We start from the raw sequence: 72,089 nt of genomic DNA on the forward strand, positions 1-72,089 counted from the left end.
AGCGTAGTAGTACATTACTATCTTACCCCAAGAGCTGTATCCATATTAGTACTGATCACTAGTGTAGTAGTACATTACTATCTTACCCCAAGGGCTTTATCCATATTAGTACTGCTCACTAGTGTAGTAGTACATTACTATCTTACCCCAAGGGCTTTATCCATATTTGTACTGATCACTAGTGTAGTAGTACATTACTATCTTACCCCAAGAGCTGTATCCATATTAGTACTGCTCACTAGTGTAGTAGTACATTACTATCTTACCCCAAGAGCTTTATCCATATTAGTACTGATAACTAGCGTAGTAGTACATTACTATCTTACCCCAAGAGCTGTATCCATATTAGTACTGATCACTAGCGTAGTAGTACATTACTATCTTACCCCAAGGGCTTTATCCATATTAGTACTGATCACTAGTGTAGTAGTACATTACTATCTTACCCCAAGGGCTTTATCCATATTTGTACTGATCACTAGTGTAGTAGTACATTACTATCTTACCCCAAGAGCTGTATCCATATTAGTACTGATCACTAGTGTAGTAGTAAATTACTATCTTACCCCAAGAGCTGTATCCATATTAGTACTGATCACTAGTGTAGTAGTACATTACTATCTTACCCCAAGAGCTTTATCCATATTAGTACTGATCACTAGTGTAGTAGTACATTACTATCTTACCCCAAGGGCTTTATCCATATTTGTACTGATCACTAGTGTAGTAGTACATTACTATCTTACCCCAAGGGCTTTATCCATATTAGTACTGATCACTAGTGTAGTAGTACATTACTATCTTACCCCAAGAGCTGTATCCATATTAATACTGATCACTAGTGTAGTAGTACATTACTATCTTACCCCGAGGGCTTTATCCATATTAGTACTGATCACTAGTGTAGTAGTACATTACTATCTTACCCCAAGGGCTTTATCCATATTAGTACTGATCACTAGTGTAGTAGTACATTACTATCTTACCCCAAGGGCTTTATCCATATTAGTACTGCTCACTAGTGCTATATCATGTCCTCAATGTGTAATAGCGTTATGAAGCATAATCCGCTGCTTTCTCCATATGTTGTCTATAGGAGACATTGTAGCAGCTAGTCTCCATCCTCCAGCTCAAGGAACCAAAAATTTGAGATAGTCTGCTAGGAGAAAACTGGTATCCAATGCAGAATAAAAGACATGTAATGGTACGCGTAATAGTGTTACGCTTTCATTATTTAACCTGTAAGGGTAAGGTTCATTGGTGGATAGATGGGGAGGCGTAGATGTTCTGTACCCCAACATGACAGATAGAGAAGAAATACAACCCCAATTATGTGGACACGTTAACTCAAAATAACTTAACCTTTGGATTCATGCAATGCCGTTCCCATTGTTACCACATTAAAAAAAAAATCATGCATCCAAAAAGCTAGAATTTCATATCATTAAAAAAATGACTAATCTGTGACCCCCCCCCCATTGCTTTCCAGATATCATCCATTTTGACATTCCATCTATTCTCATTGAAATCGATACTGCCTTGAAACGTGATGCCATGAAACAAGAACAGCAGAGGCGGGCCGCCGAAGGCAGGACGGAGTCGGACGAGGAATCGGAGAGCACGGCCCTCTGACATTAAGTTCAATTTGTGCCCGCCATGATCAACAGCCAAACTTGTGCCAATATGTAAATGAGCCCCGGTCTGCTGTTAACAGGGGGTGCCTTTGTTAAAGGAGTTTTTTGCCTTTCTTTTGTTTTGTAGGCCTTACTGCAATAGGGCTTTAAATATTAATTTTCCCACGAAAGAAAAAATATTCTGGAATATATAAAAAAAAAATTCCTTTATTTGAAACGTCCCCGAAACCCCGGTGTATAAAATATCTTCTACGCAGAGGTGAAATTTCACAATTTTTTTTTTACAAAAATTTTGCCCAGAATTTTAATCGTCCTTGTAAAATAAAAAAAAATCATCTTATAAGTGATGCCGTGTAAGGCTCCGACCCTTCGTGAAATTTTCTTTTTTGTTGTTGAGATATTTTTGTTCGATCCATTTGAAAATTTTAAAAAATTTCTTTCCCGAAGGTTCTGACAACCCTGCGTAATAAAAAAAAATTAAAAAATTCACGTAAAATCGAAGCCAAGTCAAGACTTTCATTCCTATAAATTAAATTGCAGACGTATTGATTCCTAATACGGACAGAGTTTATTTTTTACATTTTGGAATCTAGTTTTCTAGTTTTCTGTTGTTTTGTTAATTTTATAGGAGCGTCTGATTTTGTTCATTTTTGTGCGAAGAAAGTTTCTTTTTATTTGTGGGGAAAAAAAAACAATCTGAGAAATTCAGGGATTTATTCATTTAAGTTTTTTTTCAATTTGGCATTTGCAAAGTCTAAGATTAGATTTCCATTTTTTAATTGCAATTTCTCGCTCACCAGACTCACCCGTTGTGCCAAATTATTTCTTTACTAGAAATTTCTGATTTAACGGGATCCTATCTATCTGACTAACTCGTCGGAATAGCCTTAAGAGAAGCTATTCGTCTCCTACCTTTTATAAGTTGCCTCCACGCCACCGTTCGCTTGAAATTCTGGTTTTCCTCTGTATGCAAATGAGTTTTCTCGCAGCACTGGGGGCGGGCCCAATGCTACAAGAGAACTCTCCAGCGCCGCCTCCATCTTCTTCTGGAACAAGGTCTTCACCGCGTCTTCTTCTGGCAGTGTCTTCTAACTTCTAGGCCTCGGGCCTAGGCCAACTGCGCATGCCTGCCGGCCACAAGAAAATGGCTGCTTACAATACTGTGCGAGCGGCCATTTTTCTTGTGGCCGTGAGCATGCGCAGTCAGTTTTGCCCTAGACCCGAGGCCTAGAAGTTAGAAGACACCGCTGGAAGAAGATGTGGTGAAGACCTCGTTCCAGAAGAAGATGGAGGCGGCGCTGAAGAGTTCTCTCGTAGCATTGGGGATGCCCCCAGTGCTACTTGAGCACTGAGGCCTGCCCCCAGTGCTGCAAGAGAACTCATTTGCATACCGTCAAAAACCGAGATTTCTACAGAAACGGTGGCTCAGAGAAGACAACTTAAGTTAGAAGAAGAATAGTCCTTCTTAAGGCTATTGTGACATCTTAGGGACAAAAAACTTCCTTCTGAGTGATAGGATCCCTTTAAGTAAATCTGAAAATAATCAAATTTTATTAAAAAACAACAATAGAATAATGTCATTTCACAGTTGTATTTATGTTTTATTAGAAACATTCCTGACCACATTAATAAATTGAGATTTTTCTTTCTAGAATTTTCTTCCCGTGACGTCATGGGATAACTTTAGGTCGCCCTTATATTATCTATTTAAAAAAAAAAAATGCTGCCTGTATATATTTTAAATGACAGATTACCTAAAAAGATAGACTTAATATAAGAAGGATCACCTATATGATATCGTCAGGTTTCTACCACCTGTCGATGGGATTCATTACAAAAATAATATTTTCTAAAAAATAATATTCTATATAGATATCTATGGAGAAATTGCTATATAATTTTTTTTTTTAATAAATTTTTTGCTTGTGTATGCGTGCGTGTATGAGGTCAGGTGTTAACGGTCTATTCTAGGAAAGAGAAAAGCATATGGCGTTGACTATTGTATATATGTATTTGTTATCTATATAAGATTCTAATGTATAATTGTAAAGAAGGAAAAAAATGCGCCTTCATCAGGCCGCGTTATCCAAAAAAAAAAAACATTTGTAAATAATAGAAAGAGTCCACGGTCCCGTCTCTCATCTCCAATTTTATATCTATTTTTCCTGTCTCACTGAAATGTTTACATTTTATCTCAAGCAATGGTTGGACGACGTATAGAAACCCCCATGTCTGTGTTTTTGTTTTTTTATTTTTGTTTTTTTTACGTTTGTGAACAAACTTTGCCAAAACCTGGTGAATTTTCTGTGAACTTGCCGATTGGAACAAATAAATATTGGACAAAATTGGTGAATTCCCCTACACTCGTCCCCTTCCTCATCGGCCGTCGCGCCCATCCTCAACCTGGACTGACGGGAAGAGCGAACGAAAACTTGTGTAGAATTCTTGGACGGTGAACAATCCTTGTGGAATTTAAAAAAATATATAAGAAAAAAATGTCTGAAAACATTGGTCATAGGAGAAATCTACAAATAGTCGGTGAATTTTGAAGCCTCGAGCAAAATTTTTTTGAAAAAAACCCAACAACCCTACCACCCTGTATGTGTTACCTATGGAGGTTCTTATGCACAATATTCACCTTAGTGGCACCATGTATATCCGTGTGATACTATGTTGTACAGAACTACCAACCATGTATGCAACACGTCTGCGGAACACCCCAAGACTCATGAATATGCACCGCTGGAAAGCTGACGTCAACTTTTTAGTATTTCAGCGTGTACGGTCTACGGATTTCACGTGGGGCGGGCAGTGCCCTATATGTTGTGTCTGAACATGTGATAATCCTGCCAATTATTATATTGTATCTGTGCGTACACATCTGTGGTAACACCAACAGGTCCTTAACCATAGCTTTTACCCCAAGAGCCAACGCTCAAAAGTTGTCTTTTTTATATAAAAAAAATAAAATAAATATGTATAAAATAAAACCTTTCATGATGTCGTCCGTTCTTAAGGGTTTTTTTTTTATTGGGTATGAGAATTTTCATATGTAGAGATGAGCGAACGGCGTTCGATCGAATATCAGGCCGTACGAGGTATTCAATTACAATTGGATACCAAAAGGCAAACGCACTAAAAATTCCTGTCCCCTCCCACCTTCCCTGGCGTGTTTTTTGCACCAATAACTGCGCAGGGGAGGTGGGACAGGAATTACGACAATGGAGGCAGTGAAAAAAAATAGGAAAAAGTAATTGGTGGCCGAAATCAGGTGACCTCCAATTTATATGAATGGTCGATTTAAGATCCGGGTCATGTGAGACTGTGAATCATGTGACTGTAAAACAGGGACAGATGTACAGGCAGGGTTAGCTAGGGATAACCTTTATTTAGGGGGGAATGTTACTCACCCAGCTCTTTGGGGCTCCATCTGGTCGGGATCCCTGTCAGCCTGCGATATGCAGGAGCTGACTTTTTCCCATAAGAATGCATTGACCAGCGTTGATTGGCCGAATGCCATATAGAGCACAGCATTTGGCCAATCAACGCTGGTTCTGCCGGAGGAGGCAGAGTCTAAGATTGGTCCACAACAGTCTCCATTGTGGTCAGATCTCAGCTGTGTCAACTCTGCTATACCTAAGATCGGACCATAATGGAGACTGCTGTGGACCGATTTTAGACTCCGCCTCCTCACAGACGAGCCTCCGGCAGAACCAGCGTTGATTGGCCAAATGCTGCTCTGTATGGCATTTGGCCAATCAACGCTGGTCAATGCATTCCTATGGGAAAAAGTCATCTCCCACATTATTAGTGGGGTAATACTGTGACTTGGGCTTGTTAGATGCCCCCAGACATGCTTCCCCTGCTGTCCCAGTTGCATTCCAGGGTGTTGGCATCATTTGCTGGGGTGTCATAGTGGACTTGGTGACTCTCCTGAGTCGAAGTGTGGCTTCCCCTGAAACGAAGCATTTTCTCCCATAGACTATAATGGGGTTCCATATTCGTTAGAATAGTCCAATATTGAGAGGCTATTTGAAATGAATAACGAACATCGAATATTTTACTGTTCGCTCATCTCTATTCATGTTATTACACATGGGAAAAAAAAAGTTCTCCAGATTAATTTTTGTTTTTGTTTACAATTTTATTTTTAACAAAAATACTCCACTTCCTTTTGCCCATTCTTTTCAATATTTTATACGTTTAACCATCTTTTCTACCCAATTAAAATCACTCCCAATTTTTTGAAGCATGATTTTTTTTTTTATTGCAACGTGTTATTGCAACGTGTGTGGCAGTTTTCGTCGCTGGAAATCTCCCAAATTTCCTAGAAGAGTTTTGCATGGCCTAAAAGTTATTCGCCCCTATAAAGCTGAAGCCGCTTCACTAATATAAAGAAAAAAAATGGACACTTTTTTTTTTCAGCAGAAATTATTTAGAATTATTTTTTAAAGGGATCCTATCATTTTTCTGGGTACCACGTTGGAATAGCTTTAAGAAAGGCTATTTGTCTCCTACCTTTCGTCGTCTTCTCCGCGCCACCGTTCGCCTACAATCCCGGTTTGTCTCGATAAGCAAATTAGCTCTCTCGCAGCACTGGGGGCGGGCCCCAGCGCTCAAACTGCACTGGGGGTGGTCCCAATGCTGCGAGAGAACTCTCTCCAGTGCCGCCTCCATCTTCGTCAGCAGCGTCATTCGTCAGTCTCTTCTTCTGGCGGTGGCTTGTAACTTCTAGGCCTTGGGCAGAGCAGACTGTGCATGCCCACAGGCCACGAGAAAATGGCCGCTTACAATACTGTGCAGGTAGCCATTTTCTCATGGCCTGTGGGCATGCGCAGTCTGCTCTGCCCAAGGCCCGAGACCTAGAAGTTGCAAGTCACCGCCGGAGGAAGAGGACACTGCTGACGAAGATGGAGAGAGAGTTCTCTCACAGCATTGGGGACGCCCCCAGTGCTGCAAGAGAGCTAATTTGCATACCGAGAGAAATCAGGATTGTAGGCGAACGGCGGTGCGGAGAAGACGACGAAAGATAGGAGAAGAATAGCCTTTCTTAAAGCTATTCCGACGTGGTACCTAAAAAAAATTGTGCGTGAGTGATAGGATCCCTTTAAATGAATTTTGAAATTAATTAATTTCAAAATTTATTTAAATTTCTTATGGAATACAATGTATCGAGGCTGACAAGATGGGGATCACTGTACACTCCCCTCGTTTCTCTCCACCAGGGTTCTGGTTATTGAAGTGATCGAGTCTTTACAGGCGTTAGATGAACTGGCGTTGGCCAAACACGATCTGTAAAAAAAAGTTTATTTTTTTTAATACAGATTGCAATTGTTTTTTTATTTTGTTAGTATTTTGTTATGTTTTTTTATTTTGTTAGTATAAAGTTTTATTACGTTTAATATTTTTTTATTTTGTTAATTTATAATTACCTAAAAAATCTAGAAATGGTTATGTCAGTATTGAGTGTGTCTGTGTTCTGTCATACAGGTATTGGTGGATTTTTGGTGGTCTTTCTCCTTGAATAAAAAATTGGGGTAAGTATAATTAACATAATTGGGGAATTGTGGATATTGGGTGAAATGACCCCCTAAATAGGAATGGTAGGATGGTTAATAGGGTTAGTGACATGGGTGATGGACTCTAGATTGTAAGGACACGTTGATCCAGATTGGAGTCGGGAAGGAATTTTTTCCCCTGAAATGGGGCAATTGGCCGGAGCCTCATGGGGTTTTTTGCCTTCCCCTGGATTGTAGGGTTATAGGTTGGACTTGATGGACTGATGTCTCCATCCGACCTCATCTACTATGTCACTATGAAGGCTTGATATGAGGCCTACCAAACCAATGTGACCCAAATACGTTATATCAGTATGCTATCGGTTACCACATGCATAGTCGGGGTTAATATACAAACTTATGGCCAAGTCGGTCTATAGTTAGACAAGAACACTATGGAGCTATGGTAAGGCATCTACTGAAGCGTGGCCACGGCATGCTGGGAGTTAATAACCTACACAGACGTTACTTTACCTCCCCATCTGGATTTCGGAAACCTACACCATGTTCTGGTTTAAACTCCCAAACACGTGTCCTTTAACCAGATAAACAGGTTCAGAAGAGAACAGGATATCCGCGCCCCGCCAATAACGTGCTATTTACGGCAGACATTTAGCAAATTTCATCCATACAGCTCAAAATCCTCAGGAATTGTTCCAAAAATATCAAAGGTTCCGTATTAAACCGACAATATCAGGCAAACTAGTTACAGCCACAGACGGTACAAGTGAATGTTTTTGAAACATTGTAGCTGTGTGTTTGATGCCAGGCGCCCCCTGCTGGTACTACTATCTACTCAAATTCTGCCCCACATGTTTACATTTTGGAATGACTTTCACGACTGGTTTCATGTCTCTCGGCTTCTTAGGGTGTCCCTGTGTGATGTTCTGCAAAAAATGATGCCCTAAGTATCAGGGGCCGCCCTAATTTTTTTTAGGTTTTAAGATTTGGAGACTTACCGTTGTCCAGCATTAGATGTAGGGGGGTGTCGTACATCTTCAGGAACTGTTCTGGCGTCAACAGATCTTTACACTGAAGAAGGTGTAAGATGGAGGTCTGAGGTATGACCAGCTCTGGGATCTTCTCAAACACTGAGTGGGGGATGTTTTTGGAGCCCTGGACAAGTAAATTCAGCAATAAATTAGAATAATTGGATAGACTGACCAATAGAGGACAGTACTAATATGTGCAGATTATGGTGCATTATAGGGCCAGTTGCAGACGACACGGGTTGCACATGGGGATGTCGCCGTGCGCTGCCCGTGCACATGAATAAGAGCCATGGAAGCAAGTGCCGCAAAATAATACATGTTCTATCTGATGCCACACGGACTGTCGGCCTGAACACCGGACTGTAAAATTCATGGTGTGTAAGAACGGGTCAGTGCTATCCATGAAATACACCAATAGTTCACTGTTCCGCACCACGGTCCTCTGCAAGGGGCTAAGACTGAGGAACTGCAAAATAAAATCATTCCAGTTGCAATCTCGGAGACTTTTGTTGATACTTTGTCTTCATATTTTCCTTCCTTTGCCACTTTATGATATTTGCAGCCCGTTCTCCCCATTCACTGACCTTGGGGTATTTGGTGAGATGTTTCCCAATCTTCAGCACCTTGGTGATACACTCGCTGACGATTCCCTCTGTGGCCTCCTCGCTGAATTTCTCTCCCAAATACTGACCAGGAACATCCAAGACTTTGTAGCTCCACTGACTGAACAGGCGGCTGGGGATGTTGTGAGAGATCACTATCATTTTGGGGTCCAATATTAGCGCCCTGAAGGGAAAAAAATAGAAAATGTAGTCAAAATGCAAAAAGTTCTTATAAGGTTGGCATGTTGGAGTCGCTATAAACGGTCAGATGTCCTATAGTTACTAATAGTAGCTGTGAGATCTCTCAGAAATTGTGCCCAAACTTAAAAAAAACAAAAAAACTTTAAAATGGAAAAAAAAAATTGTGGCCAACCAAGGTACCGACAACCTGAAACTTTCAATTTTTCAACATGTCTGCCAATCATAAGAGAGCAAAGTGATCCCGAGCTCTGTGTCGCTATTGGGCCCAGTTGTCTTCGCGTTATTGAAGGTGTTCAACATAAAATATGGCAACCGTCCTCCATAGACAGCGCCACGTCCGTATGGGTTGTGTCTCATATTATAGGTGAATATGCCTGATCTGCAATACCAGACACAACCTTCAGACAGGTGTGGCACTGTTTCCATAAGAAGGCAGCCATGTTATTCTAATTCTGCACAACCCCATCAAGTAGGCTTGAGAATAAGTCCAGGTTCGGAGACGATTTACTGACCTGTCCCCTTGTTTCTTCATTCGCTGAAGGTCCCAGATCACACAGTAGAGGACGTCTCCACTAGACTGAGATAAAAGGATATGTTAGGAAGACTTGTCAGTAATTCCAGTCCTGGGGGGGGGTTCAGGTAATCATAGAGTAGGTCCTATCATGTTCCATGACATCTGATGGAAGGCACTTGGATCGGACGTCACTCTGATGTCACACCTGATGTCACTCTGATGTCACTCTAATATCACTCTGATGTCACACTTGATTTCACTCTAATATCACTCTGATATCACACCTGATGTCACTATGATGTCACACCTGATGTCACACTTGATTTCACTCTGATGTCACACCTGATGTCACTCCTATATCACTCTGATGTCACACCTGATGTCACTCTAATATCACCCTGATGTCACTCTGATGTCACACTTGATGTCACTCTGATATCACTCTGATGTCACTCTGATGTCACACCTGATGTCACTCTAATATCACTGATGTCACACTTGATGTCACTCTGATGTCACTCTTATGTCACACCTGATGTCACTCTGATGTCACACTTGATGTCACTCTGATATCACTCTGATGTCACACCTGATGTCACACCTGATGTCACACTTGATGTCACTCTGATGTCACACCTGATGTCACTCTGATATCACACCTGATGTCACACTTGATGTCACTCTGATGTCACACTTGATGTCACTCTGATGTCACACCTGATGTCACTCTGATATCACACCTGATGTCACACTTGATGTCACTCTGATATCACACCTGATGTCACTCTGATGTCACTCTGATGTCACACTTGATGTCACTCTGATGTCACACCTGATGTCACTCTGATGTCACACCTGATGTCACTCTAATATCACTCTGATGTCACATCTGTCACACCTGATGTCACTCTGATGTCACACCTGATGTCACTCTGATGTCATCGGAGTGCAATCCACTAAAAAAAATGTCAGCTCTCCCCCTGGGTTGGACACTTGGTCGGACATGAATCATTGACATTATGGTGGACAAGCTCATAGTGGGTAATAGATAATGACATACATAGAATAAAGGGGGCCTCGTCACAAATAACAATCTGACCCTTCCAATATGGCGCCCGGTTTTACCATAAAACATATTTGCCAACCTTTCGATGTTTCCAGGAGACTGGGTTCACAAAGGCGCCATATAATCTGTGTATACCTGCCTCATAGAGCGCCCATGTCACATATCGCTAACAGCTGGAACCTTCTGCCAGACTCAATAAATTTGTTCACACTTTCGGGGTGCTGAGAGGTCACCCCAGACATAGAGTGGGTAAGTATAAGGACAGATTATTCCATCAACAGCAAATTGAATGGAACCAACCAGGCCCGGGCTCCTATACTGTGCGCTGTAGTATATACTCCCCTTTATACCTCTAGGCAGTGAACGGTGTACGTGGGGTACAGGAGCAGGAGGCCGGTCACATTCTCACCCTGGTTATATCGCTGGAATTGCTGCTCCCAGTATTCTGTAGAACATAGAACAAAACCAGTAACAGCCATGGACACCAACATCAATTCCAAAAACACGGGGTCCAGGACTTGTTCCCCACCATCTCTATGGGGAGGTCTTGGTGCACCCTCTTTGGTACTGATAGTGTAGGTCCTTGAGGCCTCCAGCAGACATATAACATTGCCCTTAAAGGGATTGTCCAAGTGTGATAGGTCGATAGGATAACTGGAGGCTACGACTGGCTGGTGCACTTCGGGCATGTCAGGACCAGGACGGACCACCAGAGCACCACCATTAGTGTCACAGATGGGTAAACTGACCCTATTACTCAGGGTAGACCTGGTTCCAACTCAATAGTTGGGTCATCTACTAGAAGACAACCTTGGAATTGTCCTTTGGCCAGTATTACAAGAAAAAGTTACATGTCTAAGAAATAGTCGGCGTCCAACACTAGTTCTAATTGTATATGATCATCTCAATAGGGGAGCGATGGGCCTGCACCAAAATATTCACAAATATCTGATACAATAAACCCAATGCAATACTTATCATTTACCTCCAAGGTCTCTCTTATCAGCCAGATTTGGGGAAATCTTAGACACGAAGATCAACCGGTGCAGAAGGGATTTCTAGATAAAAAGACATAGAATTAGAATTAAAGCAAAAGGACGGAATGTCCCGAGAGATTGAAATCGTATCCATCATTGTGTCTGTGATAGTAACTGGGACGTCAAAGACAAAAAAATACTGTCTAAAAAGATGCAAAATATATTAGAAATTTAAAAAAAATATTATTAAAAAAATAATAGAAAAATACAACGGCAATACCTATGATCACCACCAGATGGCACAAACACTACATGCACATAGTCAGAGCAGGTTACAGAAGGTCCCCGGAGGAAGGGGGATGGGGGGGTTAGAGGACCCTCATTATTAAATCCTAGAAAGGCTATAACAAGCACAAGACTGACCACGTCCTCCCGGGCGCTCAGGACCATCCTCTTGTTGAGCTGCTGATGAAAGAAACTCGTCCCTGTTTTTTCCGGAGTCGTTTCTGACTTCCATGAGGGCGCTCTCGCCTTCCCGGCCTCCATGTTAAGAAGCGAGTGAACAAAAAAAGTAATAAAAAAAAATCTCCTTTCTCAAAAAGAAGCAAAGACCGATCCGATTTTATCTTTGAAACAAAAAAAAAGTAGAACTAGTCAAATGTAATATTCCGAAAACATATTAGAAATTGCAAAAAAAGTTAAAAATATCTACAAAAATTTGCTTAGAAAGTAAAAAGTGTAAGTCAGGCCCATGTGTGAGAGTGCAGTGAAGTGTTCAGCTACGTCCTGATTATTTACGTTTGTGGTAGCTCGGATACGGCGCCTTTGTCTGGCTTGTTGGTATTTGGTGTTGACTCCCAGCCAGATTTCTGTTGCCCAGTAACTCAGGAACGATCAGTAATTCGCTGCGTTCCTGCCACCCTGCACTGATTTTTTTGCATTTGCACAAAAATAAATCAATAAAATAATGTACTAAACTAAAAAATACCAAAAATACTTTGTACTTTTATCTTTTTGGGGATATTGAGTTATTAAGCGAAGTGGTCGGCCACGCGGGGGCGGAGGAGGCCGTACACAAATCCTCCAAGTGTGATCGCATACCGGTGCCTGCCTATCCCTGGAGGGGTGCAGTGTAAGATAACAGGGTGCACTAACCCTTTAGGTCCCGCATTAAGCTTATAGGGAATGCTGGGAGTTGTAGTTGTCAACAGTGACAGGTTAGAGACTGTAACAAAGTAAACACAGCTCATGTTTAGGACACTTAGAATTTAATTCAGAAAAAAAGAACAAATAGAAATATAGATACAAAAACAGTCAAGAAAAATAATTCTTTGCATAGAAGTTCATAGTAAAAACACCTGACGAAGTTTTCGTACTCGCCTCTTCCCAGGCCTGTACAGCAGGAGACATTAATGCCGTACGTTACAGCATTAATAAATACACTTTAGATTGAACTCTCGCAGGTCACATGGGCAATGCCCCGGCCCACAAACCACCCTGGTGGCAGCCATTTTTACTTTCTCATCTGATTTTTTTTCTATTTTATTTCGATTTTTTTTTTTTTTTAAAGATTATTTTGACGCAATAAAAATGCAGAATATTATAGAATATGTGCATTGTTTTACCGCAGTGGTCCTGTAGGCGGCGCTGTCGTCAGAATGTTTAGAATTAGTCAGTGACGTTTTTAATTTGCTTTAAAAACAATTATAATAAACCTTCCCACAGTTTGTCCTGCCAATTGGACCACGAGTGGGTGGAGTTTATAGGCCTAAATGTGGGAGTGGCTATGTGGTTTGGAGGTGTGGCTAAACTAATGGGTTGGGCTTAAAATGTCTATATACAGTGCTTAATAAATACCAGGATGGAGGGCCGTCCCAATTATTTGATAAAATGGCTGCCACCATTGTGAATTACATATATTACATTTCCCATATATATTTATATAAAATTATAGAATTCCATAAAACCTGTTCGGGGATAATCCCACTGGATTCAGTGCAAACAGCGAGCGCCCTGAGGTGGATTAAAGTGCGACACTACAGACATGGCCGGGGTTGGGAGATAAATCCTTCATGAACTAATATCTGCTACAGACACGCAGAAAATTCCTTTAATCCAGAGGTTGCAGATTACGGGGCAGCCGTGTAATCTATCGGATTATTAGCAATGAGCTATGAAATATGGGAACGTCTTACACTTCAGTGCCAGACTCTCTCCATGTAACGTTACGGCCTGTAGATACTTCAGCGTTACCTGAGATTATTATGTCGGACCCTTCTATACAGTCACTTAAAGGGTATGGAGATAGTCGCAAATTATTAGATTACTTTTATAGATCTAACAGAAGAACGAAAAATTTCTGCATTCATTTTGACCATTTGTGTATATACCTCTATCTATATACATGTATATAGCTCCTGTGTAGATCTACGTGCTTCTATGGTAACAGACTACAAACAAACCCCCCTGTAATAGAATCCAAAAGTCTCATATTTCATTCTAATTTACATTCATGAAGTTGTCAACGAGTTGTGGGGGATAAAAAGGAGAGTAACCCCGGGATCAGACTACATGGGGTTTGATTGTAGAATGTGACCATGGAGGCGGGTCTATAGAGAAGCCGCATACCCACAACTGTAGCAAGTTTTTCATCAATACTTTCAATTTTTAAATTTTGATACATTGTAACAATACCAATGTGGTTGTACCACTAGACAGGCCCTTTAAGTGTTCCGATTACATCAATTTCGAGGTTTTCTTGGCTCAGACAAGCCCATGATGAACTCACATCTTGTAATATCAAACACCTGCATAAAACGCATCGTTGTAACCGACAGTATCTGCTCCGTGTATATAGGACAGGGTATATATATGACACTATATGTGAATATTCTTCGTCTCAGTAGTTTTCTCCATAACTATCTTACACTATATCCCTGGATCGGGCCTACACCGCGTATCCTCCCGTATGATAACAATGTGGGATGTAGCCTGGAATATCGCAAAATAAAAATTTTAAAATATTTTTGTATTTCAAGTCACAGAAATATTTCAACAAAAGTCCTTCATATGTTTGTGGGGAGCCAGCGCTAGATAATGGTGTGCGTGATAAAATGGGGGTGTCGCTATACGAGCCCATGGAGTCTAAGGGGTTACAAAGGCCCCTCTGACCCCTTGGAAGACATCAGTATTAGACATGGCACATGGTCGGTTTGGGCCCTGTTACGAATGCGTCAGGGTCCGGGACTGTCCTGTGACACCTTTGCTACTTATAGGAAATCGTTAATTGGGGAGAACCCTGAAATCTTTGCCATTATTGATGGACATTACAATTGTAAGATCCTCCCTACTGGTCATGGGGGGGGGGGTAGCAAACCAAGTGCTATAAGGTGCTATAAGGGTAAAAGTCTCCTGACTACCTTTGCACTCAATGGACAGAAGACAGAGGAGCTCAATGGTGGAATCCATTACTGACACCACTACTATGAGCCTATGTGATATTTTTGAGACAGGACCTTCAGTCTTCAAGGGGTCAGAATAATTGGGTCTACTAGTCCATTGTAGTGTCTTGTACAGCTCCAGCCATGTCACACGGGATTAGGAGGCCCCTGCTGACACGAAACATGGAGACCTGCTCGATTATCAAAGGCCTTCTCCTCAAAGCTCCGACTCATCAAACCCTCTTTATGGCACTTCGAAACATTGTGAAGGATAAAGGTGTTTGATGTGATTTTTTTTAACAGTGTTTTATACAATCTGGTGATACGCAAAGATTTTCGGCTACCCATTGGCACGCCAATAATTTGGCCTGGAGACCCATGAGACGCACGAGGAGTCCTTAGAAGCTGGACTCAGGCACAGTTTTCTTCCTGCCAAGGGAGGACGTTTGGTATTTCATTCTTTGCAAAGTACTTGAAGGCGACTTCTCGGCAGCCACCTGTCTGGTGGGTTGATGCGGCGCGCTCCCATTCCTGTACAGGGAAGCCGACCTCTTCATAGTCCACTCTGCTTTGGTCTGGACATTAGTTGAGCTATGCGCCCGTCTGATGTCCAGTTTTGACTTCTCATTGGAGAAATCCTCTTTCTGTTTTCTTGGTATTGTACCACTAGTCCTCCCGTCAGCCATGACAACCCCATTAGATAGAGAAGTCCTTGAGATGCCATTATGGAGCTCTGATGGAGTAGGGGTCACATAACTCGTCTGTCTCCTTGGCTCTTTCTTCAATACATTTGTCCTTAACTTGGTTGCCTTCCCATCTGACTCTCCTTCGGTGGGTTTAGTCTTATCTCCAACTTTTGTAAGGTGTTTTTGGTTTTGGTCTCCATTTTGTCCTGGAGAAGCTCTGACTTTATTATTTACACTCAATGGGCCATCACTACTTGGTTTCCGCTCTTTGCTTTGAGGCTGTGCAGGCCCATCGTCCTTTCCAACTTGCCCAGTACTATCCTGATGGGTAAGTTTCTCTTTTGGTTTACCCCTTAAGGTGTCCGTCTTTGAAGACGAAGACAAGGCTTTGGACTGTCCACTTGTAGAGCTGGGTATGATGGCGCCATGGCTATTGGATTGACCCAAGTTTGGGGGGTTTCCATTGGCTGACTTTTCTGCGTTCTTCATCATGGGCACAATGGACTCATTAGTGTACTTTGGTCGTCTTCCCGATTCCAAGTATTCCACCAGTTCACGAGTCTCAGGCTTTGACCTGTCCTTAGATCCAAATGACCATCGAAGAGGCATTGCCTTACTGATGCTCAACTTCAGCCTAGAAGCCGAAGGCAGCCTCATACTTGCACTGCGACCTTTCGCTCCTCGGACAAAAGACTTCGACCCTACAAATAAATGGGATCATTTAGAAACATGAAACTATCAAGTCCAGGAGACATCTCTATAGATTTATCTGGAATGTTCATACCTTTCTCCATGTTCATTTCCTTCTCCAGAAAGATGGGCGAGTCTGGAATTTTCGGCAGTGGGGTGCAGCTAGTGGTTGCCCGAGACACTGGGCTTCCTTTTTTGCTTCCATTCAACCTCAAAGCCCAGTGATCAGACATGGCCGAACTTGTGGAACCTAAAGGCACATCCAAAAATTAATACATCACTTTCCAGGTGACTCAGCAAAGTTACACCATAAAACGTCTGTCTTCTCCAGTATACAGATTGTCAACTGCTTGGCGTTGTCTAGCATGGCCATTTTGGAAGTATCTATTACACATACAGTTTATGATAAGGGATAGACAGAACTTGTCTCGCCCAGTATAGCTCCTCCATGAAGAGACAACCAACCAACCAACAACAATCCCCTTCCTCATCGCAACCAACAACAAGCCATCAAGGAGAGCAAACATGGCTGCCCGCACCTTTCACAGAGCTACTGGCGGACCAGGCTGGAATGGCGTTCCTCTTTTGGTAGAAGAGCAGATAGGCCCCTCGGGTGCAGACGTCGTCCTCAAGAACATGCTCTACATTACTGTCATCGTAGCTGTACCAGCGGGCATCCACCGAGTTCCTGCAGTAGGCTGAGGGCACAAGAGGACATGATGATATATACAGCGCTATATTCTCTGTACCCCACGTTTCAGTGAACCCCTCTGGTGATTTCGGGATGTCTTTCTGACCCACCTGTATAGTGACCTCCTTGTAGGCTTCCATGGTGGTTACAGACGGCGTACAAATCATATAGGACGTCCGGGTTCCCATTCTCCAGCTGGTATGGAGGCTGCTTCCACGATGACCACTGTCCTAAGGAACGTTTGCTCCCTTGGCCCCTCTTAACCACGTGTGGTGCCATGTCCATTCCCTCTAAGGGGTACTTGACTAGGGTAGACAACTTGTTCCTGCGACCACCAACCTGCCGGAACCTCTTAAGGTGGATGATAAGAATATCTGGGAGAGTCCATAGGCTCAGTTTGACTGTACCCTGTTGTAGCACCTTACAGTGTGGGCACCTCCAGGCGTCATCTGGAGCCAACTGTGGAATAAAGGGTTAACACAAGGCGCCAGTTACTAGAATATCTTTGTGCAGTTGCATTGTGCTGTTGTGATTATTAGCACTTTCTAGCACATGGTTGGTTCCTGTGTGAGGTCTCTGTAGGGCGCCCCTTACCTGCTCCTCCTTAGTGTACAGCTGGAAGCATTCGTCCAGGGTGCAGGTCTGCTGCTGGTGCTCCAGTTGTTGGCTCCTCACAGACTCATCGTCCAGGACCACTTCCTCCTGTATATTCCCAAATAATCTTCAAGAGAGTCATATAATGGCGTAAGGAAATCTGTGCCAACACTAGAGCTTGTATAACTGTGTATGAGTGTATATACAGGATATATATACTTGTGCATGCATGTATGTGTGTGTGTGTGTTTGTGCATGCATGTATGCGTGTGTGTGTTTGTGCATGCATGTATGTGTGTATATACAGGATATATATACGTGTGGGTGCATGTATGTGTGTGTGCATGCATGTATTTGTGTGTGCATGCATGTATGCTTGTGTGTGTGCATGCATGTATGTATGCGTGTGTGTGTGCATGTATGTATGTGTGTGCATGTATGTGTGTGTGCATGCATGTATGTGTGTGTGTGTGTGTGCATGCATGTATGTGTGTGTGTGTGTGTGTGCATGTATGTGTGTGTGTGTTTGTGCATGCATGTATGTGTGTGTGTGTGTGTGTGTGTGCAGCAGCAAGGTGAGAGGGGAGTCAACTGGGGAGCCATTAAAGGGATCTCTAAGGGTTGCCCCACTTGTATGCATATGTGTGTACTTTACATATGTGTGTATCTCCAGCCTTACATACCTCTCCTTCATCTTGGGGTCCCATTCTATGGCCAGGGTCACATGAGGGGGGCCTCCAGTCCCACAAAGTTGGAGAGACCTTGTATAATAATAAGAGTATATGGATAACCAGTGACGCGGATGTTAGTATACTTGGCAGCGCTCTGAGCACTTTCACTACTACTTCTTATTACTATTCCTCCCCCCCAGTACATCACTATAACCTTGGCCATTCTTGGCAGCACAACAGCCTCCGCCATAATTCACACTGCAAAACGTCCTTTACGGGACAAAAATATTGCACTACCCAAAAAGCCAGTAGGTGGCGACCACAGAAAGGACCCAACAACATGGCTATCCAATATCATCTGCAGTGTTACACAATGGGATCAGACTGTAAGACTTACCTGCTTACAGATGGGTGCTGGAGGGGCCGCGCATCCTTGGAGGATAAGTAACAGCTGCTCACTGGCGCCCCCACCACTCGGATGTTGAAAATCACCCCTCCGCTCTATAGAGAGAGACCACAGATGTCAATTGTCATTACATACCATTTACTCTTAACCCTGTGTCTGCTGTCTCAGGCCCCCGGTACGTACCGGAAGGTGAGTGTCATTTCTCATCAAATATCGGATCTTTCCCAAGATGCTTTGCTGCAATTGGTCCCAAGACACCGCCTTGTCCTCCCGTAATATCAGCGGAGGTCCGAACCTGGACAAGGAAAGACAAAACATAGGTCCGTCTGATTATCCAGGAGCTTCAGTGCACAAATATATATACTAATGTGCAGAATTATGTATACAGCTCTGGAGTATAATACAGGATAAGTAATGTAATGTATGTACACAGTGACTGCACCAGCAGAATAGTGAGCGCAGCTCTGGAGTATAATACAGGATAAGTAATGTAATGTATGTACACAGTGACTGCACCAGCAGAATAGTGAGCGCAGCTCTGGAGTATAATACAGGATAAGTAATGTAATGTATGTACACAGTGACTGCACCAGCAGAATAGTGAGCGCAGCTCTGGAGTATAATACAGGATAAGTAATGTAATGTATGTACACAGTGACTGCACCAGCAGAATAGTGAGCGCAGCTCTGGAGTATAATACAGGAGAAGTAATGTAATGTATGTACACAGTGACTGCACCAGCAGAATAGTGAGCGCCGCTCTGGAGTATAATACAGGATAAGTAATGTAATGTATGTACACAGTGTCGGCACCAGCAGAATAGTGAGCGCAGCTCTGGGGTATAATACAGGATAAGTAATGTAATGTATGTACACAGTGACTGCATCAGCAGAATAGTGAGCGCAGCTCTGGAGTATAATACAGGATAAGTAATGTAATGTATGTACACAGTGACTGCATCAGCAGAATAGTGAGCGCAGCTCTGGAGTATATTACAGGATAAGTAATATAATGTATGTACACAGTGACTGTACCAGCAGAATAGTGAGCGCAGCTCTGGAGTATATTACAGGATAAGTAATGTAATGTATGTACACAGTGACTGCATCAGCAGAATAGTGAGCGCAGCTCTGGAGTATAATACAGGATAAGTAATGTAATGTATGTACACAGTGACTGCACCAGCAGAATAGTGAGCGCAGCTCTGGAGTATAATACAGGATAAGTAATGTAATGTATGTACACAGTGACTGTACCAGCAGAATAGTGAGCGCAGCTCTGGAGTATAATACAGGATAAGTAATGTAATGTATGTACACAGTGACTGCACCAGCAGAATAGTGAGCGCCGCTCTGGAGTATAATACAGGATAAGTAATGTAATGTATGTACACAGTGACTGCACCAGCAGAATAATGAGCGCCGCTCTGGAGTAGAATACAGGATAAGTAATGTAATGTATGTACACAGTGACTGCACCAGCAGAATAGTGAGCGCAGCTCTGGAGTATAATACAGGAGAAGTAATGTAATGTATGTACACAGTGACTGTACCAGCAGAATAGTGAGCGCAGCTCTGGAGTATAATACAGGATAAGGAATGTAATGTATGTACACAGTGACTGCACCAGCAGAATAGTGAGCGCAGCTCTGGAGTATAATACAGGATAAGTAATGTAATGTATGTACACAGTGACTGTACCAGCAGAATAGTGAGCGCAGCTCTGGAGTATAATACAGGATAAGGAATGTAATGTATGTACACAGTGACTGTACCAGCAGAATAGTGAGCGCAGCTCTGGAGTATAATACAGGATAAGTAATGTAATGTATGCACACAGTGACTGTACCAGCAGAATAGTGAGCGCAGCTCTGGAGTATAATACAGGATAAGTAATGTAATGTATGTACACAGTGACTGTACCAGCAGAATAGTGAGCGCAGCTCTGGAGTATAATACAGGATAAGTAATGTAATGTATGTACACAGTGACTGTACCAGCAGAATAGTGAGCGCAGCTCTGGAGTATAATACAGGATAAGTAATGTAATGTATGTACACAGTGACTGCATCAGCAGAATAGTGAGCGCAGCTCTGGAGTATAATACAGGATAAGGAATGTAATGTATGTACACAGTGACTGTACCAGCAGAATAGTGAGCGCAGCTCTGGAGTATAATACAGGATAAGTAATGTAATGTATGTACACAGTGACTGCACCAGCAGAATAGTGAGCGCAGCTCTGGAGTATAATACAGGATAAGTAATGTAATGTATGTACACAGTGACTGTACCAGCAGAATAGTGAGCGCAGCTCTGGAGTATAATGCAGGATAAGTAATGTAATGTATGTACACAGTGACTGCACCAGCAGAATAGTGAGCGCAGCTCTGGAGTATAATGCAGGATAAGGAATGTAATGTATGTACACAGTGACTGTACCAGCAGAATAGTGAGCGCAGCTCTGGAGTATAATACAGGATAAGTAATGTAATGTATGTACACAGTGACTGCATCAGCAGAATAGTGAGCGCAGCTCTGGAGTATAATACAGGATAAGTAATGTAATGTATGTACACAGTGACTGTACCAGCAGAATAGTGAGCGCAGCTCTGGAGTATAATACAGGATAAGTAATGTAATGTATGTACACAGTGACTGTACCAGCAGAATAGTGAGCGCAGCTCTGGAGTATAATACAGGATAAGTAATGTAATGTATGTACACAGTGACTGCACCAGCAGAATAGTGAGCGCAGCTCTGGAGTATAATACAGGATAAGTAATGTAATGTATGTACACAGTGACTGTACCAGCAGAATAGTGAGCGCAGCTCTGGAGTATAATACAGGATAAGTAATGTAATGTATGTACACAGTGACTGTACCAGCAGAATAGTGAGCGCAGCTCTGGAGTATAATACAGGATAAGTAATGTAATGTATGTACACAGTGACTGTACCAGCAGAATAGTGAGCGCAGCTCTGGAGTATAATACAGGATAAGTAATGTAATGTATGTACACAGTGACTGTACCAGCAGAATAGTGAGCGCAGCTCTGGAGTATAATGCAGGATAAGGAATGTAATGTATGTACACAGTGACTGTACCAGCAGAATAGTGAGCGCAGCTCTGGAGTATAATACAGGATAAGTAATGTAATGTATGTACACAGTGACTGCACCAGCAGAATAGTGAGCGCAGCTCTGGAGTATAATACAGGATAAGTAATGTAATGTATGTACACAGTGACTGCACCAGCAGAATAGTGAGCGCAGCTCTGGAGTATAATACAGGATAAGTAATGTAATGTATGTACACAGTGACTGCACCAGCAGAATAGTGAGCGCAGCTCTGGAGTATAATACAGGATAAGTAATGTAATGTATGTACACAGTGACTGCACCAGCAGAATAGTGAGCGCAGCTCTGGAGTATAATACAGGATAAGTAATGTAATATATGTACACAGTGACTGTACCAGCAGAATAGTGAGCGCAGCTCTGGAGTATAATACAGGATAAGTAATGTAATGTATGTACACAGTGACTGCACCAGCAGAATAGTGAGCGCAGCTCTGGAGTATAATGCAGGATGTAATTCAGGATCAGTACAGGACACTTATTATACGTCTTTACCTCGCCGTCTGCTGAGTTCCACTTTCCAAATTGCACAGCAGTAGAAGAAGTTTAGAACTTGATGCCAGAAACTCAGATGAGATGGAGCCTCCTCCAGGTAACTTTGGTGCATCTTGATCAAAACCGCGTGGGGAGGAAGGAAGGCTGTGAGGATACCCTGCAAGACAGAAGAATTACACCAGTCCAATTAGGACAATTACTTGTAACTCCAGGACATAACAGAGTCCTCTCTGCAGTTTGGGTCTTTCATTGTGACGCTATTTTGAATTCTGACATGGATCAATGAAACCCACATACCCATGTTGTCACAGCCCCGCCCTCTGTTACCAGCATCACTACATAGTGACATGAATTAGTTACAATGTGTCTGACTGCAGAACTCCACCCACTAAGGTTTTTCCTTTTTTAGAGGAGTCGCCCTTTAAGGTGAAACCTTTAGCTTTGAAACCCACCAGAGCTCCTACTAGAGGCCGAAAGCTTATTTAAGGGCAGAGGGGCCTGAATGGCGTAAACCGGGTCTCCGTCAGCAATGGCGTTCAGGTCTTCATCATCAGAGAAGGATCTTTGGAAGCCGCTGGAATGTAACTCCGCCAAGATCACCTGCAAAGACAAGGAGCAGATATAGAGACGAATATGGGAATTGTTTTAACCCTTATTGGACCATGATATGTCGGCCTCTCATTTTGACAATTGGGCCTTAATAACGTTTCTATTGGGCATCAGCACAGAGATATGGGGTCTTGTTTTTTTGAAGGACAAGTTGTAGTTTTTAATGACAGTCTTAGAGGTTCACATTTTAATGGACATCAGAGTTCCCGCAAAAACCATAAACCGAATTACCTGATCTGAAGGAACTTTGCCCAGATCGGCCACCATTTGGCGTAGACATGCGACGGTGCCCAATAACGGCACGGCCAGACCGATGCGGAGGAATCGCTGCTGCTTAGATTGGAAAACCAAAATAACATTCAGGGCTCTAGGAACAAAAACATAAGCGGTTAGTAATTGTAAGAAGGGGGCACTTACTTATAATCATTCTGAAGGAATCCTGTGAGAAAGACGGGTAAGAACGCCAGAATGAAATATCATTAAAGGCGACGTCAGCCGAGAAAATCCCGAGAATAATAAATCATTAAAAATAAAAAATATATATATAAAAAATTATTTTTACAAACCGTCCAGACACTTACTGTGTAATAGATAAAAAATAAGGTAAATAATAATAATGGCGTTTAATTACAGTAATTAGGAGGCTGCAATTCCCTCTAATCCGTGTAATAACAGCTCCGGCAGCTTAACCCCTTCCTGCCCATTTCTGGATCTTATCACGAGGCAGACAAGAGAGTGGGAGGCGGTGATATTATGGGAAGCGGCAAACTGCAATTATCAGATGCGTTCCCTCGCTGCGTCCTGTATAATTTCATACTACAGCGCTAATTACAGACCGCCTACTCACTCGCTGCAGATCCTCCAAGTGAGGCTTCAATGTTTGTTCTATTTGTGACTTCACACTTGTAGATAATAAATCTGGATGAAAAACATAAGGTGCCAATGCAACCTTCAAAAATGTGCGCACTTTAAGTCATTTTTACATTTCTGAGACAGTTTCACAGCAGGCTGTAAACAGAGACAGCCATCATCAGTTTGCCTGTGGTGCTGACCTCTAGTGGACGACATGGGAACAGCAACAAGTTATAATTCATTATTTTTCAAACCAAATCGTGTCACATACATTGTTCATGTTCATTACCTTGTCTGACGCAGAGGGATGGGCAAAGAAACGCACGAGAAGGGGTCAAAAGTGTCGCTCTGTTTATGGCAATGTGGACAGGTGAGGGAAGATCTGAGAGAAGACAACAATTACCCATGAGCAAATCACATAGACAATAATAGAAAGTTGTCAGTTCTATATATAGATAATATGGAGGCAGGCGAGGAGTCTGGTGATAGGTAATTATAGTGGTGTCACCTCCTAAACCACTGGGAGGGGCGGCCATTATCTCTCTTATGGTCACCAAATTGCATCACAATTATAAAATTATTCTACAAAATGGACAAAGAGAATCAGCAAAAAAAAAATGTAACAAAGACGGAAAATAATTTATTACAACACAGGAGGAATGTTTACATTTATTTATTTATTTCACTCCCCATCGTACCTGTACTGTGCTTGAAAGTGCTCTTGTACAAAACTGTGTCCGAAATCTGTAGGTGAGGAAGGAGCGGAGCTGACGGAGCCGAGATCAGAAGAAGGAGGCTGCAGAAAATATATAACAGATACAATCCTAAGTAATCTCATCTATAGTCACATAACAAATGGTGATAGAATAGGTTATTAGCCTATGTGGTCAAAAATCTACTATAATACTGCCCCTATGTACAAGAATATAACTACTATAATACTACTCCTATGTACAAGAATATAACTACTATAATACTACTCCTATGTACAAGAATATAACTACTATAATACTACTCCTATGTACAAGAATATAACTACTATAATACTACTCCTATGTACAAGAATATAACTACTATAATACTACTCCTATGTACAAGAATATAACTACTATAATACTACTCCTATGTACAAGAATATAACTACTATAATACTACTCCTATGTACAAGAATATAACTACTATAATACTACTCCTATGTACAAGAATATAACTACTATAATACTACTCCTATGTACAAGAATATAACTACTATAATACTACTCCTATGTACAAGAATATAACTACTATAATAATACTCCTATGTACAAGAATATAACTACTATAATACTGCTCCTATGTACAAGAATATAACTACTATAATACTACTCCTATGTACAAGAATATAACTACTATAATACTACCTCCTATGTACAAGAATATAACTACTATAATACTACTCCTATGTACAAGAATATAACTACTATAATACTACTCCTATGTACAAGAATATAACTACTATAATACTACCTCCTATGTACAAGAATATAACTACTATAATACTACCTCCTATGTACAAGAATATAACTACAATAATAATACTCCTATGTACAAGAATATAACTACTATAATATTACCTCCTATGTACAAGAATATAACTACTATAATACTACCTCCTATGTACAAGAATATAACTACTATAATACTACCTCCTATATACAAGAATATAACTACTATAATACTACTCCTATGTACAAGAATATAACTACTATAATACTACTCCTATGTACAAGAATATAACTACTATAATACTACTCCTATATACAAGAATATAACTACTATAATACTACCTCCTATGTACAAGAATATAACTACTATAATACTACCTCCTATATACAAGAATATAACTACTATAATACTACCTCCTAGGTACAAGAATATAACTACTATAATATTACCTCCTATGTACAAGAATATAACTACTATAATACTACCTCCTATGTACAAGAATATAACTACAATAATACTACTCCTAGGTACAAGAATATAACTACTATAATATTACCTCCTATGTACAAGAATATAACTACTATAATACTACCTCCTAGGTACAAGAATATAACTACTATAATACTGCTCCTATGTACAAGAATATAACTACTATAATACTACCTCCTATGTACAAGAATATAACTACTATAATACTGCTCCTATGTACAAGAATATAACTACTATAATACTGCTCCTATGTACAAGAATATAACTACTATAATACTACTCCCATATACAAGAATATAACTACTATAATACTACCTCCTATGTACAAGAATATAACTACTATAATACTGCTCCTATGTACAAGAATATAACTACTATAATACTAGCTCCTATGTACAAGAATATAACTACTATAATACTGCTCCTATGTACAAGAATATAACTACTATAATACTACTCCTATGTACAAGAATATAACTACTATAATACTGCTCCTATGTACAAGAATATAACTACTATAATACTACTCCTATGTACAAGAATATAACTACAATAATACTATTCCTATGTACAAGAATATAACTACTATAATACTACCTCCTATGTACAAGAATATAACTACTATAATACTACCTCCTATGTACAAGAATATAACTACTATAATACTACTCCTATGTACAAGAATATAACTACTATAACACTGCCCCTATGTACAAGAATATAACTACTATAATAGTGCTCCTATGTACAAGAATATAACTACTATAATACTACTCCTATGTACAAGAATATAACTACTATAATACTACTCCTATGTACAAGAATATAACTACTATAATACTACTCCTATGTACAAGAATATAACTACTATAATACTACTCCTATATACAAGAATATAACTACTATAATACTGCTCCTATGTACAAGAATATAACTACTATAATACTGCTCCTATGTACAAGAATATAACTACTACAATACTACCTCATACGTACAAGAATATAACTACTATAATACTGCTCCTATGTACAAGTATATAACTACTATAATACTACTCCTATGTACAAGAATATAACTACTATAATACTACTCCTATATACAAGAATATAACTACTATAATACTACCTCCTATGTACAAGAATATAACTACAATAATACTACTCCTATGTACAAGAATATAACTACTATAATATTACCTCCTATGTACAAGAATATAGCTACTATAATACTACCTCCTAGGTACAAGAATATAACTACTATAATACTGCTCCTATGTACAAGAATATAACTACTATAATACTACCTCCTATGTACAAGAATATAACTACTATAATACTGCTCCTATGTACAAAAATATAACTACTATAATACTACCTCCTATGTACAAGAATATAACTACTATAATACTGCTCCTATGTACAAGAATATAACTACAATAATACTACTCCTATGTACAAGAATATAACTACTATAATACTACCTCCTATGTACAAGAATATAACTACTATAATACTACCTCCTAGGTACAAGAATATAACTACTATAATACTACCTCCTATGTACAAGAATATAACTACTATAATACTACTCCTATGTACAAGAATATAACTACTATAACACTGCCCCTATGTACAATAATATAACTACTATAATACTGCTCCTATGTACAAGAATATAACTACTATAATACTACTCCTATGTACAAGAATATAACTACTATAATACTACTCCTATATACAAGAATATAACTACTATAATACTGCTCCTATGTACAAGAATATAACTACTATAATACTACTCCTATGTACAAGAATATAACTACTATAATACTGCCCCTATGTACAAGAATATAACTACTATAATACTACCTTCTATGTACAAGAATATAACTACTATAATACTACTCCTATGTACAAGAATATAACTACTATAATACTGCTCCTATGTACAAGAATATAACTATTATAATACTACTCCTATGTAAAAGAATATAACTACTATAATACTACCTCCTATGTACAAGAATATAACTACTATAATACTACTCCTATGTAAAAGAATATAACTACTATAATACTACCTCCTATGTACAAGAATATAACTACCATAATACTACTCCTATGTACAAGAATATAACTACTATAATACTGCCCCTATGTACAAGAATATAACTACTATTATACTGCTCCTATGTACAAGAATATAACTACTATAATACTACTCCTATGTACAAGAATATAACTCCTATAATACTACTCCTATGTACAAGAATATAACTACTATAATACTACTCCTATGTACAAGAATATAACTACTATAATACTACCTCCTATGTACAAGAATATAACTACTATAATACTACTCCTATGTACAAGAATATAACTACTATAATACTACTCCTATGTACAAGAATATAACTACTATAATACTACTCCTATGTACAAGAATATAACTACTATAATACTACCTCCTATGTACAAGAATATAACTACTATAATACTACTCCTATGTACAAGAATATAACTACTATAATACTACTCCTATGTACAAGAATATAACTACTATAATACTACTCCTATGTACAAAATATAACTACTATAATACTACCTCCTATGTACAAGAATATAACTACTATAATACTACTCCTATGTACAAGAATATAACTACTATAATACTACTCCTATGTACAAGAATATAACTCCTATAATACCACTCCTATGTACAAGAATATAACTCCTATAATACCACTCCTATGTACAAGAATATAACTACTATAATACTACTCCTATGTACAAGAATATAACTACTATAATACTGCCCCTATGTACAAGAATATAACTACTATAATACTACTCCTATATACAAGAATATAACTACTATAATACTACTCCTATATACAAGAATATAACTACTATAATACTACTCCTATGTACAAGAATATAACTACTATAATACTACCTCCTATGTACAAGAATATAACTCCTATAATACTACTCCTATGTACAAGAATATAACTACTATAATACTACTCCTATGTACAAGAATATAACTACTATAATACTGCTCCTATGTACAAGAATATAACTACTATAATACTGCTCCTATGTACAAGAATATAACTACTATAATACTGCTCCTATGTACAAGAATATAACTACTATAATACTACCTCCTATGTACAAGAATATAACTACTATAATACTACCTCCTATGTACAAGAATATAACTACTATAATACTACCTCCTATGTACAAGAATATAACTACTATAATACTACTCCTATGTACAAGAATATAACTACTATAATACTACCTCCTATGTACAAGAATATAACTCCTATAATACTACTCCTATGTACAAGAATATAACTACTATAATACTACTCCTATGTACAAGAATATAACTACTATAATACTGCTCCTATGTACAAGAATATAACTACTATAATACTGCTCCTATGTACAAGAATATAACTACTATAATACTGCTCCTATGTACAAGAATATAACTACTATAATACTACCTCCTATGTATAAGAATATAACTACTATAATACTACCTCCTATGTACAAGAATATAACTACTATAATACTACCTCCTATGTACAAGAATATAACTACTATAATACTACTATGTACAAGAATATAACTACTATAATACTGCTCCTATGTACAAGAATATAAATACTATAATACTGCTCCTATGTACAAGAATATAACTACTATAATACTGCTCCCATGGCCACTATATAACTGCTATAATGACAATGATATATTACCGGTGACTTCAGACTCTTGGAGATGTTTGTATACCAGGTATACGTAGTTTTCTCCCCCCATGTATATACCGTATACGTATAGAGTGTGAGCAGTCAGCCTTAGTAAGGAGGATAAGCTGCCTGTCAGGGATTATGTTGCGGTAAATCCAACAGGAGTTTTTTCTTGTGTGTTTTTTTATAATTGGGCTATAACTATGATAAGCAGACGGATGACTCCCACGACACGCAGCGCCCCCTCCCCCAGCGCACTGAGCATGAGATGGCAGCCGGGCACAGATAATTGGCATCAGGCGGTTTACGGGAGCTTTTATGTTTTGTCATGACAAGGGTTAACAACTGGGAATAAAAAAAAATTTCAAAGAATTGATGTCTGCGCTTCTATGGGGGGGGGGGGGTCGTAAGAGGATTGTTAAGGAAGCATGGTAGATCCGCTAATGAGAGTTCTGCCAAGTACAGAGGCTGCTCTGCAGACTGCAAAATACGAGCTCCTCGCCCATCTGTCTAATGCTGGGGCTGCTGACACGTCGCCGCTACGACATGAGCACGCTACACTATGCCTTGTGATCACCGCGGCCTGCAGGTTATACCCACAGCCCGGACACTGAGGGGGCCCAATGCCCCTCCGCCACATAACGGGTACCTGCATCATAAGTGGCACGTGGTCGGTTGGGCCCATATTCTGGGGCTCAGATTCCTCTTTTTACCCCACTAGGCCATAGACTGAGTCTTCAGCCCCCGGTTTGGAGGTGATATCCCATCATCGCGTGCACAGGCGGTATATATTATTTATATTCTATGCTACACAACTGTCCTGCTCCAGGCGAGAAAACGGAGCCGCAACTCTGCAGGGAGACGCCAGTGTTATCAGGGTCAGTTCACACTCAGGAATGTGACGCTGAATCTGCCCTAAAAATACCGCCTGAAACCATCCAGCACAGAAACAGGTCTGATATAATACCGCCTGATGGCGAATCGGATGCTGAAACTAGGACAATCTCTGCCATGTGAACGATCCCTTAAATAGAGTGTCAGCTCTGCAGACGAGACCATTCACCTTCATACACGTGATCAGAGTGATGTGAGTAGTGAGAGAACACGTCAGTCTCGGGCCGCACAGGCGCTCCCGTCTATGCCCACAAGTCTGGACGGACGTGTTGTTTACAGTGTAAATATATCCCCAGGTCACATGACTGAGCGCAATGGCCAAAGATGACGAAACAAGAAAGACTTTGTGTGTCGTAGACCCGAACGAGCGAAGAAAAAACACCAAAAATTGTGAGAAAATCACTTAAGGGGTCCGGGATGTAATATTGTAACAATATGTAACAATAACAAAGTAACATTCTGTGGGTGGAACATTCCCTTTAAGAGAAATAGCAGACGCCACCGGGCTCTAAACAGTTAACACCTCCCGGGCTCCGCAGTCTAAAGCGTTTCCTGCAGCGACATTTATCCTGCGAGGAAGTGACCTCAAGCTCGGAGGTGACAGGTACAATGTGATGCCGCGTTACACGGCTGACGGAGCTTCTATTGTGCTGATCCTCTGCCTAATCCCAGGTTTGAGCCTCGCTGGCAGGGCGTGGATTCAGGGCGACACGACGACGTGGTCAGCTCAGGCTATTCATGGTGGGAGACGTCTACGCAGCACTAAATACAGACGGGGTAAAGCCGCCCCCCTGCCCTTATGGCACCCAGTGACCGAAATGTGCAACCCCTCCCCCCCCCCCCAGCTTTGGGTAGTCGAGGTCAGTCAGTCAGTAAAAATCCCCCCATGTGCCGTCTCCCCAAGGCCGAGAGAGAGGGGATGTGACTATCCGAGATCTAGGAAAGCTTGGTGGCCACTGGTAGAGCTTCTACGCAACCCAAGTCTAATCTGTGATGGAAACTTTGGTTTGGTCCAAGCGATGATTTGGGTACGAGACCCACCAGAGTGAATATTTCTGCACAACCCTACCCCACATGTATAAGATATACAGAAGGATCTCATTGTAACGGAGCCACATTGTCATGTCAGACTTGTCCACGCGAGAATCTGCCACCGAGCTCAGAGTCTACGCCTGCGCGACCCCATATAGCAAATCCATCACTGAGAAGACGGTAGTCACTGATGTCCTATCAAGGTTCCTTGGGTTATTGCAGATCTTTGGAGGAAGAAACATGGAGTCCACCTTGTACTATAAGAGGCTGAGGAGGAGATTGTAAGACCAGTAACAGGAGGCGAATCCAGAATGATAGCACGTAATAGCGCGAACGTCCAGCGGTCTGGAAGATTGCACAGGAGGACGCTAAATAATTCATCACCTTATAGTGTTAACCCCAACATAGCCAGGAAACACTGCGACCTGCGCTCCATAGAGCGACCGCAACACGCAACGGGGAAGGAGTTAAGTGGATTTTCTTGCATCGTCCACACATTGACCCACAGAGGCTTACTGACCGCCGCGCGGCCTGACGGTGAACTCAAGCTCACATCCTGCAACATGATTTTTTAAACAGGTTCTGGTCGGGCGTTCAGCGCACACAGCGGCATTACCATATGCTCCTAATGTGATCAGTAGAAGTGAACGTTACACTGACACGCGTCTCCTACTCCGCCGGGGGCAAGAAAGACACAAAGGCCCAGGAAGGCTAATGGATGTCTATACAGGGCTGCTGATACATCGCGCTGGTCTCCGGGAAACCTCCCGACAACAACAACAAGTGAATACAAAGAAAGCAGCAAACGAAGGAAAAAATTGTAAAGGGAAATGTTTGTTTTTGAAAAACTTGTTTCTAGAAACCACATCAGTCCAAGATTCGGGTCGGGGATTTCAGTTCGGCTCTTGGGTCTGACCTGTAATACCGCACACAACCTCTAGACTGGTGTGGAGCTGTTTTTGAAAGAAAGCAGCCATGTTTTAGCAGTCCTGCTTTAAGGGTAAGGTCAACCATAGCCGCCCCTGACCTTGCATCTGACCTGCTTGGGACGTAGACAATCTGGTAAGATGGTTCCCCATCTCCTTGTTTTTCTGCCGACATTCCTGCTGATGAACAGATTGTCTGGGGAGGATTTACAGGAGCCAATTAAGATGGACTCAAAAACATCACAAATGATAATTACGAGAGGATTAGGATCCGGCGACTCCATATCATGGTAGGAAGAAAGCCAAGCTTGAAGACTGATGTAAGGAGCTGGAGTGCAAAGCAGTGAGCTACAAAAAGTTACCGTATTCTTCATTGTGATGGTGACGGGTGCGGAGGAGTCTAATCCTCCTTAGTGCGGTCGGGTAATCTGTGGATCTCCTTAGGTTATGGGCCAGATGGAAGCTGCAATCTCAATACTGATGCCAGTACTTATGGGCCCCCCTAAGGCTCCTGGGCCCGGTGCGACTGCATCCTCTGCACCCCTCAAGTTACAACCCCGACTATGTGTTAGATTAGCGCAGTTTGGGTAATCTGGGGGTCTCCTTAGGTTATGGGCCAGATGGAAGCTGCAATCTCAATACTGATGCCAGTACTTATGGGCCCCCCTAAGGCTCCTGGGCCCGGTGCGACTGCATCCTCTGCACCCCTCAAGTTACCACCATGACTATGTGTTAGATTAGCGCAGTTTGGGTAATCTGGGGGTCTCCTTAGGTTATGGGCCAGATGGCAGCTGCAATCTCAATACTGATGCCAGTGCTTATGGGCCCCCCTAAGGCTCCTGGGTCCCGGTGTCACTGCACCCTCTGCACCCCTCAAGTTACAACCCCGACTATGTGTAAAAATCTAGATACAAAACGAAAGGTTAATTCTGCTCCCCCTGTATATTCAATGAATTGTTCAATCCCACAAGGAAAGACCGTGTGGACTCGAACCAGTGGTAGATACAAAAATTCAATAAAATTCGGCTTCAACCAGGAAAGGATCCAGATAAACTTATATATATAGAAATATATACAGAAAATGTGACTTATATTGTTGTCCTCACAGGTACGGCACATGTCTGGAGCGAAGCGCGTGGCTCAGTCAGGACACGACTAATCTTCATTGTTACAATGTATCTTTTTACCTCTTTGGACGACAATAAAAGTTACATTTGACGTAAATGTATATTTGGAAGTTAATCTGGATTCTTCCCTGGTTGAAGCGGAATTTTATCCAATTTATGTGTCAAAATCTGTCTCCTGGCGGCCAACAAGCATCAATTAGCCGTAACCCTTTCAGGGAATGTTTGGAAGAAAACAAAAGACCCCCGAGCAGTATTGTGCATGCCGGACGCTTGTCTTCACACTCGAGGCGCATGATTTTCATTCCCAGCATTGACCCTCCACCAGTTTCTTTTCTAACCACAGTAAACCAACCTTGACCAAGGTCTTGGATTTTGGGGAGTTGAGATCTTCATGGACCCGGTCCAGTAGCCACAGAAGAAACTCCAAGGCATCATGTTGGGAATTCCCTCGAAATTGGGAGCCGTACTTGGCCACGGCGTTCTGAAAGAGAGAAGAAATGTGGTCGGGGATCAGACAATACCCAAATACAAAGGGGCGGCCAATATTAACATTGAAATTCTATTTTTGTGTCCCATAATGTAGAACCATCCCGGGGAATGGAACGTATTGCCCACATAAGTCGTCCCCATGTATTCCTTTGACCATTCGTTGTGATTGTGGCGAGATCATTGGCAGGGAATAAGGAGGGGTCTCCATTGATAGTGAAAGTGGAGGGTCTGCCATTGACAACTCTTTTCCCATGACTCCGGACACAGTAGTTATATTCCGGATTAGTCAGATGCCGCCGGTGACTCCTTCCTCTCAGGCGGCGCACATACCATACTTAGCATTCCTCGTTCCGTCTAACCGGTCCCTAACATACCTGAACTATTACTACACCTGATTAAACGCGCGGCGAGGCTGCACTACTGCCCCAATAACACAGCAAGGCCTCAGTGTCCCCCAGATCTGCCCCACAGTCTGCCCCCTCCCTCCTCCTCCTCCTCCCCGATCCTGGGGTTATTAAGGGTTAATATGCTCCAATGATAGGTCAATAGAGGACACAAAGGAAAGGTAAATATAGACCCCGCGTATCCGAGACCCCGGACTCATCCGAAACCGACATCACCGCTCACCTACAGACACAGAACAACATATGGGGAAGATCTATATATAACACATTCTGGGAACGAGGTATCTAAGCCGAGTGATGTATCCCAGCCTATCGTGTGTGATACTGTATACTGAGCTGTGTATCTAATCCTATCCTGTGTGATACTGTATACTGAGCTGTGTATCTAATCCTATCCTGTGTGATACTGTATACTGAGCTGTATCTAATCCTATCCTGTGTGATACTGTATACTGAGCTGTGTATCTAATCCTATCCTGTGTGATACTGTATACTGAGCTGTGTATCTAATCCTATCCTGTGTGATACTGTATACTGAGCTGTGTATCTAATCCTATCCTGTGTGATACTGTATACTGAGCTGTATCTAATCCTATCCTGTGTGATACTGTATACTGAGCGGTGTATCTAATCCTATCCTGTGTGATACTGTATACTGAGCTGTATCTAATCCTGTCCTGTGTGATACTGTATACTGAGCTGTGTATCTAATCCTATCGTGTGTGATACTGTATACTGAGCTGTGTATCTAATCCTATCCTGTGTGATACTGTATACTGAGCTGTGTATCTAATCCTATCATGTGTGATACTGTATACTGAGCTGTGTATCTAATCCTATCCTGTGTGATACTGTATACTGAGCCGTGTATCTAATCCTATCCTGTGTGATACTGTAAACTGAGCTGTATCTAATCCTATCTTGTGTGATACTGTATACTGAGCTGTGTATCTAATCCTATCCTATGTGATACTGTATACTGAGTCGTGTATCTAATCCTATCCTGTGTGATACTGTATACTGAGCTGTGTATCTAATCCTATCCTGTGTGATACTGTATACTGAGCTGTGTATCTAATCCTATCCTGTGTGATACTGTATACTGAGCTGTGTATCTAATCCTATCCTGTGTGATACTGTATACTGAGCTGTATCTAATCCTATCCTGTGTGAAACTGTATAGTGAGCTGTGTATCTAATCCTATCCTGTGTGATACTGTATACTGAGCTGTGTATCTAATCCTATCCTGTGTGATACTGTATACTGAGCTGTATCTAATCCTATCCTGTGTGTTACTGTATACTGAGCTGTATCTAATCCTATCCTGTGTGATACTGTATACTGAGCTGTGTATCTAATCCTATCCTGTGTGATACTGTATACTGAGCTGTGTATCTAATCCTATCCTGTGTGATACTGCATACTGAGCTGTGTATCTAATCCTATCCTGTGTGATACTGTATACTGAGCTGTATCTAATCCTACCCTGTGTGATACTGTATACTGAGCTGTATCTAATCCTATCCTGTGTGATACTGTATACTGAGCTGTGTATCTAATCCTATCCTGTGTGATACTGTATACTGAGCTGTGTATCTAATCCTATCCTGTGTAATACTGTATACTGAGCTGTATCTAATCCTATCCTGTGTGATACTGTATACTGAGCTGTATCTAATCCTATCCTGTGTGATACTGTATACTGATCTCTGTATCTAATCCTATCCTGTGTGATACTGTATACTGAGCAGTGTATCTAATCCTATCCTGTGTGATACTGTATACTGAGCTGTATCTAATCCTATCCTGTGTGATACTGTATACTGAGCTGTGTATCTAATCCTATCCTGTGTGATACTGTATACTGAGCTGTGTATCTAATCCTATCCTGTGTGATACTGTATACTGGGCTGTGTATCTAATCCTATCCTGTGTGATACTGTATACTGAGCTGTGTATCTAATCCTATCCTGTGTGATACTGTATACTGAGCAGTGTATCTAATCCTTTCCTGTGTGATACTGTATACTGATCTGTGTATCTAATCCTACCCTGTGTGATACTGTATACTGAGCTGTGTATCTAATCCTATCCTGTGTGATACTGTATACTGAGCTGTATCTAATCCTATCCTGTGTGATACTGTATACTGAGCTGTGTATCTAATGCTATCCTGTGTGATACTGTATACTGAGCTGTGTATCTAATCCTATCCTGTGTGATACTGTATACTGGGCTGTGTATCTAATCCTATCCTGTGTGATACTGTATACTGAGCTGTGTATCTAATCCTATCCTGTGTGATACTGTATACTGAGCAGTGTATCTAATCCTTTCCTGTGTGATACTGTATACTGATCTGTGTATCTAATCCTACCCTGTGTGATACTGTATACTGAGCTGTGTATCTAATCCTATCCTGTGTGATACTGTATACTGAGCTGTGTATCTAATCCTATCCTGTGTGATACTGTATACTGAGCTGTGTATCTAATCCTATCTTGTGTGATACTGTATACTGAGCTGTGTATCTAATCCTATCCTGTGTGATACTGTATACTGAGCTGTGTATCTAATCCTATCCTGTGTGATACTGTATACTGAGCTGTGTATCTAATCCTATCCTGTGTAATACTGTATACTGAGCTGTAGCTAATCCTATCCTGTGTGATACTGTATACTGATCTGTGTATCTAATCCTATCCTGTGTGATACTGTATACTGAGCTGTATCTAATCCTATCCTGTTTGATACTGTATACTGAGCTGTGTATCTAATCCTATCCTGTGTGATACTGTATACTGAGCTGTGTATCTAATCCTATCCTGTGTGATACTGTATACTGAGCTGTGTATCTAATCCTATCCTGTGTGATACTGTATACTGAGCTGTGTATCTAATCCTATCCTGTGTGATACTGTATACTGAGCTGTGTATCTAATCCTATCCTGTGTGATACTGTATACTGAGCTGTGTATCTAATCCTATCCTGTGTGATACTGTATACTGAGCTGTGTATCTAATCCTATCCTGTGTGATACTGTATACTGAGCTGTGTATCTAATCCTATCCTGTGTAATACTGTATACTGAGCTGTATCTAATCCTATCCTGTGTGATACTGTATACTGAGCTGTACCTAATCCTATCCTGTGTGATACTGTATACTGATCTCTGTATCTAATCCTATCCTGTGTGATACTGTATACTGAGCTGTATCTAATCCTATCCTGTGTGATACTGTATACTGAGCTGTATCTAATCCTATCCTGTGTGATACTGTATACTGATCTCTGTATCTAATCCTATCCTGTGTGATACTGTATACTGAGCAGTGTATCTAATCCTATCCTGTGTGATACTGTATACTGAGCTGTATCTAATCCTATCCTGTGTGATACTGTATACTGAGCTGTGTATCTAATCCTATCCTGTGTGATACTGTATACTGAGCTGTGTATCTAATCCTATCCTGTGTGATACTGTATACTGGGCTGTGTATCTAATCCTATCCTGTGTGATACTGTATACTGAGCTGTGTATCTAATCCTATCCTGTGTGATACTGTATACTGAGCAGTGTATCTAATCCTTTCCTGTGTGATACTGTATACTGATCTGTGTATCTAATCCTACCCTGTGTGATACTGTATACTGAGCTGTGTATCTAATCCTATCCTGTGTGATACTGTATACTGAGCTGTATCTAATCCTATCCTGTGTGATACTGTATACTGAGCTGTGTATCTAATGCTATCCTGTGTGATACTGTATACTGAGCTGTGTATCTAATCCTATCCTGTGTGATACTGTATACTGGGCTGTGTATCTAATCCTATCCTGTGTGATACTGTATACTGAGCTGTGTATCTAATCCTATCCTGTGTGATACTGTATACTGAGCAGTGTATCTAATCCTTTCCTGTGTGATACTGTATACTGATCTGTGTATCTAATCCTACCCTGTGTGATACTGTATACTGAGCTGTGTATCTAATCCTATCCTGTGTGATACTGTATACTGAGCTGTGTATCTAATCCTATCCTGTGTGATACTGTATACTGAGCTGTGTATCTAATCCTATCTTGTGTGATACTGTATACTGAGCTGTGTATCTAATCCTATCCTGTGTGATACTGTATACTGAGCTGTAGCTAATCCTATCCTGTGTGATACTGTATACTGATCTGTGTATCTAATCCTATCCTGTGTGATACTGTATACTGAGCTGTATCTAATCCTATCCTGTTTGATACTGTATACTGAGCTGTGTATCTAATCCTATCCTGTGTGATACTGTATACTGAGCTGTGTATCTAATCCTATCCTGTGTGATACTGTATACTGAGCTGTGTATCTAATCCTATCCTGTGTGATACTGTATACTGAGCTGTGTATCTAATCCTATCCTGTGTGATACTGTATACTGAGCTGTGTATCTAATCCTATCCTGTGTGATACTGTATACTGAGCTGTGTATCTAATCCTATCCTGTGTGATACTGTATACTGAGCTGTGTATCTAATCCTATCCTGTGTGATACTGTATACTGAGCTGTGTATCTAATCCTATCCTGTGTAATACTGTATACTGAGCTGTATCTAATCCTATCCTGTGTGATACTGTATACTGAGCTGTACCTAATCCTATCCTGTGTGATACTGTATACTGATCTCTGTATCTAATCCTATCCTGTGTGATACTGTATACTGAGCTGTATCTAATCCTATCCTGTGTGATACTGTATACTGCTGTATCTAATCCTATCCTGTGTGATACTGTATACTGCTGTATCTAATCCTATCCTGTGTGATACTGTATACTGAGCTGTGTATCTAATCCTATCCTGTGTGATACTGTATACTGAGCTGTGTATCTAATCCTATCCTGTGTGATACTGTATACTGAGCTGTGTATCTAATCCTATCCTGTGTGATACTGTCTGCAGTGCTGGTATAGTTTTTACCCTCCTGGTTAGACCAGTCCATTACTCTCGACCACAAGATTACCCCCGGGGCACTTCTGTGGTAGAGTAGGAGTGTGTAATGGGGGGGCGGATTTGGTAATGGAGCCAAAAGTTCTGAAATACCACAAACCAGTTGTGTTCATTCACACTGAGCCTTTGTATCCTGGAACCGGTTTATCAGCATTTCCCGCTCAAAGAACAAAACATTAACCCCTGAACTGCTGCTCCAACCTGGGCTTATATGGCCCCTAATCCAAGTATAGAGTATAGAAAGAGGATTATGTTATATCAGCTCTATATACAACAATCTACATAAAGATTCCCATAATGTCTATATTATATACCGGCTGTACATATATAATTATATACAGTATATACCCAGGTTATACCGGCTGTACATATATAATTATATACAGTATATACCCAGGTTATACCGGCTGTACATATATAATTATATACAGTATATACCCAGGTTATACCGGCAGTACATATATAATTATATACAGTATATACCCAGGTTATACCGGCTGTACATATATAATTATATACAGTATATACCCAGGTTATACCGGCTGTACATATATAATTATATACAGTATATACCCGGGTTATGCCGGCTGTACATATATAATCATACACAGTATATACCCAGGTTATACCGGCTGTACATATATAATTATATACAGTATATACCCAGGTTATACCGGCTGTACATATATAATTATATACAGTATATACTCAGGTTATACTGGCTGTACATATAGAATTATATACAGTATATACCCAGGTTATACCGGCTGTACATATATAATTATATACAGTATATACCCAGGTTATACCGGCTGTACATATATAATTATATACAGTATATACCCAGGTTATACCGGCTGTACATAGATAATAATATACAGTATATACCCAGGTTATACCGGCTGTACATATATAATTATATACAGTATATACCCAGGATATACCAGCTGTACATATATAATTATATACAGTATATACCCAGGTTATACCGGCTGTACATATATAATTATATACAGTATATACCCAGGTTATACCAGCTGTACATATATAATTATATACAGTATATACCCAGGTTATACCGGCTGTACATATATAATTATATACAGTATATACCCAGGATATACCAGCTGTACATATATAATTATATACAGTGTATACCCAGGTTATACCGGCTGTACATATATAATTATATACAGTGTATACCCAGGTTATACCAGCTGTACATATATAATTATATACAGTATATACCTAGGTTATACCGGCTGTACATATATAATTATATACAGTATATACCCAGGTTATACCGGCTGTACATATATAATTATATACAGTATATACCCAGGTTATACCGGCTGTACATATATAATTATATACAGTATATACCCAGGTTATACCGGCTGTACATATATAATTATATACAGTATATACCCAGGTTATACCGGCTGTACATATATAATTATATACAGTATATACCCAGGTTATACCGGCTGTACATATATAATTATATACAGTATATACCCAGGTTATACCAGCTGTACATATATAATTATATACAGTATATACCCAGGTTATACCGGCTGTACATATATAATTATATACAGTATATACCCAGGTTATACCGGCTGTACATATATAATTATATACAGTATATACCCAGGTTATACCGGCTGTACATATATAATTATATACAGTATATACCCAGGTTATACCGGCTGTACATATATAATTATATACAGTATATACCCAGGTTATACCGGCTGTACATATATAATTATATACAGTATATATTATTCCGTTAACCCCTTTAGAAGACTGGTTCCGGAACTCCCCTAATTCTGAACATCTTATCACTCATTCTGGAGCTGCCAGGAGGAGCGGGGGAAGGGACATGACAACCTCTCTGGCTTTGAAAATTGGTTGTCACTAAAATCAATACCTGAAGAAGAAGCCGAGAGCTTCGTAACGTTGTAATCTGTCATCATTATTATGAGTTAGCCATTAAAATAGGGATCAAATACTGAAGACTCTCAAGTGTTTTGTTTTTATAAAATCGATCTCTTATTTTTTTTTTGCTTTAGTCACAGAATTAGTAACTGCAGCAGGTCGGATATGTAGGAAATATCTGAGGGGTGAACAAGGGGCCAGAGCACTCCAATCCCATAACGCAAGCGCAGAGCACCCTGGCATAATACTCATCCTCCAATACCAAGTCCCTGACATTCCAGAGTCCTGTGTCAGGAGCAGCCGCAACACTAACCAGGTACAAAGCAAATAGTGATAAGGAAGCCAAGAGAAGATGAGGAAGTGTACTGTGACATCACTGAGGGAATGCAAAGACATAACACATACAGTGATGTCACAGTACAGAGATAATACACACAGTGATGTCACAGTACAGAGATAATACACACAGTGATGTCACAGTACAGAGATAATACACACAGTGATGTCACAGTACAGAGATAATACACACAGTGATGTCACAGTACAGAGATAATACACACAGTGATGTCACAGTACAGGGATAATACACACAGTGATGTCACAGTACAGAGATAATACACACAGTGATGTCACAGTACAGAGATAATACACACAGTGATGTCACAGTACAGGATAATACACACAGTGATGTCACAGTACAGAGATAATACACACAGTGATGTCACAGTACAGAGATAATACACACAGTGATGTCACAGTACAGGATAATACACACAGTGATGTCACAGTACAGAGATAATACACACAGTGATGTCACAGTACAGGGATAATACACACAGTGATGTCACAGTACAGGATAATACACACAGTGATGTCACAGTACAGGATAATACACACAGTGATGTCACAGTACAGGATAATACACACAGTGATGTCACAGTACAGGATAATACACACAGTGATGTCACAGTACAGGGATAATACACACAGTGATGTCACAGTACAGGGATAATACACACAGTGATGTCACAGTACAGAGATAATACACACAGTGATGTCACAGTACAGAGATAATACACACAGTGATGTCACAGTACAGAGATAATACACACAGTGATGTCACAGTACAGAGATAATACACACAGTGATGTCACAGTACAGGATAATACACACAGTGATGTCACAGTACAGGGATAATACACACAGTGATGTCACAGTACAGAGATAATACACACAGTGATGTCACAGTACAGGGATAATACACACAGTGATGTCACAGTACAGAGATAATACACACAGTGATGTCACAGTACAGAGATAATACACACAGTGATGTCACAGTACAGGGATAATACACACAGTGATGTCACAGTACAGGGATAATACACACAGTGATGTCACAGTACAGAGATAATACACACAGTGATGTCACAGTACAGAGATAATACACACAGTGATGTCACAGTACAGAGATAATACACACAGTGATGTCACAGTACAGAGATAATACACACAGTGATGTCACAGTACAGGATAATACACACAGTGATGTCACAGTACAGGATAATACACACAGTGATGTCACAGTACAGGATAATACACACAGTGATGTCACAGTACAGGATAATACACACAGTGATGTCACAGTACAGAGGTAATACACAGTGATGTCACAGTACAGAGATAATACACACAGTGATGTCACAGTACAGGATAATACACACAGTGATGTCACAGTACAGGATAATACACACAGTGATGTCACAGTACAGGATAATACACACAGTGATGTCACAGTACAGGATAATACACACAGTGATGTCACAGTACAGGGATAATACACACAGTGATGTCACAGTACAGGATAATACACACAGTGATGTCACAGTACAGAGATAATACACACAGTGATGTCACAGTACAGAGATAATACACACAGTGATGTCACAGTACAGGATAATACACACAGTGATGTCACAGTACAGAGATAATACACACAGTGATGTCACAGTACAGAGATAATACACACAGTGATGTCACAGTACAGAGATAATACACACAGTGATGTCACAGTACAGGGATAATGCACACAGTGATGTCACAGTACAGGATAATACACACAGTGATGTCACAGTACAGGATAATACACACAGTGATGTCACAGTACAGAGATAATACACACAGTGAGGTCACAGTACAGAGATAATACACACAGTGATGTCACAGTACAGGATAATACACACAGTGATGTCACAGTACAGAGATAATACACACAGTGATGTCACAGTACAGGGATAATACACACAGTGATGTCACAGTACAGGATAATACACACAGTGATGTCACAGTACAGGATAATACACACAGTGATGTCACAGTACAGAGATAATACACACAGTGATGTCACAGTACAGAGATAATACACACAGTGATGTCACAGTACAGGATAATACACACAGTGATGTCACAGTACAGGATAATACACACAGTGATGTCACAGTACAGGGATAATACACACAGTGATGTCACAGTACAGGATAATACACACAGTGATGTCACAGTACAGGATAATACACACAGTGATGTCACAGTACAGGGATAATACACACAGTGATGTCACAGTACAGGGATAATACACACAGTGATGTCACAGTACAGAGATAATACACACAGTGATGTCACAGTACAGAGATAATACACACAGTGATGTCACAGTACAGAGATAATACACACAGTGATGTCACAGTACAGAGATAATACACACAGTGATGTCACAGTACAGGATAATACACACAGTGATGTCACAGTACAGGATAATACACACAGTGATGTCACAGTACAGGATAATACACACAGTGATGTCACAGTACAGAGATAATACACACAGTGATGTCACAGTACAGGGATAATACACACAGTGATGTCACAGTACAGGGATAATACACACAGTGATGTCACAGTACAGAGATAATACACACAGTGATGTCACAGTACAGAGATAATACACACAGTGATGTCACAGTACAGAGATAATACACACAGTGATGTCACAGTACAGAGATAATACACACAGTGATGTCACAGTACAGGATAATACACACAGTGATGTCACAGTACAGGATAATACACACAGTGATGTCACAGTACAGGATAATACACAGTGATGTCACAGTACAGAGATAATACACACAGTGATGTCACAGTACAGGATAATACACACAGTGATGTCACAGTACAGGATAATACACACAGTGATGTCACAGTACAGAGGTAATACACAGTGATGTCACAGTACAGAGATAATACACACAGTGATGTCACAGTACAGGATAATACACACAGTGATGTCACAGTACAGGATAATACACACAGTGATGTCACAGTACAGGATAATACACACAGTGATGTCACAGTACAGGATAATACACACAGTGATGTCACAGTACAGGGATAATACACACAGTGATGTCACAGTACAGGATAATACACACAGTGATGTCACAGTACAGAGATAATACACACAGTGATGTCACAGTACAGAGATAATACACACAGTGATGTCACAGTACAGGATAATACACACAGTGATGTCACAGTACAGAGATAATACACACAGTGATGTCACAGTACAGAGATAATACACACAGTGATGTCACAGTACAGAGATAATACACACAGTGATGTCACAGTACAGGGATAATGCACACAGTGATGTCACAGTACAGGATAATACACACAGTGATGTCACAGTACAGGATAATACACACAGTGATGTCACAGTACAGAGATAATACACACAGTGAGGTCACAGTACAGAGATAATACACACAGTGATGTCACAGTACAGGATAATACACACAGTGATGTCACAGTACAGAGATAATACACACAGTGATGTCACAGTACAGGGATAATACACACAGTGATGTCACAGTACAGGATAATACACACAGTGATGTCACAGTACAGGATAATACACACAGTGATGTCACAGTACAGAGATAATACACACAGTGATGTCACAGTACAGAGATAATACACACAGTGATGTCACAGTACAGGATAATACACACAGTGATGTCACAGTACAGGATAATACACACAGTGATGTCACAGTACAGGGATAATACACACAGTGATGTCACAGTACAGGGATAATACACACAGTGATGTCACAGTACAGAGATAATACACACAGTGATGTCACAGTACAGGGATAATACACACAGTGATGTCACAGCACAGGATAATACACACAGTGATGTCACAGTACAGGATAATACACACAGTGATGTCACAGTACAGAGATAATACACACAGCGATGTCACAGTACAGGATAATACACACAGCGATGTCACAGTACAGGATAATACACACAGCGATGTCACAGTACAGGATAATACACACAGCGATGTCACAGTACAGAGATAATACACACAGTGATGTCACAGTACAGGATAATACACACAGTGATGTCACAGTACAGAGATAATACACACAGTGATGTCACAGTACAGAGATAATACACACAGTGATGTCACAGTACAGAGATAATACACACAGTGATGTCACATTACAGAGATAATACACACAGTGATGTCACAGTACAGAGATAATACACACAGTGATGTCACAGTACAGAGATAATACACACAGTGATGTCACAGTACAGAGATAATACACAGTGATGTCACAGTACAGAGATAATACACACAGTGATGTCACAGTACAGAGATAATACACACAGTGATGTCACAGTACAGAGATAATACACACAGTGATGTCACAGTACAGGATAATACACACCGTGATGTCACAGTACAGGATAATACACACAGTGATGCCACAGTACAGAGATAATACACACAGTGATGTCACAGTACAGGATAATACACACAGTGATGTCACAGTACAGAGATAATACACACAGTGATGTCACAGTACAGAGATAATACACACAGTGATGTCACAGTACAGGATAATACACACAGTGATGTCACAGTACAGGATAATACACACAGTGATGCCACAGTACAGAGATAATACACACAGTGATGTCACAGTACAGGGATAATACACACAGTGATGTCACAGTACAGGATAATACACACAGTGATGTCACAGTACAGGATAATACACACAGTGATGTCACAGTACAGGATAATACACACAGTGATGTCACAGTACAGGATAATACACACAGTGATGTCACAGTACAGGATAATACACACAGTGATGTCACAGTACAGGGATAATACACACAGTGATGTCACAGTACAGGATAATACACACAGTGATGTCACAGTACAGAGATAATACACACAGTGATGTCACAGTACAGGGATAATACACACAGTGATGTCACAGTACAGGATAATATACACAGTGATGTCACAGTACAGAGATAATACACACAGTGATGTCACAGTACAGAGATAATACACACAGTGATGTCACAGTACAGAGATAATACACACAGTGATGTCACAGTACAGGATAATACACACAGTGATGTCACAGTACAGGGATAATACACACAGTGATGTCACAGTACAGAGATAATACACACAGTGATGTCACAGTACAGGATAATACACACAGTGATGTCACAGTACAGGATAATACACACAGTGATGTCACAGTACAGGATAATACACACAGTGATGTCACAGTACAGAGATAATACACACAGTGATGTCACAGTACAGGATAATACACACAGTGATGTCACAGTACAGGGATAATACACACAGTGATGTCACAGTACAGGATAATACACACAGTGATGTCACAGTACAGAGATAATACACACAGTGATGTCACAGTACAGGATAATACACACAGTGATGTCACAGTACAGGATAATACACACAGTGATGTCACAGTACAGGATAATACACACAGTGATGTCACAGTACAGAGATAATACACACAGTGATGTCACAGTACAGAGATAATACACACAGTGATGTCACAGTACAGAGATAATACACAGTGATGTCACAGTACAGAGATAATACACACAGTGATGTCACAGTACAGGATAATACACACAGTGATGTCACAGTACAGAGATAATACACACAGTGATGTCACAGTACAGAGATAATACACACAGTGATGTCACAGTACAGAGATAATACACACAGTGATGTCACAGTACAGGATAATATACACAGTGATGTCACAGTACAGAGATAATACACACAGTGATGTCACAGTACAGAGATAATACACACAGTGATGTCACAGTACAGAGATAATACACACAGTGATGTCACAGTACAGGATAATACACACAGTGATGTCACAGTACAGAGATAATACACACAGTGATGTCACAGTACAGAGATAATACACACAGTGATGTCACAGTACAGAGATAATACACACAGTGATGTCACAGTACAGAGATAATACACACAGTGATGTCACAGTACAGGGATAATACACACAGTGATGTCACAGTACAGAGATAATACACACAGTGATGTCACAGTACAGGATAATACACACAGTGATGCCACAGTACAGGGATAATACACACAGTGATGTCACAGTACAGGATAATACACACAGTGATGTCACAGTACAGGATAATACACACAGTGATGTCACAGTACAGGGATAATACACACAGTGACGTCACAGTACAGAGATAATACACACAGTGATGTCACAGTACAGAGATAATACACACAGTGATGTCACAGTACAGGATAATACACAGTGATGTCACAGTACAGAGATAATACACACAGTGATGTCACAGTACAGGATAATACACACAGTGATGTCACAGTACAGAGATAATACACACAGTGATGTCACAGTACAGGATAATACACACAGTGATGTCACAGTACAGAGATAATACACACAGTGATGTCACAGTACAGGGATAATACACACAGTGATGTCACAGTACAGGGATAATACACACAGTGACGTCACAGTACAGGATAATACACACAGTGATGTCACAGTACAGGATAATACACACAGTGATGTCACAGTACAGAGATAATACACACAGTGACGTCACAGTACAGGATAATACACACAGTGATGTCACAGTACAGGATAATACACACAGTGATGTCACAGTACAGGATAATACACACAGTGATGTCACAGTACAGAGATAATACACACAGTGATGTCACAGTACAGGGATCACTATTGGGTTACTCTGATGTTATACAGATATTGGGCACCGCTCCCTAGGTCTTGATCACACACAATCTCTATCTTATGACTTTCACATTTTTAAAAAATTTTGGGAGAAAAATCATCTATTGGCATGAACTTTACTGGGATTCCTTTGCCCCCTCCTGCCCCCGCTCTCCCTCCATCCTATAGGTTATTGCCCCTCTGGAATCTCTCTTCAGATGTTTACGTTACTCTCAGACATCGGGGCGGAGCCTTCAGTGGTTACAATGTGGCCAAACCTGTTTGTGAGTTCACCTGCGGCCGCTGCGAGGCCATTTCTGAGCAGCCTAAATATTTATGTAGATAGGAGATCAGGAAGCGGTGTATGGGGTATAGTATATAGGGGCAGCCTTGTCCCTCCCCCAGAGAGGACACCCCCTACCCATCATTAGAGGTCAGCACATTGTAGCACAATAGATCTCATTGTATAGCAATAAATGGGCAATAGAATGGGTCCCATATTTCCCCCTCAAGCCCAGCTCAGCCCTATACGGCCCCCGGTGCCTTCATGCAACTTTGTGTCTACATGCAATTCCATAATAATGTAGGGTTACTCCATGCAAACCATCAGTGATGAGAAGTTGTTCCGTGGTTGTGACGTTGCAGTGCGCACAGTCCATATAACTATATAGATACATAGGGCAGGATATATAGGGTGTCACAAGTACCGGTCCTCAGTATGAAGACGATGAATCTCTCCAGTATAACAGAGAATAAGATGGGTAAATTATATACTATATATACCCGGCATCGTGCCCTGTTCACGTGTCCCCTCCAGATACGGAGACTGATGAGTGCCGAGACATTAAGAGTTACCCCAGAGTATTTGCAATGGGGAAACTCCAACTCAGCCTCACAATTCAGCAATGACCTGCACTAAATACTGAGCGAAGCTTCAACTATCATAATACAGAAGTACAAAGTATCAGAGGCTTTACCGCAGTGCAGCAGACGCCTGGCATTGAGGTTACAGTAACCAGTCCGACTGATGTTACTTTAGAGACAAACTGAAACATGGTATCGAGTGTTATAGCTGAAGAGTGACCATATTATATGCCATGTGGGTTATGGGCCTATCTTCTGGGGCTCCTTGGACCAGTTCTGATTCGGGGGTCACCTCTCCAACAACCCCTGGGAAATAGACCATTGCGCCCTTTTAGTGCTCACATTTTCTTGTCTTCTGTTTGACGATGATCATGTTACAGCCTGGGACTACTGGTACTCTGGTGGGCCAATCTCACACAGTCAGGCCTAGGATTGGGCACATATTCACTAACCAAGGATGATAAAAGGGTCAAGTGGTGACCAAAATATCCTACAGAAGGTGGCCAAAATGGAGAAGACCTTTATTTCTGGAAACCTATGTTATACCTTTGACTTGATGGTCTCACACAGAGATCTTGAGTGGTTGTAAGACCACCATGTCACCAGTCCATAGACTTAGAATGGAGTAACATATATAAGACCACCATGTCACCAGTCCCATAGACTTAGAATGGAGTAACATATATAAGACCACCACGTCACCAGTCCCATAGACTTAGAATGGAGTAACATATATAAGACCACCATGTCACCAGTCCTATAGACTTAGAATGGAGTAACATATATAAGACCACCATGTCACCAGTCCATAGACTTAGAATGGAGTGACATATATAAGACCACCACGTCACCAGTCCATAGACTTAGAATGGAGTAACATATATAAGACCACCACGTCACCAGTCCATAGACTTAGAATGGAGTAACATATATAAGACCACCATGTCACCAGTCCATAGATGTAGAATGGAGTAACATATATAAGACCACCATGTCACCAGTCCTATAGACTTAGAATGGAGTAACATATATAAGACCACCATGTCACCAGTCCTATAGACTTAGAATGGAGTAATATATATAAGACCACCACGTCACCAGTCCATAGACTTAGAATGGAGTAACATATATAAGACCACCACGTCACCAGTCCATAGACTTAGAATGGAGTAACATATATAAGACCACCATGTCACCAGTCCATAGATGTAGAATGGAGTAACATATATAAGACCACCATGTCACCAGTCCCATAGACTTAGAATGGAGTAACATATATAAGACCACCATGTCACCAGTCCCATAGACTTAGAATGGAGTGACATATATAAGACCACCACGTCACCAGTCCATAGACTTAGAATGGAGTAACATATATAAGACCACCATGTCACCAGTCCATAGACTTAGAATGGAGTGACATATATAAGACCACCACGTCACCAGTCCCATAGACTTAGAATGGAGTAACATATATAAGACCACCATGTCACCAGTCCATAGACTTAGAATGGAGTGACATATATAAGACCACCACGTCACCAGTCCATAGACTTAGAATGGAGAAACATATATAAGACCACCACGTCACCAGTCCATAGACTTAGAATGGAGAAACATATATAAGACCACCACGTCACCAGTCCATAGACTTAGAATGGAGAAACATATATAAGACCACCATGTCACCAGTCCATAGACTTAGAATGGAGTAACATATATAAGACCACCACGTCACCAGTCCATAGACGTAGAATGGAGTAACATATATAAGACCACCATGTCACCAGTCCCATAGACTTAGAATGGAGTAATATATATAAGACCACCACGTCACCAGTCCATAGACTTAGAATGGAGTGACATATATAAGACCACCATGTCACCAGTCCCATAGACTTAGACTGGAGTAACATATATAAGACCACCACGTCACCAGTCCATAGACTTAGAATGGAGAAACATATATAAGACCACCACGTCACCAGTCCATAGACTTAGAATGGAGAAACATATATAAGACCACCACGTCACCAGTCCATAGACTTAGAATGGAGAAACATATATAAGACCACCATGTCACCAGTCCATAGACTTAGAATGGAGTAACATATATAAGACCACCACGTCACCAGTCCATAGACTTAGAATGGAGTAACATATATAAGACCACCACGTCACCAGTCCATAGACGTAGAATGGAGTAACATATATAAGACCACCATGTCACCAGTCCCATAGACTTAGAATGGAGTAATATATATAAGACCACCACGTCACCAGTCCATAGACTTAGAATGGAGAAACATATATAAGACCACCACGTCACCAGTCCATAGACTTAGACTGGAGTAACATATATAAGACCACCATATCACCAGTCGTGTAGAAGACTAGGTGACATATTACATTAGTTCTCCAGCAGTGAGGGGGTTAAGCACGCCCATGGCGGCTCCTACTCATCATCACGTATCTCGCAGGCAGGGGAAGCCTCTCATGGCAGATAACAGGATCCTCTCCGGGGACGGCGGCTTTTAATTTAATTGGACGCAGCATTTTATCAATTAGATAATTCCCTTGCTTGGACTTTAAGCCGACACCTGAGATCAGTCACCTTGTCGCTCATCACTTAGTGTAAGGGGGTCGGCACTTCTGGAGATGGGTCACCATAGGCAGTGGGGCGAACCTCCAGGACAAGCTCCATGGACATCATTACAACCATGAGACTCATCCACAACATAGACTCAAGTCACAAGATACAACTTTTACAACTTGGATTGCGCAATGTAAATATTGTCTGACTGTCGCCATTGTCCAACGGCTCAACTGGATTCTACTAGATCACAAACATCCGTGACCTACGGTGCATGAGGTTACCATTAGGTTTGGGGATCTAAAACCCTAAGGAAGGTCTCAATGCAGGAATATAAGTGATGGCCAGTATAGACAACGCTATAGGGGGTGCAGTATAGCAGTCACACGGGGCCCAATGACGTTATACATGGCACAGGATCGGTGGGGGCCCCGTTACAGGTGACGCCTGATGGTCAGTAAGTTTATAGTCCAGATAGATTTGGTGCAGACATATTTGGGCTGTTGCATTCATCTGATAAGGACTTTGCAGGAATCCATATTTGCCGCCAAAACAACCTGGAATGACCGATGTGAATTTAGCCTAAGCATGTGTCAGTAAACTATTATCAGTCAGTAAATCCAGATCTGATCACGTGACCAAAACCAGGTTAAAGAAACTTTACTGAATGAGTGTTTGTGAAGCGAAGAACAAGAGCGCTTGTGTCTGGGGAATAATATTGTTATAATGGGTCGGCGATGACATCATGGCTGTGTAGATAATAAGTAATCCCTATGGCTGATGATTAATCGGTGAGTAGCCGTCACCCCGCACATATAGGATTAGTAGTGAGGACATGAAGACATTCAGGAGATCAGCACTTACCTTAAAGTCCACGGAAAGTTGAGGGGTGTACTGTAAGGTCCACAGACCCCTGACCAAGGAGGCCAACTGCTCGGTGACCTCCCCCCGTCCAGCCGCTGTGGCCTCCTCCATAGACTCCCTCTGAGGACCCTCGTGCCCCTTAGTCCTGTTGAGCTCGGCTCTGAACTGCCCCATCCCCAGGTACTCGGCCAGAAGGTCGGTGTTACTCAAGCATTGGACCACCGCGTTCATAAAGCAGGTGTTCCCATGGTTCTTCAGCCCCTGGACCCCAGGAACCTTCTCCTCCGAGCTCAGGGAGGTCCTCTCCTGCCCCTTGGCCACCAAAGGAGCTTTACCCAGATTATTGTTGCTGTCGCCTCCTTGGACAACCCTGTAATCCTCGTGTGCCGACTCTTTGCCTCCTCCAGGATGGGTGTTCGGCTTGAAGCCCCCATCATCATCCTCCATGTACAAGTTATTCCTCTCGGCGTCCACCAGGTGGGACAAATTGCTCAAACTTTTGAGGATCCTGTGCATGAAATTTCCCATAGACTTGAGGGATTTGCTCCTGAAGAGCTTCTTGGAGCCCTTGTCTCTGGTTGTCTTGTGCGGCTCCTCCATGACTTCTGCACCTGGGATCTCGCAGACTCCTCCACCTGCAGGGCTCAGCACAGGTTCACCAGGAAGAAGGAAGCAGGACTTGGGGTGTCTGTTGTCTCCAGCCGAACTTACAGGTTGGGGCTCCCTGTGACTGCTGGAGGGGTGCACCTGTCACCCCTACAGCCGGGGGCCCTGGAAGGTGTGAGATCCATTGTGGCTGGCGCGGAGTAGTGTCAGCTCTCCAGGCTGTGGATCTGCTGCCTGGGCTCTGCTCCACCTCCAGTCTACGAATATTATTAGCTGGGCTTTACTTTCACAAGCAATGGGAGGCAGCAGAGATTGTGCAGGGGAGGGGGGAGCCCCTGCTGGTGACTGCTGGATATGACAGCCTGACACAATCCACACACTGTCATTCATAGCCTGAGCCTGAGAATCTATAGACAGTGCAGGGACATGTAATACAGGGACACACATGGCCGCAACGTCTGCACAATCTGTAGTGAGGGCCCTAATTACTGCCATTCAGAATAGTGGTATATAGTCTGTACCCCCCCCCCCGGTACCCCATATAGCTGCACCCCTGGATACACACAATATAATATCACACATATAATACACGGACACATATGTAACATCCGTGTGGAGTTTCTATGTTCTCCCCATGATTGTATCAGTTTCCTCCAAAGACATTAATAGGGGATTAGACTGTGAGCGACAATGTCTGTACAGCGCTGCGGTATATAATGGCGATATACAGCAATATAATATATAGTACAAGCAATAATACATATAACACACAGATAAAGCATCACCAGAGCAAAAAATACTGTATACTGAGCTGTGTATCTAATCCTATCCTGTGTGATACTGTATACTGAGCTGTGTATCTAATCCTATCCTGTGTGATACTGTATACTGAGCTGTGTATCTAATCCTATCCTGTGTGATACTGTATACTGAGTGGTGTATCTAATCCTATCCTGTGTGATACTGTATACTGAGCCGTGTATCTAATCCTATCCTGTGTGATACTGTATACTGAGTTGTGTATCTAATCCTATCCTGTGTGATACTGTATACTGAGCTGTGTATCTAATCCTATCCTGTGTGATACTGTATACTGAGCTGTGTATCTAATCCTATCCTGTGTGATACTGTATACTAAGCCGTGTATCTAATCCTATCCTGTGTGATACTGTATACTGAGTTGTGTATCTAATCCTATCCTGTGTGACACTGTATACTGAGCTGTGTATCTAATCCTATCCTGTGTGATACTGTATACTGAGCTGTGTATCTAATCCTATCCTGTGTGATACTGTATACTGAGCTGTGTATCTAATCCTATCCTGTGTGATACTGTATACTGAGCTGTCTATCTAATCCTACCCTGTGTGATACTGTATACTGAGCTGTATCTAATCCTATCCTGTGTGATACTGTATACTGAGCTGTGTATCTAATCCTATCCTGTGTGATACTGTATACTGAGCTGTATCTAATCCTCTCCTGTGTGATACTGTATACTGAGCTGTGTATCTAATCCTATCCTGTGTGATACTGTATACTGAGCTGTGTATCTAATCCTATCCTGTGTGATACTGTATACTGAGCTGTGTATCTAATCCTCTCCTGTGTGATACTGTATACTGAGCCGTGTATCTAATCCTATCCTGTGTGATACTGTATACTGAGCTGTATCTAATCCTCTCCTGTGTGATACTGTATACTGAGCCGTGTATCTAATCCTATCCTGTGTGATACTGTATACTGAGCTGTATCTAATCCTATCCTGTGTGATACTGTATACTGAGCCGTGTATCTAATCCTATCCTGTGTGATACTGTATACTGAGCTGTGTATCTAATCCTATCCTGTGTGATACTGTATACTGAGCTGTGTATCTAATCCTATCCTGTGTGATACTGTATACTGAGCTGTGTATCTAATCCTATCCTGTGTGATACTGTATACTGAGCTGTCTATCTAATCCTACCCTGTGTGATACTGTATACTGAGCTGTATCTAATCCTCTCCTGTGTGATACTGTATACTGAGCCGTGTATCTAATCCTATCCTGTGTGATACTTTATACTGAGCTGTGTATCTAATCCTATCCTGTGTGATACTGTATACTGAGCTGTATCTAATCCTATCCTGTGTGATACTGTATACTGAGCTGTGTATCTAATCCTATCCTGTGTGATACTGTATACTGAGCTGTATCTAATCCTATCCTGTGTGATACTGTATACTGAGCTGTGTATCTAATCCTATCCTGTGTGATACTGTATACTGAGCTGTGTATCTAATCCTATCCTGTGTGATACTGTATACTGAGCTGTGTATCTAATCCTATCCTGTGTGATACTGTATACTGAGCCGTGTATCTAATCCTATCCTGTGTGATACTGTATACTGAGCTGTGTATCTAATCCTATCCCGTGTGATACTGTATACTGAGCCGTGTATCTAATCCTATCCTATGTGATACTGTATACTGAGCGGTGTATCTAATCCTATCCTGTGTGATACTGTATACTGAGCTGTGTATCTAATCCTATCCTGTGTGATACTGTATACTGAGCTGTGTATCTAATCCTATCCTGTGTGATACTGTATACTGAGCTGTATCTAATCCTATCCTGTGTGATACTGTATACTGAGCTGTGTATCTCATCCTATCCTGTGTGATACTGTATACTGAGCTGTATCTAATCCTATCCTGTGTGATACTGTATACTGAGCTGTGTATCTAATCCTATCCTGTGTGATACTGTATACTGGGCTGTGTATCTAATCCTATCCTGTGTGATACTGTATACTGAGCTGTGTATCTAATCCCATCCTGTGTGATACTGTATACTGAGCCGTGTATCTAATCCTATCCTGTGTGATACTGTATACTGAGCTGTATCTAATCCTATCCTGTGTGATACTGTATACTGAGCTGTGTATCTAATCCTATCCTGTGTGATACTGTATACTGAGTGGTGTATCTAATCCTATCCTGTGTGATACTGTATACTGAGCTGTGTATCTAATCCTATTCTGTGTGATACAGTATTCTGAGCTGTGTATCTAATCCTATCCTGTGTGATACTGTATACTGAGCTGTGTATCTAATCCCATCCTGTGTGATACTGTATACTGAGCTGTGTATCTAATCCTATCCTGTGTGATACTGTATACTGAGCCGTGTATCTAATCCTATCCTGTGTGATACTGTATACTGAGCTGTGTATCTAATCCTATCCTGTGTGATACTGTATACTGAGCTGTGTATCTAATCCTATCCTGTGTGATACAGTATACTGAGCTGTGTATCTAATCCTCTCCTGTGTGATACTGTATACTGAGCTGTGTATCTAATCCTATCCTGTGTGATACTGTATACTGAGCTGTGTATCTAATCCTATCCTGTGTGATACTGTATACTGAGCTGTGTATCTAATCCTATCCTGTGTGATACTGTATACTGAGTGGTGTATCTAATCCTATCCTGTGTGATACTGTATACTGAGCTGTATCTAATCCTATCCTGTGTGATACTGTATACTGAGCTGTATCTAATCCTATCCTGTGTGATACTGTATACTGAGCGGTGTATCTAATCCTATCCTGTGTGATACTGTATACTGAGCTGTGTATCTAATCCTATCCTGTGTGATACTGTATACTGAGCTGTATCTAATCCTATCCTGTGTGATACTGTATACTGAGCTGTATCTAATCCTATCCTGTGTGATACTGTATACTGAGCTGTATCTAATCCTATCCTGTGTGATACTGTATACTGAGCTGTATCTAATCCTATCCTGTGTGATACTGTATACTGAGCCGTGTATCTAATCCTATCCTGTGTGATACTGTATACTGAGTTGTGTATCTAATCCTATCCTGTGTGATACTGTATACTGAGCTGTGTATCTAATCCTATCCTGTGTGATACTGTATACTGAGCTGTGTATCTAATCCTATCCTGTGTGATACTGTATACTGAGCTGTGTATCTAATCCTATCCTGTGTGATACTGTATACTGAGCTGTGTATCTAATCCTATCCTGTGTGATACTGTATACTGAGTGGTGTATCTAATCCTATCCTGTGTGATACTGTATACTGAGCTGTATCTAATCCTATCCTGTGTGATACTGTATACTGAGCTGTATCTAATCCTATCCTGTGTGATACTGTATACTGAGCTGTCTATCTAATCCTACCCTGTGTGATACTGTATACTGAGCTGTATCTAATCCTATCCTGTGTGATACTGTATACTGAGCTGTGTATCTAATCCTATCCTGTGTGATACTGTATACTGAGCCGTGTATCTAATCCTCTCATGTATGATACTGTATACTGAGCCGTGTATCTAATCCTATCATGTATGATACTGTATACTGAGCTGTGTATCTAATCCTATCATGTATGATACAGCCTGTTTGTCCTCAGGGCTTAGGTTCTTCTTCAGGTCTCTCACCTATTGTTGGACCTTCCTCCCGTTTTGGGTACATTGTCGGTGACATCATCAGGAAGTCTCTGCTGGGGACAGGAAGTCGGCGGACGTCTTGAATAATTCTTGCACTGCCAGGCGACTTCTTACAGGTCCTGGGGTCAGACAATACCTATACATGACCTTATTAGGATGGGAATATTTGGGGTTGTCCTCAGCTGTCCTTGTACCTGTCTATGAGCGTCCGACAGTCCAGAAGGTTTTATAACCCGGCACCATAGGACATGCACTGTGCTTAATATGTGAAATATCAGAGGGGCCACACGGTGGCTCAGTGGTTAGCACTTCAGCCTTGCAGCGCTGCAGTCCTGGTGTTCAAATCCCACCAAGGGCAAAAAACCATCTGCAAGGAGTTTGTATGTTCTCCCCGTGTTTGCATGGATTTCCATCCCATATTCCAAAAAAGACATACTGATAGGGAAAAATGTACATTGTGAGCTCTATGTGGGGCTCACAATCTACATTTAAAAAAAAAAAAAAAAAAAGTGAAATATCAGGCAGGCACCTTGGTGTGACCCCGTATCTCACAGCTTGGCACCCCCCTATCCTGGTAATGGTGACCATGGGCTGTGCCCACATGGCATGATGATGGATGAGATGAGTACAACGTGATGGTATGTGTGATGACACCCGGGAATGTGACCCGTGTACAAGCTGAGATTCCTGGGAGTCTGGTCCTGGGGTGGAGCAGAAACCATCAGCAATTATCTCATCAGTCACTGGGTCAGGTTCACACCTAGCAGTAGTCACATCAGTAGTCAGCTGCCCGCTTCTGTAGGTGAAACTGCCGCTTGGAATTTTTGCACTGGTGTAAGTGATAGCGTGTAATAGTATAATGTGGGATTATTGTGTGACATGTACAGGATCAGCCTGGAGCCCCGGCCTTATACATGAGGTTGCCCCGGCCTTACACATGAACCTCCCTGGCCTTATATATGAGTCTCCCCGGCCTTATATATGAAGCTGCCCCGGCCTTACACATGAACCTCCCAGGCCTTATATATGAGTTTCCCCGGCCTTATATATGAGGTTGCCCCGGCCTTATATATGAGGCTGCCCCGGCCTTACACATGAACCTCCCCGGCCTTACATATGAGGCTGCCCCGGCCTTACACATGAACCTCCCCGACCTTATATATGAGTCTCCCCGGCCTTATATATGAGGCTGCCCCGGCCTTACACATGAATCTCCCCGGCCTTATATATGAGTCTCCCCGGCCTTATATATGAGGTTGCCCCGGCCTTATATATGAGGCTGCCCCGGCCTTACACATGAACCTCCCTGGCCTTATATATGAAGCTGCCCCGGCCTTTACACACGAACCTCCCCGGCCTTATATATGACTCTCCCCGGCCTTATATATGAGGCTGCCCCGGCCTTACACATGAACCTCCCCGGCCTTATATATGAGGCTGCCCCGGCCTTACACATGAACCTCCCCGGCCTTATATATGAGTCTCCCCGGCCTTATATATGAGGCTGCCCCGGCCTTACACATGAACCTCCCCGGCCTTATATATGAGGCTGCCCCGGCCTTACACATGAGCCACCCCGGCCTTATATATGAGTCTCCCCGGCCTTATATATGAGGTTGCCCCGGCCTTATATATGAGGCTGCCCCGGCCTTACACATGAACCTCCCCGGCCTTATATATGAGTCTCCCCGGCCTTATATATGAGGTTGCCCCGGCCTTATATATGAGGCTGCCCCGGCCTTACACATGAACCTCCCCGGCCTTATATATGAGTCTCCCCGGCCTTATATATGAGGCTGCCCCGGCCTTACACATGAACCTCCCCGGCCTTATATATGAGTCTCCCCGGCCTTATATATGAGGCTGCCCCGGCCTTACACATGAACCTCCCCGGCCTTATATATGAGGTTGCCCCGGCCTTATACATGAGGTTGCCCCGGCCTTACACATGAGCCGCCCCGGCCTTACACATGAGGCTGCCCCGGCCTTACACATGAACCTCCCCGGCCTTATATATGAGGCTGCCCCGGCCTTACACATGAACCTCCCCGGCCTTATATATGAGTCTCCCCGGCCTTACACATGAACCTCCCCGGCCTTATATATGAGTCTCCCCGGCCTTATATATGAGGCTGCCCCAGCCTTACACATGAACCTCCCTGGCCTTATATATGAGGCTGCCCCGGCCTTATATATGAGGTTGCCCCGGCCTTACACATGATCCTCCCCGGCCTTATATATGAGGTTGCCCCGGCCTTACACATGAACCTCCCTGGCCTTATATATGAGGCTGCCCCGGCCTTACACATGAACCTCCCAGGCCTTATATATGAGTCTCCCCGGCCTTATATATGAGGCTGCCCCAGCCTTACACATGAACCTCCCTGGCCTTATATATGAGGCTGCCCCGGCCTTATATATGAGGTTGCCCCGGCCTTACACATGATCCTCCCCGGCCTTATATATGAGGTTGCCCCGGCCTTACACATGAACCTCCCTGGCCTTATATATGAGGCTGCCCCGGCCTTACACATGAACCTCCCAGGCCTTATATATGAGTTTCCCCGGCCTTATATATGAGGTTGCCCCGGCCTTATATATGAGGCTGCCCCGGCCTTACACATGAACCTCCCCGGCCTTACATATGAGGCTGCCCCGGCCTTACACATGAACCTCCCCGACCTTATATATGAGTCTCCCCGGCCTTATATATGAGGCTGCCCCGGCCTTACACATGAATCTCCCCGGCCTTATATATGAGTCTCCCCGGCCTTATATATGAGGTTGCCCCGGCCTTATATATGAGGCTGCCCCGGCCTTACACATGAACCTCCCTGGCCTTATATATGAAGCTGCCCCGGCCTTTACACACGAACCTCCCCGGCCTTATATATGAGTCTCCCCGGCCTTATATATGAGGCTGCCCCGGCCTTACACATGAACCTCCCCGGCCTTATATATGAGGCTGCCCCGGCCTTACACATGAACCTCCCCGGCCTTATATATGAGTCTCCCCGGCCTTATATATGAGGCTGCCCCGGCCTTACACATGAACCTCCCCGGCCTTATATATGAGGCTGCCCCGGCCTTACACATGAGCCGCCCCGGCCTTATATATGAGTCTCCCCGGCCTTATATATGAGGTTGCCCCGGCCTTATATATGAGGCTGCCCCGGCCTTACACATGAACCTCCCCGGCCTTATATATGAGTCTCCCCGGCCTTATATATGAGGTTGCCCCGGCCTTATATATGAGGCTGCCCCGGCCTTACACATGAACCTCCCCGGCCTTATATATGAGTCTCCCCGGCCTTATATATGAGGCTGCCCCGGCCTTACACATGAACCTCCCCGGCCTTATATATGAGTCTCCCCGGCCTTATATATGAGGCTGCCCCGGCCTTACACATGAACCTCCCCGGCCTTATATATGAGGTTGCCCCGGCCTTATACATGAGGTTGCCCCGGCCTTACACATGAGCCGCCCCGGCCTTACACATGAGGCTGCCCCGGCCTTACACATGAACCTCCCCGGCCTTATATATGAGGCTGCCCCGGCCTTACACATGAACCTCCCCGGCCTTATATATGAGTCTCCCCGGCCTTACACATGAACCTCCCCGGCCTTATATATGAGTCTCCCCGGCCTTATATATGAGGCTGCCCCAGCCTTACACATGAACCTCCCTGGCCTTATATATGAGGCTGCCCCGGCCTTACACATGATCCTCCCCGGCCTTATATATGAGGTTGCCCCGGCCTTACACATGATCCTCCCCGGCCTTATATATGAGGTTGCCCCGGCCTTACACATGAACCTCCCTGGCCTTATATATGAGGCTGCCCCGGCCTTACACATGAACCTCCCAGGCCTTATATATGAGTCTCCCCGGCCTTATATATGAGGTTGCCCCGGTCTTACACATGAACCTCCCCGGCCTTATATATGAGTCTCCCCGGCCTTACACATGAACCTCCCCGGCCTTATGTATGAGGTTGCCCCGGCCTTACACATGAACCTCCCCGGCCTTATATATGAGGCTGCCCCGGCCTTATATATGAGGTTGCCCCGGCCTTACACATGAGGCTGCCCCGGCCTTATATATGAGTCTCCCCGGCCTTATATATGAGGCTGCCCCGGCCTTACACATGAACCTCCCCGGCCTTATATATGAGGCTGCCCCGGCCTTACACATGAACCTCCCCGGCCTTATATATGAGTCTCCCCGGCCTTATATATGAGGCTGCCCCGGCCTTACACATGAACCTCCCCGGCCTTATATATGAGGCTGCCCCGGCCTTACACATGAGCCGCCCCGGCCTTATATATGAGTCTCCCCGGCCTTATATATGAGGCTGCCCCGGCCTTACACATGAACCTCCCAGGCCTTATATATGAGTCTCCCCGGCCTTATATATGAGGTTGCCCCGGCCTTACACATGAACCTCCCAGGCCTTATATATGAGTCTCCCCGGCCATATATATGAGGTTGCCCCGGCCTTATATATGAGGCTGCCCCGGCCTTACACATGAACCTCCCCGGCCTTATATATGAGTCTCCCCGGCCTTATATATGAGGTTGCCCCGGCCTTATATATGAGGCTGCCCCGGCCTTACACATGAACCTCCCCGGCCTTATATATGAGTCTCCCCGGCCTTATATATGAGGTTGCCCCGGCCTTATATATGAGGCTGCCCCGGCCTTACACATGAACCTCCCCGGCCTTATATATGAGTCTCCCCGGCCTTATATATGAGGTTGCCCCGGCCTTATATATGAGGCTGCCCCGGCCTTACACATGAACCTCCCAGGCCTTATATATGAGTCTCCCCGGCCTTACATATGAGGTTGCCCCGGCCTTATATATGAGGCTGCCCCGGTCTTACACATGAACCTCCCCGGCCTTATATATGAGTCTCCCCGGCCTTATATATGAGGTTGCCCCGGCCTTATATATGAGGCTGCCCCGGCCTTACACATGAACCTCCCCGGCCTTATATATGAGTCTCCCCGGCCTTATATATGAGGTTGCCCCGGCCTTATATATGAGGCTGCCCCGGCCTTACACATGAACCTCCCCGGCCTTACACATGAACCTCCCCGGCCTTATATATGAGTCTCCCCGGCCTTATATATGAGGTTGCCCCGGCCTTATATATGAGGCTGCCCCGGCCTTACACATGAACCTCCCAGGCCTTATATATGAGTCTCCCCGGTCTTATATATGAGGTTGCCCCGGCCTTACACATGAACCTCCCAGGCCTTATATATGAGTCTCCCCGGCCTTATATATGAGGTTGCCCCGGTCTTACACATGAACCTCCCCGGCCTTATATATGAGTCTCCCCGGCCTTACACATGAACCTCCCCGGCCATATATATGAGGCTGCCCCGGCCTTACACATGAACCTCCCCGGCCTTATATATGAGGCTGCCCCGGCCTTACACATGAACCTCCCCGGCCTTATATATGAGGTTGCCCCGGCCTTACACATGAACCTCCCCGGCCTTATATATGAGTCTCCCCGGCCTTATATATGAGGTTGCCCCGGCCTTACACATGAACCTCCCAGGCCTTATATATGAGTCTCCCCGGCCTTATATATGAGGTTGCCCCGGCCTTACACATGAACCTCCCAGACCTTATGTATGAGTCTCCCCGGCCTTATATATGAGGTTGCCCCGGCCTTATATATGAGGCTGCCCCGGCCTTACACATGAACCTCCCCGGCCTTATATATGAGTCTCCCCGGCCTTATATATGAGGCTGCCCCAGCCTTATATATGAGGCTGCCCCGGCCTTACACATGAACCTCCCAGGCCTTATATATGAGTTTCCCCGGCCTTATATATGAGGTTGCCCCGGCCTTATATATGAGGCTGCCCCGGCCTTACACATGAACCTCCCCGGCCTTATATATGAGGCTGCCCCAGCCTTACACATGAGCCGCCCCGGCCTTATATATGAGGCTGCCCCGGCCTTATATATGAGTCTCCCCGGCCTTATATATGAGGCTGCCCCGGCCTTACACATGAATCTCCCCGGCCTTATATATGAGTCTCCCCGGCCTTATATATGAGGTTGCCCCGGCCTTATATATGAGGCTGCCCCGGCCTTACACATGAACCTCCCTGGCCTTATATATGAGGCTGCCCCGGCCTTTACACACGAACCTCCCCGGCCTTATATATGAGTCTCCCCGGCCTTACACATGAACCTCCCCGGCCTTATATATGAGGCTGCCCCGGCCTTACACATGAGCCGCCCCGGCCTTATATATGAGTCTCCCCGGCCTTATATATGAGGTTGCCCCGGCCTTACACATGAACCTCCCAGGCCTTATATATGAGTCTCCCCGGCCTTATATATGAAGTTGCCCCGGCCTTATATATGAGGCTGCCCCGGCCTTACACTTGAACCTCCCCGGCCTTATATATGAGTCTCCCCGGCCTTATATATGAGGTTGCCCCGGCCTTATATATGAGGTTGCCCCGGCCTTACACATGAACCTCCCAGGCCTTATATATGTGTCCCCCCGGCCTTATATATGAAGTTGCCCCGGCCTTATATATGAGGCTGCCCCGGCCTTACACTTGAACCTCCCCGGCCTTATATATGAGTCTCCCCGGCCTTATATATGAGGTTGCCCCGGCCTTATATATGAGGCTGCCCCGGTCTTACACATGAACCTCCCAGGCCTTATATATGAGTCTCCCCGGCCTTATATATGAGGCTGCCCCAGCCTTACACATGATCCTCCCCGGCCTTATATATGAGGTTGCCCCGGCCTTACACATGAACCTCCCAGGCCTTATATATGAGTCTCCCCGGCCTTACACATGAACCTCCCTGGTCTTATATATGAGTCTCCCCGGCCTTACACATGAACCTCCCCGGCCTTATATATGAGGTTGCCCCGGCCTTATACATGAACCTCCCAGGCCTTATATATGAGTCTCCCCGGCCTTATATATGAGGTTGCCCCGGTCTTACACATGAACCTCCCCGGCCTTATATATGAGTCTCCCCGGCCTTACACATGAACCTCCCTGGTCTTATATATGAGTCTCCCCGGCCTTACACATGAACCTCCCCGGCCTTATATATGAGGCTGCCCCGGCCTTACACATGAGCCGCCCCGGCCTTACACATGAGGCGCCCCGGCCTTACACATGAGGCTGCCCCGGCCTTACACATGAACCTCCCCGGCCTTATATATGAGGCTGCCCCGGCCTTACACATGAACCTCCCCGGCCTTATATATGAGTCTCCCCGGCCTTACACATGAACCTCCCCGGCCTTATATATGAGTCTCCTCGGCCTTATATATGAGGCTGCCCCAGCCTTACACATGAACCTCCCTGGCCTTATATATGAGGCTGCCCCGGCCTTATATATGAGGTTGCCCCGGCCTTACACATGATCCTCCCCGGCCTTATATATGAGGTTGCCCCGGCCTTACACATGAACCTCCCTGGCCTTATATATGAGGCTGCCCCGGCCTTACACATGAACCTCCCAGGCCTTATATATGAGTCTCCCCGGCCTTATATATGAGGTTGCCCCGGCCTTACACATGAACCTCCCCGGCCTTATATATGAGTCTCCCCGGCCTTATATATGAGGTTGCCCCGGTCTTACACATGAACCTCCCCGGCCTTATATATGAGTCTCCCCGGCCTTACACATGAACCTCCCCGGCCTTATATATGAGGTTGCCCCGGCCTTACACATGAGCCTCCCCGGCCTTATATATGAGGCTGCCCCGGCCTTACACATGAACCTCCCCGGCCTTATATATGAGGCTGCCCCGGCCTTACACATGAGGCTGCCCCGGCCTTATATATGAGTCTCCCCGGCCTTATATATGAGGCTGCCCCGGCCTTACACATGAACCTCCCCGGCCTTATATATGAGGCTGCCCCGGCCTTACACATGAACCTCCCCGGCCTTATATATGAGTCTCCCCGGCCTTATATATGAGGCTGCCCCGGCCTTACACATGAACCTCCCCGGCCTTATATATGAGGCTGCCCCGGCCTTACACATGAGCCGCCCCGGCCTTATATATGAGTCTCCCCGGCCTTATATATGAGGCTGCCCCGGCCTTACACATGAACCTCCCAGGCCTTATATATGAGTCTCCCCGGCCTTATATATGAGGTTGCCCCGGCCTTACACATGAACCTCCCCGGCCTTATATATGAGTCTCCCCGGCCTTACACATGAACCTCCCTGGTCTTATATATGAGTCTCCCCGGCCTTACACATGAACCTCCCCGGCCTTATATATGAGGCTGCCCCGGCCTTACACATGAGCCGCCCCGGCCTTACACATGAGGCTGCCCCGGCCTTACACATGAACCTCCCCGGCCTTATATATGAGGCTGCCCCGGCCTTACACATGAACCTCCCCGGCCTTATATATGAGTCTCCCCGGCCTTACACATGAACCTCCCCGGCCTTATATATGAGTCTCCTCGGCCTTATATATGAGGCTGCCCCAGCCTTACACATGAACCTCCCTGGCCTTATATATGAGGCTGCCCCGGTCTTATATATGAGGTTGCCCCGGCCTTACACATGATCCTCCCCGGCCTTATATATGAGGTTGCCCCGGCCTTACACATGAACCTCCCTGGCCTTATATATGAGGCTGCCCCGGCCTTACACATGAACCTCCCAGGCCTTATATATGAGTCTCCCCGGCCTTATATATGAGGTTGCCCCGGCCTTACACATGAACCTCCCCGGCCTTATATATGAGTCTCCCCGGCCTTACACATGAACCTCCCCGGCCTTATATATGAGGTTGCCCCGGCCTTACACATGAGCCTCCCCGGCCTTATATATGAGGCTGCCCCGGCCTTACACATGAACCTCCCCGGCCTTATATATGAGGCTGCCCCGGCCTTACACATGAGGCTGCCCCGGCCTTATATATGAGTCTCCCCGGCCTTATATATGAGGCTGCCCCGGCCTTACACATGAACCTCCCCGGCCTTATATATGAGGCTGCCCCGGCCTTACACATGAACCTCCCCGGCCTTATATATGAGTCTCCCCGGCCTTATATATGAGGCTGCCCCGGCCTTACACATGAACCTCCCCGGCCTTATATATGAGGCTGCCCCGGCCTTACACATGAGCCGCCCCGGCCTTATATATGAGTCTCCCCGGCCTTATATATGAGGCTGCCCCGGCCTTACACATGAACTTCCCAGGCCTTATATATGAGTCTCCCCGGCCTTATATATGAGGTTGCCCCGGCCTTACACATGAACCTCCCAGGCCTTATATATGAGTCTCCCCGGCCTTATATATGAGGTTGCCCCGGCCTTATATATGAGGCTGCCCCGGCCTTACACATGAACCTCCCCAGCCTTATATATGAGTCTCCCCGGCCTTATATATGAGGTTGCCCCGGCCTTATATATGAGGCTGCCCCGGCCTTACACATGAACCTCCCAGGCCTTATATATGAGTTTCCCCGGCCTTATATATGAGGTTGCCCCGGCCTTATATATGAGGCTGCCCCGGCCTTACACATGAACCTCCCCGGCCTTATATATGAGGCTGCCCCGGCCTTACACATGAACCTCCCCGACCTTATATATGAGTCTCCCCGGCCTTATATATGAGGCTGCCCCGGCCTTACACATGAATCTCCCCGGCCTTATATATGAGTCTCCCCGGCCTTATATATGAGGTTGCCCCGGCCTTATATATGAGGCTGCCCCGGCCTTACACATGAACCTCCCTGGCCTTATATATGAAGCTGCCCCGGCCTTTACACACGAACCTCCCCGGCCTTATATATGAGTCTCCCCGGCCTTATATATGAGGCTGCCCCGGCCTTACACATGAACCTCCCCGGCCTTATATATGAGGCTGCCCCGGCCTTACACATGAACCTCCCCGGCCTTATATATGAGTCTCCCCGGCCTTATATATGAGGCTGCCCCGGCCTTACACATGAACCTCCCCGGCCTTATATATGAGGCTGCCCTGGCCTTACACATGAGCCGCCCCGGCCTTATATATGAGTCTCCCCAGCCTTATATATGAGGTTGCCCCGGCCTTACACATGAACCTCCCAGGCCTTATATATGAGTCTCCCCGGCCTTATATATGAGGTTGCCCCGGCCTTATATATGAGGCTGCCCCGGCCTTACACATGAACCTCCCCGGCCTTATATATGAGTCTCCCCGGCCTTATATATGAGGTTGCCCCGGCCTTATATATGAGGCTGCCCCGGCCTTACACATGAACCTCCCCGGCCTTATATATGAGCCTCCCCGGCCTTATATATGAGGTTGCCCCGGCCTTACACATGAGCCTCCCCGGCCTTATATATGAGGCTGCCCCGGCCTTACACATGAACCTCCCCGGCCTTATATATGAGGCTGCCCCGGCCTTACACATGAGCCGCCCCGGCCTTACACATGAGGCTGCCCCGGCCTTACACATGAACCTCCCCGGCCTTATATATGAGGCTGCCCCGGCCTTACACATGAACCTCCCCGGCCTTATATATGAGTCTCCCCGGCCTTACACATGAACCTTCCCGGACTTATATATGAGTCTCCCCGGCCTTATATATGAGGCTGCCCCAGCCTTACACATGAACCTCCCTGGCCTTATATATGAGGCTGCCCCGGCCTTATATATGAGGTTGCCCCGGCCTTACACATGATCCTCCCCGGCCTTATATATGAGGTTGCCCCGGCCTTACACATGAACCTCCCTGGCCTTATATATGAGGCTGCCCCGGCCTTACACATGAACCTCCCAGGCCTTATATATGAGTCTCCCCGGCCTTATATATGAGGTTGCCCCGGTCTTACACATGAACCTCCCCGGCCTTATATATGAGTCTCCCCGGCCTTACACATGAACCTCCCCGGCCTTATGTATGAGGTTGCCCCGGCCTTACACATGAACCTCCCCGGCCTTATATATGAGGCTGCCCCGGCCTTATATATGAGGTTGCCCCGGCCTTACACATGAGGCTGCCCCGGCCTTATATATGAGTCTCCCCGGCCTTATATATGAGGTTGCCCCGGCCTTACACATGAACCTCCCCGGCCTTATATATGAGGCTGCCCCGGCCTTACACATGAGCCGCCCCGGCCTTATATATGAGTCTCCCCGGCCTTATATATGAGGCTGCCCCGGCCTTACACATGAACCTCCCAGGCCTTATATATGAGTCTCCCCGGCCTTATATATGAGGTTGCGCCGGCCTTACACATGAACCTCCCAGGCCTTATATATGAGTCTCCCCGGCCATATATATGAGGTTGCCCCGGCCTTATATATGAGGCTGCCCCGGCCTTACACATGAACCTCCCCGGCCTTATATATGAGTCTCCCCGGCCTTATATATGAGGTTGCCCCGGCCTTATATATGAGGCTGCCCCGGCCTTACACATGAACCTCCCCGGCCTTATATATGAGTCTCCCCGGCCTTATATATGAGGTTGCCCCGGCCTTATATATGAGGCTGCCCCGGCCTTACACATGAACCTCCCCGGCCTTATATATGAGTCTCCCCGGCCTTATATATGAGGTTGCCCCGGCCTTATATATGAGGCTGCCCCGGCCTTACACATGAACCTCCCCGGCCTTATATATGAGTCTCCCCGGCCTTATATATGAGGTTGCCCCGGCCTTATATATGAGGCTGCCCCGGCCTTACACATGAACCTCCCCGGCCTTATATATGAGTCTCCCCGGCCTTATATATGAGGTTGCCCCGGCCTTATATATGAGGCTGCCCCGGCCTTACACATGAACCTCCCCGGCCTTACACATGAACCTCCCCGGCCTTATATATGAGTCTCCCCGGCCTTATATATGAGGTTGCCCCGGCCTTATATATGAGGCTGCCCCGGCCTTACACATGAACCTCCCAGGCCTTATATATGAGTCTCCCCGGCCTTATATATGAGGTTGCCCCGGCCTTACACATGAACCTCCCAGGCCTTATATATGAGTCTCCCCGGCCTTATATATGAGGTTGCCCCGGTCTTACACATGAACCTCCCCGGCCTTATATATGAGTCTCCCCGGCCTTACACATGAACCTCCCCGGCCTTATATATGAGGCTGCCCCGGCCTTACACATGAACCTCCCCGGCCTTATATATGAGGCTGCCCCGGCCTTACACATGAACCTCCCCGGCCTTATATATGAGGTTGCCCCGGCCTTACACATGAACCTCCCCGGCCTTATATATGAGTTTCCCCGGCCTTACACATGAACCTCCCCGGCCTTATATATGAGTCTCCCCGGCCTTATATATGAGGTTGCCCCGGCCTTACACATGAACCTCCCAAGCCTTATATGTGAGTCTCCCCGGCCTTATATATGAGGTTGCCCCGGCCTTACACATGAACCTCCCAGACCTTATATATGAGTCTCCCCGGCCTTATATATGAGGTTGCCCCGGCCTTATATATGAGGCTGCCCCGGCCTTACACATGAACCTCCCCGGCCTTATATATGAGTCTCCCCGGCCTTATATATGAGGCTGCCCCAGCCTTATATATGAGGCTGCCCCGGCCTTACACATGAACCTCCCAGGCCTTATATATGAGTTTCCCCGGCCTTATATATGAGGTTGCCCCGGCCTTATATATGAGGCTGCCCCGGCCTTACACATGAACCTCCCCGGCCTTATATATGAGGCTGCCCCAGCCTTACACATGAGCCGCCCCGGCCTTATATATGAGGCTGCCCCGGCCTTACACATGAACCTCCCCGGCCTTATATATGAGTCTCCCCGGCCTTATATATGAGGCTGCCCCGGCCTTACACATGAATCTCCCCGGCCTTATATATGAGTCTCCCCGGCCTTATATATGAGGTTGCCCCGGCCTTATATATGAGGCTGCCCCGGCCTTACACATGAACCTCCTTGGCCTTATATATGAGGCTGCCCCGTCCTTTACACACGAACCTCCCCGGCCTTATATATGAGTCTCCCCGGCCTTATATATGAGGCTGCCCCGGCCTTACACATGAACCTCCCCGGCCTTATATATGAGGCTGCCCTGGCCTTACACATGAGCCGCCCCGGCCTTATATATGAGTTTCCCCGGCCTTATATATGAGGTTGCCCCGGCCTTACACATGAACCTCCCAGGCCTTATATATGAGTCTCCCCGGCCTTATATATGAAGTTGCCCCGGCCTTATATATGAGGCTGCCCCGGCCTTACACTTGAACCTCCCCGGCCTTATATATGAGTCTCCCCGGCCTTATATATGAGGTTGCCCCGGCCTTATATATGAGGCTGCCCCGGTCTTACACATGAACCTCCCAGGCCTTATATATGAGTCTTCCCGGCCTTATATATGAGGCTGCCCCAGCCTTACACATGATCCTCCCCGGCCTTATATATGAGGTTGCCCCGGCCTTACACATGAACCTCCCAGGCCTTATATATGAGTCTCCCCGGCCTTATATATGAGGTTGCCCCGGTCTTACACATGAACCTCCCCGGCCTTATATATGAGTCTCCCCGGCCTTACACATGAACCTCCCTGGTCTTATATATGAGTCTCCCCGGCCTTACACATGAACCTCCCCGGCCTTATATATGAGGCTGCCCCGGCCTTACACATGAACCTCCCCGGCCTTATATATGAAGTTGCCCCGGCCTTATATATGAGGCTGCCCCGGCCTTACACTTGAACCTCCCCGGCCTTATATATGAGTCTCCCCGGCCTTATATATGAGGTTGCCCCGGCCTTATATATGAGGCTGCCCCGGTCTTACACATGAACCTCCCAGGCCTTATATATGAGTCTCCCCGGCCTTATATATGAGGCTGCCCCAGCCTTACACATGATCCTCCCCGGCCTTATATATGAGGTTGCCCCGGCCTTACACATGAACCTCCCAGGCCTTATATATGAGTCTCCCCGGCCTTATATATGAGGTTGCCCCGGTCTTACACATGAACCTCCCCGGCCTTATATATGAGTCTCCCCGGCCTTACACATGAACCTCCCTGGTCTTATATATGAGTCTCCCCGGCCTTACACATGAACCTCCCCGGCCTTATATATGAGGCTGCCCCGGCCTTACACATGAGCCGCCCCGGCCTTACATATGAGGTTGCCCCGGCCTTACACATG

The 72,089-nt window shown here is 43.6% G+C and overlaps 3 protein-coding genes across 7 annotated transcripts in view; 1 reads left to right on the top strand and 2 right to left on the bottom strand.

Annotated features, from left to right (window-relative positions):
• The window catches only part of ARHGAP44 (Rho GTPase activating protein 44), a 141,350-nt gene extending 138,770 nt beyond the window's left edge, over positions 1-2,580 (top strand). For 2 of the 5 annotated variants that reach the window (XM_075279278.1, XM_075279279.1), the window contains one exon: positions 1,490-2,578. In XM_075279278.1, coding sequence (XP_075135379.1) covers positions 1,490-1,632 — 143 coding nt within the window. In that variant the 3' untranslated portion in view covers positions 1,633-2,578. Of the gene's footprint in view, positions 1-1,489 lie in introns of all 5 variants that reach the window. The other 3 variants (XM_075279276.1, XM_075279280.1, XM_075279277.1) reach the window with 3 other exon arrangements.
• Positions 2,581-6,867: 4,287 nt separating this feature from the next.
• On the bottom strand, positions 6,868-12,090 carry LOC142209241 (testis-expressed protein 47-like). The gene is made up of 7 exons (XM_075278168.1): positions 11,968-12,090; positions 11,553-11,625; positions 10,918-11,012; positions 9,500-9,564; positions 8,769-8,970; positions 8,152-8,308; positions 6,868-6,926 (listed from the first exon to the last, which is right to left on the bottom strand). Exons 1-7 carry the CDS (start codon positions 12,088-12,090, stop codon positions 6,868-6,870), a joined length of 774 nt encoding a protein of 257 aa, XP_075134269.1.
• A 3,292-nt stretch (positions 12,091-15,382) lies between these two features.
• USP43 (ubiquitin specific peptidase 43) lies at positions 15,383-53,660 on the bottom strand. The gene is made up of 15 exons (XM_075279320.1): positions 52,867-53,660; positions 33,891-34,019; positions 24,515-24,612; positions 24,106-24,198; positions 23,196-23,331; positions 22,808-22,955; positions 22,356-22,512; positions 18,906-19,017; positions 18,714-18,817; positions 18,329-18,406; positions 17,646-17,772; positions 17,162-17,510; positions 16,900-17,058; positions 16,455-16,610; positions 15,383-16,371 (listed from the first exon to the last, which is right to left on the bottom strand). Exons 1-15 carry the CDS (start codon positions 53,464-53,466, stop codon positions 15,383-15,385), a joined length of 3,435 nt encoding a protein of 1,144 aa, XP_075135421.1. The 5' UTR covers positions 53,467-53,660.
• Positions 53,661-72,089: the final 18,429 nt, after the last annotated feature.

The sequence above is a fragment of the Leptodactylus fuscus genome, chromosome 6 (assembly GCF_031893055.1).
Source record: "Leptodactylus fuscus isolate aLepFus1 chromosome 6, aLepFus1.hap2, whole genome shotgun sequence".
NCBI classification, from domain to species: Eukaryota; Metazoa; Chordata; class Amphibia; order Anura; family Leptodactylidae; genus Leptodactylus; species Leptodactylus fuscus.

What these genes read in the sequence shown, in the direction of transcription:
- LOC142209241 (XM_075278168.1), bottom strand. Translation starts at nt 12,090, where the DNA reads ATGGAGGCCGGGAAGGCGAGAGCGCCCTCATGGAAGTCAGAAACGACT. An exon ending in ATGAAGAAACAAGGGGACAG is followed by an intron (nt 8,971 to 9,499) that starts GTCAGTAAATCG and finishes TTTTCCCTTCAG; the next exon opens with GGCGCTAATATTGGACCCCA. An exon ending in ACATCTAATGCTGGACAACG is followed by an intron (nt 6,927 to 8,151) that starts GTAAGTCTCCAA and finishes TTTTTTTTACAG; the next exon opens with ATCGTGTTTGGCCAACGCCA.
- USP43 (XM_075279320.1), bottom strand. Translation starts at nt 53,466, where the DNA reads ATGGAGGAGCCGCACAAGACAACCAGAGACAAGGGCTCCAAGAAGCTC. An exon ending in CACTTTCAAGCACAGTACAG is followed by an intron (nt 24,199 to 24,514) that starts GTACGATGGGGA and finishes GTCTTCTCTCAG; the next exon opens with ATCTTCCCTCACCTGTCCAC. An exon ending in GGCCTCTAGTAGGAGCTCTG is followed by an intron (nt 22,513 to 22,807) that starts GTGGGTTTCAAA and finishes TCTGTCTTGCAG; the next exon opens with GGTATCCTCACAGCCTTCCT.